Source organism: Danio aesculapii, chromosome 15 (genome assembly GCF_903798145.1).
Source record: "Danio aesculapii chromosome 15, fDanAes4.1, whole genome shotgun sequence".
Taxonomy (NCBI): Eukaryota; Metazoa; Chordata; class Actinopteri; order Cypriniformes; family Danionidae; genus Danio; species Danio aesculapii.
In genome coordinates, this window is record NC_079449.1 from 42,357,361 (window position 1) to 42,427,928 (window position 70,568).

At 38.3% G+C, this 70,568-nt stretch overlaps 7 protein-coding genes across 12 annotated transcripts; 3 read left to right on the top strand and 4 right to left on the bottom strand.

Moving 5' to 3' along the window:
- The first annotated feature begins 414 nt into the window (after nucleotides 1-414).
- On the top strand, nucleotides 415-4,259 carry LOC130241656 (gastrula zinc finger protein XlCGF8.2DB-like). 2 transcript variants are annotated; one of them, XM_056473555.1, is made up of 3 exons: nucleotides 415-473; nucleotides 1,017-1,169; nucleotides 2,555-4,259. In XM_056473555.1, exons 2-3 carry the CDS (start codon nucleotides 1,052-1,054, stop codon nucleotides 3,367-3,369), a joined length of 933 nt encoding a protein of 310 aa, XP_056329530.1. In that variant the 5' UTR covers nucleotides 415-473; nucleotides 1,017-1,051; the 3' UTR covers nucleotides 3,370-4,259. The 2 variants fall into 2 exon arrangements, with proteins under 2 accessions (XP_056329530.1, XP_056329531.1); XM_056473556.1 differs by lacking the exon at nucleotides 415-473 and adding an exon at nucleotides 587-829.
- A 3,974-nt stretch (nucleotides 4,260-8,233) lies between these two features.
- On the top strand, nucleotides 8,234-16,276 carry LOC130241655 (gastrula zinc finger protein XlCGF8.2DB-like). The gene is made up of 3 exons (XM_056473554.1): nucleotides 8,234-8,281; nucleotides 8,792-8,916; nucleotides 11,845-16,276. The coding sequence occupies exons 2-3, from the start codon at nucleotides 8,832-8,834 to the stop codon at nucleotides 12,828-12,830; spliced, it is 1,071 nt and encodes a 356-aa protein (XP_056329529.1). The 5' UTR covers nucleotides 8,234-8,281; nucleotides 8,792-8,831; the 3' UTR covers nucleotides 12,831-16,276.
- A 1,412-nt stretch (nucleotides 16,277-17,688) lies between these two features.
- LOC130242381 (oocyte zinc finger protein XlCOF6-like) lies at nucleotides 17,689-23,872 on the top strand. Its single transcript, XM_056474472.1, has 2 exons — nucleotides 17,689-17,846; nucleotides 20,763-23,872. Exons 1-2 carry the CDS (start codon nucleotides 17,762-17,764, stop codon nucleotides 23,108-23,110), a joined length of 2,433 nt encoding a protein of 810 aa, XP_056330447.1. The 5' UTR covers nucleotides 17,689-17,761; the 3' UTR covers nucleotides 23,111-23,872.
- A 2,297-nt stretch (nucleotides 23,873-26,169) lies between these two features.
- Nucleotides 26,170-28,138, bottom strand: LOC130242456 (TRPM8 channel-associated factor homolog). Its single transcript, XM_056474573.1, has 5 exons — nucleotides 27,900-28,138; nucleotides 27,560-27,773; nucleotides 27,226-27,465; nucleotides 26,779-27,116; nucleotides 26,170-26,656 (listed from the first exon to the last, which is right to left on the bottom strand). Exons 1-5 carry the CDS (start codon nucleotides 27,948-27,950, stop codon nucleotides 26,414-26,416), a joined length of 1,086 nt encoding a protein of 361 aa, XP_056330548.1. The 5' UTR covers nucleotides 27,951-28,138; the 3' UTR covers nucleotides 26,170-26,413.
- A 1,749-nt stretch (nucleotides 28,139-29,887) lies between these two features.
- On the bottom strand, nucleotides 29,888-47,318 carry LOC130242455 (TRPM8 channel-associated factor homolog). 4 transcript variants are annotated; one of them, XR_008838979.1, is made up of 10 exons: nucleotides 45,996-47,318; nucleotides 43,640-44,317; nucleotides 42,567-43,555; nucleotides 42,284-42,378; nucleotides 41,949-42,162; nucleotides 41,592-41,831; nucleotides 41,147-41,484; nucleotides 40,798-41,022; nucleotides 32,704-32,783; nucleotides 29,888-30,013 (listed from the first exon to the last, which is right to left on the bottom strand). XR_008838979.1 is itself a non-coding variant. In XM_056474572.1 (9 exons), exons 2-9 carry the CDS (start codon nucleotides 44,245-44,247, stop codon nucleotides 30,008-30,010), a joined length of 2,715 nt encoding a protein of 904 aa, XP_056330547.1. In that variant the 5' UTR covers nucleotides 44,248-44,317; nucleotides 45,996-47,318; the 3' UTR covers nucleotides 29,888-30,007. The 4 variants fall into 4 exon arrangements, 3 of the variants coding, with proteins under 3 accessions (XP_056330547.1, XP_056330546.1, XP_056330545.1); XM_056474572.1 differs by lacking the exon at nucleotides 32,704-32,783; XM_056474571.1 differs by lacking the exon at nucleotides 29,888-30,013 and having other exon boundaries at nucleotides 30,039-32,783; nucleotides 46,018-47,318.
- Nucleotides 47,319-48,265: 947 nt separating this feature from the next.
- Nucleotides 48,266-54,191, bottom strand: zgc:171901 (gastrula zinc finger protein XlCGF8.2DB). Its single transcript, XM_056473535.1, has 3 exons — nucleotides 54,141-54,191; nucleotides 52,982-53,123; nucleotides 48,266-49,824 (listed from the first exon to the last, which is right to left on the bottom strand). The coding sequence occupies exons 2-3, from the start codon at nucleotides 53,097-53,099 to the stop codon at nucleotides 48,782-48,784; spliced, it is 1,161 nt and encodes a 386-aa protein (XP_056329510.1). The 5' UTR covers nucleotides 53,100-53,123; nucleotides 54,141-54,191; the 3' UTR covers nucleotides 48,266-48,781.
- A 1,094-nt stretch (nucleotides 54,192-55,285) lies between these two features.
- Nucleotides 55,286-68,569, bottom strand: LOC130241639 (gastrula zinc finger protein XlCGF57.1-like). 2 transcript variants are annotated; one of them, XM_056473534.1, is made up of 3 exons: nucleotides 67,939-68,569; nucleotides 67,480-67,627; nucleotides 55,286-57,266 (listed from the first exon to the last, which is right to left on the bottom strand). In XM_056473534.1, exons 2-3 carry the CDS (start codon nucleotides 67,595-67,597, stop codon nucleotides 56,005-56,007), a joined length of 1,380 nt encoding a protein of 459 aa, XP_056329509.1. In that variant the 5' UTR covers nucleotides 67,598-67,627; nucleotides 67,939-68,569; the 3' UTR covers nucleotides 55,286-56,004. The 2 variants fall into 2 exon arrangements, with proteins under 2 accessions (XP_056329509.1, XP_056329508.1); XM_056473533.1 differs by lacking the exon at nucleotides 67,939-68,569 and adding an exon at nucleotides 67,726-67,888.
- Nucleotides 68,570-70,568: the final 1,999 nt, after the last annotated feature.

A 70,568-nucleotide genomic window follows, 5' to 3' on the forward strand; every position in this document is an offset into this window, starting at 1 on the left:
TGGCAAATTTTTTTTAAATTAAAAAAAAAGATCAGCAATATCAAAGATCAAGGACAGACTATGTGAAATTATTATTATTATCTGTCTGTGAATATGATTCCACAGAAATATAATGGAGTAAAATGTTTGTAAATCCTTTTTTCCAGTAAAGAATCTTAATATCAATCATAACATTATTATTAGATAAGTGATATAATTGTACAAAATCTTAATGACATAAGTCAAATAATAACAAAGTTATTTTCCAATTTGAGTATTAGACGCTTTTTCAAAAAGTTCACTTGGGTCTGCAGCTTTGTGGTTCTCTGTTTTAATCCACAAATTAACTGATTATCAAACTAATGTTTTCATAAATGCGTATTTCTATAATTTATATCTTGAATCGCGTGAGCAAGACTTTTATTTTGGCCTGCCGGTGTGACGTCACAAGCGTGCGCCACAGCACTACTGCGTCTGGGTTTGGCTGAACAAAGGTTTGTTTGTACACTTTAAGAATGCCAATCAATGTGAGATGGGAAATGTAAAGCGCTATGAATGATTACGGAATGTATGTCTATGTTGTTTAATCTAGAAGCGTTGATATACTTGGATTTATTTTTGAAATGCGTCCACACAGTATATCAGAAGAGCTGCTGTCACTGCGTTTATCTATCGGTCAGTTTTTATCACCGCGACGCGACCTCAGTCACTGACAAATAATGAACAGTGAAACGAGCTTTTAAACCTTTTCCTAAGGTGATTCAGTGAGTCATTGTGTCGACTTAATCTGTTCGAACAGTTCATGAACAACCATCACGAGTGATGAATATCTCCCAAACCAACTGTTAATGTGTGTATTACATACAGAGTGTGTTATATCATACTTATTCGATGCTAAATATGTGTAACATTTAATACATTTTTTATTAAAATAAATGTTTTCCGTCCGATTCTCTCACTGGTGTGCTGACTAATGAACTAAAAATCTGATTTATTTTTCTCAGTCTTAATGATGGGCTTCATCTTGATCTTCACAGAGTCCAAACCCACAGAAAAGCCGATTATTATAAAGATGGCGTTTATTAAAGAGGAGAGTGAAGACGTGACTGTTGAAGAAATATTCACAGCCAAACATGAAGACTTTGAAGAAGCGTTTAGAGTCAAACATGAAGATGCTGTGGAGCAAACAGGTTGGTTTTTGTTTGACATCACTTTTTATATGAGCAAAAATAAAATGAAAACAGTCCATAAATTAATCAATTCTAAGTAAGTTTTAATAATAAAACCCTGTTATTAAAACATGAATAAAATGTTCACTTGGGCTTTCTGATTTATTGTAGTTGAACTAAACTGCAGCAATATTAAACACGTATTCCAATTTTGGTTCTTGACACGTTGAAAAAAAAAAGTTGGTGCTGCATCAACAATCCTCATTCATTTGTAAGCCAAATCACCACATGGGCTCAGGACTACTGCGGCAAACCTTTGTCGAGTATCACAATACATAGTTACATGCACAAATGCCAGTGAAAACTGTACTGTGCCAGAAGGAAGCCCTATAGTAAGTGTCCAGAAGCGGCGTCGACTTCTCTGTGCTCGAAGGCATCCGGTAAGGATCATCACACAGTGGAAGTGTCTACTGTGCTCAGATGATTCAGTATTTCAGGTGTTTTGGGGAGAAATAGACACTGTGTGCTCGGGGACCAAAGAAGAAGAATCATCCAGACTGTTACCAGCAACAAGTCTAAAAGGGCTGGGCGATATGGGCAAAATATTATATCCCAATATTTTTAGGAGGAATGATTATACGAAATAAATTCGGTATTTTTCCATAAATGGTTACTTCAAAGTTGAAGCGTTTTATTAAACCATTATTAAACATTTTTTGAGCAAAATAAAATTCAAACACAGTGGTTTCCCTCCCTGCTTCTCAAAATCTTTGTTAAATAAATACAGTACAGGGTTTTTTCCTGCTTAACACTATAGACAGCTCTACTGTGCTGTGCAAATGACAAAGTAAACAGAACCATAGAAAAAACAGCTACATTATCAGAGGAAAAAAGGAACACACTTATATAGTAACACAACAAAAAATATTGTATGATAGAAAAGAACAACAATAAATGTAAATATGAAATGCACACTATTTTGTCACAATTACAGTGTTAAAAATAATCCTGTATACCACAGTTGTGTGATTTACAATTAAATCAGCTGTATATGTTTTTAGTTACACATTTACATGTATGTATGTATGTATGTATTATGCACAATTATTTAACAGTGCATATATCAATGATAAATAAAGAAGTCTTTCACTCATGTAAAAAATCCTACACCTTTTTTTTTTTGACTAGTTTTACCAAATATTAAATTAGATAAAAACAAATAGTCTGTAGATATGAGAAGTGGCGAAATTGTTTCAGAGTGCTGTGATGAAATGCTGCTTAATAATAATAGTTTTAATTAATAAATAACTTGAACGGAACAATGAAATTAATGGTTTTGATGCTTTGAATGTGTTAACTTTGTGTCTGTTGCTTTATGACAATGTGAGTTTTTATTTGTGCCTCAGACCTGATTGTGGTGAAAGTGGAGAGTGAAGATCTGAATGAAATGGAAGAGGTGAGTCCTCACGATTGCAGAACTGGAGAAAATTCTGGACATTCTGACTCCCCAAAAAGTGCTCAGAAGACTACATGTCATGTTTTCTGCCAACTTTGTGGAAAGAGTTTCGTTAATAAAGGAACTCTTAAAATCCACATGAGACTTCACACCGGAGAGAAGCCGTACATCTGCCAAGAGTGTGGAGAAAGATTCCCTCGTATAGACACTTTAAAAACCCACATGAACATTCACACTGGAGAGAAACCTTACTTATGTCAAGAGTGTGGAAAGAGTTTTCAACAGAAATGTAATCTTACGACGCACATGAGGGTTCACACTGGAGAGAAGCCTTACACATGCCAACAGTGTGGAAAATGTCTCTCAACTAAGCGCCGGCTTGATGAACACGTGCTGATGCACTTTAGAGAGAACAGTTTTAAATGCCATCAGTGTGAAATGAGTTTCTCAGACATAAACATCCTCAAGAGGCACATAACAACTCACATCGGACAGAAGCCTTTTATATGCCTTCAGTGTGGAGTGAGCTGCACAAACAAGGCAAACCTCAAGACTCACATGAGGATCCACACTGGAGAAAAGCCTTTCACCTGCATTGAGTGTGGGAAGTGCTTTTCACGGAAACATTGTCTTCAGGATCACATGGTAATACACACCGGAGAGAAGCCGTACACGTGTGATCAGTGTGGAAAGAGTTTCACTAATAGTGGAAACCATTATCTCCACATGAAAATTCACACTAGAGAGAAAACTCATCTGATATGATCCCTTCATCCCTGGGAACGGCAGTATTGGCATACGTACACATACCTTAACAATGCTGCTACCTCGACTAGCAGGTGCACATGCCCACTAGCCCACGGATATTTGCACATTTTGCCTTTGACTTTGCTCAGACTCAACTTTATTATCCCGTTTAAGGAAACTAAAATCGCAGCAAGGTGCAGTAACACAGGCGAAGTTCCATGTACACATTAATAAATGCCATCACTCCCGGACTCACTACACACACATATTCCAGAAACACATTTCATATTTGTTTTATATTTTGAGTAACGGCAAAACAGAGCAGCGATAATGACCATTATTACCTAATTACCACGTCTGCACAGAATATTAGTAGTCTGTCTGTGCTGGAAAAGGGAAGCTAATGTTAATAAATGTTATGTTGTCTTTTGTGGTATTTAATTATATGGGACCAGTTATGCAACTTGTGAATATATCCCACCTCCATTAATAAAAATGTATTAATTGTTTATCATCAGACTTGATCAGAACAGTCAGCAGAAACACTTTGACATTCTCCCTTTGTAGGTGTCATCAAAGGGGGAAAGCCCCGCCCACTAATGACCATCTCTCCTTCATTAGCCTAAATAGCCCTGATTGAGAAGTGTAGGATAATGTTAGTGACTAAGAGGCATTATAAATGTCGACTTTTTAAACCTGTGCCCCTTCTGAAAAAATCAAGCGTCAAGCTTTGGTTTGTTTAGTCTTGATACGTTGTTCAAATTGTAGAACCCCAAATCAGTTGGGACAGTTTGGAAAACGCAAATAAGAAAAAGAAAGAAGTGACTTCCAAATTTGCTTTGCATTTCATTGCAGACAATATAACAAACTTTATTTAATGTGTTCCTCTGGATTTTTTATTTTTTTTATTTTATTTTTTTTTCAAAATTAACACATTCCAGTTTTGGTTCTTGCGACCCTCCAGAAACAGTTGTGACTGGAGCAGTTTAGGGCTAGTAATCAGGTTAAATAATGATGTGATGTGAAACAGGTGATGGTAATTATGATTTGGTACAAAAGCAGCATCCAAGAAAGGTCTAATCCGGGCATGGGCAAACTCGATCCACGAGGGCCGGTGTCCCTGCAGAGTTTTGGTCCAACACTAATCAAACACACCTGAAATTAGTGTCTTCAAGATCACTAGAAAGCTACAAGCAGGTATGTTTGATAAGGGTTGGTGCAAAACTATGCAGGGACACCGGCCCTCCTGGATCGAGTTTGCCCATCCCTGGTCTAATCCTTTAGGAGATGGGCCGATGATCGCCAGTTTGGCCAGTCAAGTCATTGAAATGTTTAAAAACAATGTTCCTCAGAGAGAGGAAGACATGTGGATATTTCACCTTCACCAGTGCAGAACATCATTAAAAGATTCAAGGAATCTGGAGGAGTTTCAGTGCGTAAAGGATAGGAACGCAAGCCTAAGCTGAACAACCGTGATCTCCAATCCCTCAGGGGGTGCTGCATCAAGAATCCTCATTCATCTGTAAGCCTTATCACCACATGGGCTCAGGACTACTGCAGCAAACCTTTGTCAAGTACCACAATACAGAGTTACATCCACAAATGCCAGTCAAACCTGTACTGAGTCAAAAGGAAGCCCTATGTTAACAGTGTCCAGGAGCACCATCAACTTCTCTGGGCTCAGAGGCTTCTGGGATCGATCATCTTGCAGTGGAAGTGTCTACTGTGCTCAGGTGAAGCAGCATTTTAGGTATTTTTTGGAGAAATGGACGCTGTGTGCTGCGGACCAAAGAAGAAAAGGATCATCCAGACTGTTACCAGCAACAAGTCTAAAAGCCAGGGTCTGTCATGGTATGGGGTTGTGTCTGTGCCCTTGGCAAAAGTAACTTGCTCTTCTGTGATGCTCTATTAATTCTGAAAAGTACAGAGAGATTTTGGAGCACAATATGCTGCCTTCATTTCTAGGGACACCCATGCATATTTCAACAAGACAATGCAAAACCACATCCTGCACACAGTACAGAGTCCTGCTGCGGAGGAAGAGGATACAGGTACAAGACTGGCCTGCCTGCAGTCCCGACCTGTCTGCAATAGAGAATGTGTGGTGCATTTTAAAGCACAAAATGTGACAGCGAAAAGCGAAAACCCGTATTGTTGCCCACCTTAAGACTTGTATGCAGGAAGAATGGGACTAAATTACTGCTGAAACTCTTGGTGTCTTCCGTCTCTAAACGTCTTTTAAGTGTTGTGAAAAGGAATGGCAACATTACAACATGGAGTGCATCACTCTTCTTATTTTACCTGAAGTGTGTCGCAAGAACCAAAAGGGGAAAATGTGCTTATTTTGAAAACAAAAACAAAAAAAGAACATTTAAAATCACAATGAAATACCAAGTAAAAGTAAATTTGGAAATCAAAAGTTTTTCTGATTTGGGGTTGTAGATATTGACTTAAGTCTAATTGTTATGTTATTTATTTGTTGTGTTATTTTTGTCATTATTGTAAATAAAGATGTGAATAGAGAGTAAAGAGAAAAAGTCACACTTTCCACAAGCCTTTAGATGGCCTCTTAAACAACAGATACAGCAAATTCTGTTGTTGTTCTTGGCATGATGCTGTTTGTTTAATATCGGGTCGATGATGGCTCATTATATGTATATATTATTACGTTGTAATGTCTTGGCTGTGTAATTAATAATGGCACTTTCTCTTGTTTTCATACTCCTGGCTTGTTGCTCACTTTAGTGATGGTTCTCTGTAAACCAATAGGTTTCAGCTGTGAGTTTAGCTCAATTGTTCTGTTGTGGTGGTGTCGTTTGGAAAGGATGCCCAAAAAGTGGCATGGTTAGCTTATTGGTAACTTTTGAAAGTGGAAATGGTACTGTACTGAACTGCACCACTCAGTGGAAATGGGCCAAAAGGAAAAGTTGAAAAATTAAAATATCCTGTATATATATACACACACATTTAAGCTATACACAGTCTATATGGCTTTCATGTTTGGAGTACTTTACATATTTTATTCTGGCTCTTTAATGACTTATGAAGCGACTAACGTGTCTTTGTAACAGAAAATATTTCTAATTCTTAAATGGTAAACTTAGATTACTGATTCCTGGTTGCAGCTGAATGCATGTTATGGAAGACCAGAGTATAGACATCTCACGGGAACCAGTTATCACCACAAAGAAAACTAGTTGGCCTGCCATTACTGTAGAACTCTTAACTGTATTTCTTTATTAGATTTTTCAATTAAACTTTTCAATCAAGCATTTGTGTAGTATAGAGGATGTTAGATTTTTCATGAAACCATCCATGCCAATAAAGGACTTTCTTGTTAAGAGTGCTGATCTCTGTGATGATGAGCGCTGCAGTGCTGTTGTGGATATTTTGTCTTGTAAAGATGGTCTTCGTCGATCTGTATGAGCTGAAATCTGCATGAACAGTGACGGAGCTCAATCAAGAGTCCTGGAGAAAATTCCCTTCCCTACACAGGTCTCTGGATATTGCGCCTATTTTATGCTCAAAATATCTCCTAGATCATTTTAAATTTGACCCAATTAAAGAACAGAAAAGGGTAAAGGTGTAATTGAGTATTGATAATCCTTTACAGTGCATTCAGTGCTATTATATTAAATTACTTCAAGTTTCTATTAATTTATTTAAAATTATAATTCCAACATATCAGTGTGTGATTATACAGAGATATCTCAGTAAGATTGTTTGTAAATATTTTTTTCAGTAAGAAACTTTGGCTAACAGTGATCATAACCCAGTTTTATTTTGAACGCAAGTGCATAGACTGATAGAATTATTTTGTTTTAGTTAATAATTAATAGAGATCCCTCTGCAACACAGATGTAGATCTATAAAATATTAATGGGTCAGTTGATTTTTCAATAATAATTTGTAATTACAAATACTGTAATAGTAATTACAGATCATACACTCAGTTAAGATTTTTAATCTTAACTGAGTGTACTCTGTTAAAATAGTTGGGTTAAGAATAACCCAACTATAGGATATTATAGCACCTTCCCAAGACATTATTTTATTTCGATGCATTGGGTTATATAATTTAGTTTTCCATTCTGGTATTACTAGTACTACAATTCATTTTATAATTTTGGCTGGATAAATAACATACAGTTTTTAAAAATATTGGAAATGCTTTATTTCCATTAAATTTTAGTTCCAGACACTGTTGTTAAAATAAATCAACAATCACAAACAATGAAGAAACAGAACAAAGTGCAGAGAGTTTTAAACTGTGCAAGCAGAAAATCCTGTGTTGATGGAGCAGAATCTGGAGCTGCAGCAGGATTCACCCAGTGTCCACAGTGTACAATACATTTTAACCACATCCAAACGCTTCTAAAAAATGGTCTTGGATGGTGAAACGAATATTAAAACCACGACACGGAGAGGTAATTTGATTTAAAAAAAAAAAAAAAAACAATATGTTTGCGTTATTGCTTAAACTTTTATAAGCAAAAAACATCATGCACGCATATTAAAACAGCTGTTTGTGTCAGTTAAATCAGTTGACTGTTGAAATTCTATTTTTTTACGCAACTGGTAGAGTAATAAAATAACCAAATAAAGGTTAAAAATAACCCAACAAGGCACCAGATATGTTTAATTTAACCATTGGGTTAAATAACTAAACGTTTTTTAGAGTATATGATCTGTATATGGAAGTGGTCTACATAAACTAGCTTTAAAAAAGTTGAATGGAGTTTGTCGCTTTGGGACTCTTTGGTTTATTTAACAAATGAATCCCTCATTTCTCTACAGTTGTGTTTTCATAAACGTGTATTTCTATCATTTTCTTCTTGAGTCGTGAGGCCAAGACTTTTATTTTGTTCTGACGATGTGACGCCATAAGGATGCGCCACTCGCGATACAGCGTCTGATTTCTCGAAGACAGGTTTGTTTATAAACTTATTGATAGTTAATCAATGTAACCTGTGAAATGTAAAGCGTTATCTATGATTAACGACTGGAGATCTGAAATGTTGAATCTAGAAACATTAATGAACGCAGTTTTATGAGTAAACCACATCTACTCATATCAGAAAACACGTTTCATTCAGTATGTCAGTCCGTCAGTGATTGATCAGATATAATTCACTGACAAATAAACAATGAGCAGAGGGACGAGCTTTTACACGTTTTAAAAAGATTCACTGAATCGAATCATCCAAACAACGAGCAAACAATGATCAACAAGACATGTAACTTACCGTCTGTTTATTTTCATTATGTACGATGTATAAAATAAATAATACTTATATACTAAGTAAAACAATATATTTTTGTAACAATATTAATTTTAGTAGTTTTTCCCCTCACTAGTGTGCACTACTTCAAAACAATGTGTGTACTAAAGCTGTTTGTTTATATTTCCCTGTGTTAATGATCGTCTTGATCTTGACAGAGTGTCCAAACCCACAGAAAAGAAGATTATTATTATAAAGATGGCGTTTATTAAAGAGGAGAGTGAAGACGTGAAGATTGAAGAAGCTTTCAGAGTCAAACATGAAGATCCTGAGGAACAAACAGGTCAGTTTTCATCCTCAGAACATTAATTTAGTAGACCCTTTGTTTAATGTGGTAAATAAACTACTAATCAATAGTTTGAAGCCATTATATAGTTTAAAATATTGATTATATAACATACCCTGTAAAACTTTTTCACCGTGGTATAATAATAGAACATTTTGGAGCTCTTATTTGATGTTTGACAGTGATGCTGTCAATACACATCTACATACATTAATTACACTATCACTCAAAGCGATTCTACTGTTTATCGCTAATATATTATTTGAATATCATTATAAAAATACATATTCCTCATAGCTGCACATTATAAGACTACAAAATATTGTATTATATACACAGTGCATAAGGGCGGAGAAGTGGGAAATCTGTAGTTATCAGGTTAAATCACATCCCTGAATGAAGATGTGGCAGTTACTGAAGGAGCCAACGATCAGGGGTGCGTTTCCCAAACAACGATGTAACTCTCAGCTGAACTTTCATAGTACGATGCATCGTTTGGGAAAAGAATGATGTAGTGATGAGTGTTTCCCAAAACCCCTAGTTTCTCTGTCGCAGATCGATCGTTTGAACCACGTTAATTACAACGTAAAACGCCCATAATGATGCTCTAAACGGCGTGGAGGAACTACTTCTTTAGAGAAGAACCCCATCATGTCTTTGTGCAAATTATATTGTTTTACACGCACACGGATTTAAAATAATCCAATATTAGTTTAGGTAAAAACATGCACTCGTAAATGGCACATATAGAGGCTGTGTTTCCTTTACAAATATTATTGAGAACATTACATATTCTATTCTAAAACATAAAACTACTTATAAAAGCTAACACATATTTTAATATAATATATAAATCATACAAATAAATAAATAATGAGGCTGTTTATTAAGAAATGATATAGAATATTTAATAGGAAATGAAAATAATCCTACTTTAATAATAATATTAATGATGATGGCTTTTTTTCTTTTTTTCAAAAGTCTACTTTTACAATTTGACACATGTAAACCACTGCAGAAATGTTCTAATCCGCAGCCCCGTGTCATATACAGTACAGACACTTAATATATAACCTACTATAAATTTACATGTAAATTAACATTAACATATGCTATGTTTTTTGTTTTCACAAGCTTTGGAGACGTAACATAAATTCTGCTTTTAAATAATAGATCACCTATAGCCTTCACCATGAGACTGTGTTCAAAATGACATCAATGTTTTCAAAGTGCACTGCGAACAAAGCACAATTGTAAACATGAAGATTGCTAAAATCGAACTGTAAAAATTACAAATTACACCTAAGAGAGATGACTTTAATGCTTTTTTTTTTTTTTAAAGATCCAAGTTTAAATGTTAGAATGTTCTAAATGAATAGGGCATAGGGGGGATAACTGGGAATAAATAACAGACCGGAACTATGTTTCTAACTACAGCTCCAGAGGCGTAGTTGCCAACACAGAAGTTTGCGACGCAATTTGCGAATGTTCGTTCGAACGACGGATTTGGGAAACGCCAAATCCACTAACTATGTTTGTAATGACACAACTTGCAACCTTTGCATCCCAGGTTGTCTGTGTTGATGATGATTTTGGTGGATTTTTGGGGTTTTGTTTAAGTCGCGATATCTGTAAACACTGCAATTGTAGCTGTTGTTATTACACAATTATTACATGGCTATGGTCATGCTTAGAAAAACCTTTACTAATAAATGCAAGCGTTAACATAGACAAATAAGGTTGGCCCCATAATGTTGAATTTATTTTAGGAAATTTATGATATGTCTAAGCTTACACTGATGTTGCGTTAAACCAAAATGAAGGTCTCTGAGTTTTCTCGACGTTCTCACAAGCATCTTCATGGGGAAGCCAATGCACAAATCTCTCATTTTTCTACACAAAAAATAATAAGTGAATCGATAGTGTTAATGCGGTGTTCATACACTTAAGAACATTCCCCATTTTTTTCTGCACAGCTCTTAGATTTATTACAATTGTTTTTAATTGGGTTTTTCAGGTGGAAGGATCGGAAAAAGGACCTAGAGCAGGGACTTAAATTTCTATATGTCAATGATTTGACCACAAGGTTAATACCACCAACATTTGTTATGGTTTTGAGCTGATCATACAGGAGCTTGTTTAGGATTTGGATCTGTCGTGGTCGGCTCAAAACCATAACGAGGGAGTTTAAGGGTGCTTGCACTCTTAGGCATTTTTTTGTTGTTGTTGTTTGTTTTATGCAACAACAAAAAAAACAGTAGACATGTTTGTATCAATATTTGTTTACAATACAGAATATTAATTCCATTGTCAATGAAAAAAGATACAAGAGAAAGACAGACAGAAAAAAATAAAGGACATGATATAAACTTGAGGGTAAGACATTCAAGAATCTATTACAGTATATAAATTAAATGTCATTACAAAATGGAGTAGTTCTGTTTGCTTATTTTCAGATAATGAAATTAAATATAAATAATCACTAAATTCTTGCACAATTCAGGAAAATATGGCTTGTATTAGTAAATTAGCATTGGAGGATATGGGATTTACGAAGAAAATAAATTAAATTTATAACAAAAATGCTGATGCTTGGAATCATCTGCAGCAGACCTTAAAGCTTAACACTTATTCCGCTATCTTCCTTTAAAAATTCTGTCCAGTTAGTACAAGATCACTGTGCTTGTTTTTAGTTTTTCCTTGGTTTATATGTTATTATCTGCATTTGTGAAATTGTTATTGTATTGTGGTTCTGCTGCTTCATGCCTCTTGGCCAGGTCATCATTGTAAATGAGAACTAGATCTCAATTGACTTACCTGGTTAAATACAGGTTATTATTGTTATTATAGGGTTAGTTTTGGTGCTTTGAATTGGTAAATGTTGTTGATGTACAACATTAATTTGATTTTTTTTTTACGCCTTAGACTTTATTGTGGTGAAAGTAGAGAGTGAAGATCTGAATGAAATGAAAGAGGTGACTTCTCACGAATGCAGAACTGGAGAAAATTCACAGACTGAAAATACCGACTCACTAAAAAGTGCTCCGAATGCTAAAACTGCACATGTTTTCTGCCAACTTTGTGGAAAGAGTTTCTTTAATAAAGGAACTCTTAAAGTCCACATGAAAATTCACAGCGGAGAGAAGCCGTACACCTGCCAACAGTGTGGAGTAAGTTTCCCTCGTATAGACACTTTAAAAACCCACATGAACATTCACACTGGAGAGAAACCTTACTTATGTCAACTGTGTGGGAAGAGTTTCGGTCACAAAGCATCTCTTTATATTCACAAGAGACTTCACACCGGAGAGATGCCTTATGCCTGCAAGCTGTGTGGAAAATCCTTTAAACAAAAATCTAATCTTACGACGCACATGAGGGTTCACACTGGAGAGAAGCCTTACACGTGCCAACAGTGTGGAAAATGTCTCACAAGTAAGCGCCGGCTTGATGAACACGTGCTGATGCACTTTAGAGAGAACAGTTTTAAATGCCATCAGTGTGAAATGAGTTTCTCAGACATGAACATCCTCAAGAGGCACATAACAACTCACATCGGACAGAAGCCTTTTATATGCCTTCAGTGTGGAGTAAGCTGCACAAACAAGGCAAACCTCAAGACTCACATGAGGATCCACACTGGAGAAAAGCCTTTCACCTGCCCACATTGTGAAAAGTGCTTTTCACGAAAACGTAGTCTTCAGGATCACATGGGAATACACACCGGAGAGAAGCCGTACACGTGTGATCAGTGTGGAAAGAGTTTCACTAACAGTGGAAGCCATTATCTCCACATGAGGACTCACACCGGAGAGAAGCACTTCACCTGCCAACAGTGTGGAAAGAGCTTTTCACAGAACGGAACTCTCAAGGATCACATGAGAATCCACACTAGAGAGAAACCTCTCTAAATGTGAGCTGCACAAACAGTAAACTCTTGAGAGTTCTGCTGGAACTTTTCTTTTCAGTTTGTTTTGTCTTTGTTGTATAGTTGACATGCCTATGAGTATCAGAAACATCTTGTCTTAGATATTGTATTGATTTGATGGAGGTTTTAAAACAGGGGTGCCCAAACCCGGTTCCTGGAGATCTACCTTCCTGCAGAGTAAAGCTCCAACCCTAATTAAACCAACTAAGTAGGACAGGGCTGCCCTGCAGAGTTTAGCACCAACCCATATCAAACACACCTGAACAAGCTAATCAAGGTCTAAAGCTGTGGTCACACTAGAGTTTGTGCGTGTGAAATTCTGTCATACGGTGCTGCGAAAAGGGGCGGGATTAAACAAGATGATTAGACATTTAAAAAGCGAGCGATTGCTCCATGTTTTAAATTTCTGTCCAGAGAGGTCGTGTTTTGATCCTCAATTGGTCTCATGCAGAGTTCCCCAAGTTTGAAATTTGCACCCCATCGACCTGCGAAACTTGACGCATGACCTTGCGTTTCCGGTCTGACGCATTCACGTGCGTATGAATGGAAGTCTATGGGAAGAAAAGTCCAGTGTGACTGCAGCTTTAAGCCATGGTCACACTGCACTTTTCTCCCCATAGACTTCCATTCATACGCACGTGAATGCGGAAGACCAGAAAGGCAAGCTCGTTCCACACATAAATCTCACATAAGCGTAGTGAACTTTGACCTGCGAAATCGTATCACCTGACTATGTGAGACCAATCAGAGATCAAAACATGACCTCACTGTGCAGAAAATGTAAAATTTGGAGCAATCACTCACTTTTTTTAACGTCTAATCATCTTGTTTTATCCCGTTCCCTTTTCTCAGCGCCGCACAACAGAATTTTGCTTGCTCAAACTCTGATGGACCACAGCTTTACTTGGTATGCTTGAAACTTCCAGGTAGTGATGTGCGATACCACTCGTTTCCTATCCGATCCGATAAAATAAAGGCGAGTATCGGCGATACCGATCTGATACCAATACTAGCCAAAAATCTCAAAATGTCACTTTATACTGAATATGAGACATATAACTGGTTTTTATTGTTTATTGATGAAGAATTATCATACAAAAAACAGCCAACTTGCATATTTATTGACCGCATCTGAGCATGTATACCTTAAAACGCCTGCCTGAACATTTTAACATAACAATAAACAATCACACCTTTTGGTTTAGTAATCCGGTCCCCTTGAAGATTTTGAACATTTTTCCTTTGTTTTATCAGTCACAAGAACCCAAGCCCCCAAAATACAGCCACATCGCCATATTTTCTCCCTCTGTACGTGAAGAGTTCCTGCCTGCTGCATCCAAGGACTCTGAAAGCGATGTCTGTCTCCCCCTAGCAGCATCTGTACCTCTCCTTTCCTCCTCTTCTGACCGCCTAGTCATGACATTTTCATATTTTGTCTTGTGATTTATATGTAGGTGTTTTGAGTACCTCACAGTTTTGTTACACGTGTCACAAACTACATCGTTTGTGTTTATGGAAGTGAAGTAGCTCCACACATAACTTAGCTTGCGGTCACCCATGTCCAATGACAGCGTGACTGAACAACATGTGCCACACCAGAGGACTGAGTGGCTAGCTAGCGTGATCTGCAGTTGTACAGTGCCATATTATGCACATGACTTGGCAGGCGGAAAAACAAGTAGTTCCAACTAAGTTGGCATTATTCAGAGAAACTAGGGTAATTGTGGTTACATTCCGCTGTATTTCTATTTCCAATAAACAACATATTTGCTCCAAATTACTGAAATATCGATATTTTGATTATATAATCTAGAACATACAAAGCTGGTATCTGAGATATCGATATTTAGTATCGATCTGCACATCACTACTTCCAGTTAGAAGTGTTGAGGCAAGTTGGAGCTAAACTCTGCAGTACACCAGCCTTTGAGGACTAAGTGTGGACATGGCCTATGATTAGCTCAGTTCACCTCTTTGGACAAGTCTTCTGAGCCGGAAGACCCATGATTAGTGAGTCATTAGGTTTTGTGAGTCATTCGTTCATCGTGTAACAGCATGTAAACAGATAAATCACTCAAAACTCTAGGAAGAAATGAACGGATTGAATCTTTTTCAAGCTACCACGAGATATTTGTTCATTTTTATCATGTGTTGAACGAAGGACTGAAAGCCGATAGAAAATGGAACTAATCTTGTCTCCTGTTTGCACAATGTGCAAATGAACAAATCACTCCCTTACAGTCACATAAGATATGGATGCACTTCTGGATATGTTGGTAAAACGTGTTTAGATATTAGCAGACATCAGTGAATCCGATTCAGAGAAAAACATCTAAATTCCTTTAGTCTGTCTACTAGAGGTTTGCTACTTCAGCTCTCTGACGTGAAGGGAAACTTAGCCCAGATTTGTCGTCCACATCCAGGGTTGATATGCTTAAACTGCATCAAAGCTGTATTGATTATAAAGTTACTAGAGTGCGTGTCATTATGACAAACTCCATGGTTTATGCACTCTTGGTCACACTGGATCATCAAACTCCTCCCAACACTGTCTTCCAAGTGTCCACAGTGGCTGAGGAAACGCTCCGGTGGTTCACAGGGCTCTGGATGCTCCATCCATGATCAAGAAAATATCCTGAAACCGCTCGAAGAGACGTACAATGTGGGTTTTGGAGGTGCCGTAAGCTTATTCATCAACAACATTTCTTTGGGGAGTCATTTGGAAAAGTCAGACTAGAGGAAAAAGTGTTAGTTGGATGTCTGCATAATCTTATTATTTAAACACACAATAAAATGTATTTACCTTTATATACTAATATGTATTGTTTTTCAATCTTACAAAAATGAGTTTTACAATGCGGAATTAATGGCAAACTGAACAGAAAGAGAACATGCGTTAAAATTACAACATGCCCTTCAAAGCAAGGTCAAATTTGTGGACGATCATTTGGATCCATATGCATTAATACAATAACCTACTCTGCAACGCGGGATTAGCCAGCTGTTTGTTATTAAAGGAAGGATCAGCACCAGAGACTATTAATGTTTGAGACTTTGTCCAATACAGAAAACTATACTTTACATTTTAATTTGAATTGTCAATTAATATTGCGTGAGCATCATTAAAACACTCTGTTTCGTTTTAGAAATATTTTATGCTTTTTGATTTTACCATTGGCAGTCTTGCCTCAAAATTGCAGTAGAATTTAAATAAAATTAAAATAATGTATTAATTTGTGTGGGATGATGATGATGAACCTGAAAAATTGTACGATTTACTTTAATAAATAAATAAAGTTCAATATACAAAAATATTTAATTTGAAGATGACAATTAAATTTAGAGGATAACCCCTTGGAAATGCAGACATGACTGACAACAGAAAAATTACAAACAGCTCATTGTTCATTTTTTTTTTATTTTCATAATATGTGTATGACCTTTGGTAATTTACAATGAAGTGGTAATTAATCAAGAAAGTTGTAAAGCCTGGTAATTAAAAAATATGCAAACAAAAATGTAATTGCTTTTTTCTTGGTGGGGCAGCCAAAGATTTAAAATCGGCAGAAAATACCTTCCATACATGTGCGAATTATGATTTATTAAATAATATTCTTAACACATTGTCACACTTTCACTTAGCGTTTTATAGTAATTTATATCATTTAAATGTTTGTGTATCCGTATTCCTTTTAAATATTTACATTTGCAGTATATCATTTAAGTAATGTTTTTGTTATTAGTAACTCGTGCTGCCGTTCTTGAACGCACGTTTGTGATTTTAGCAAGACTTTTAATTTGGCCTTTCGGCGCGACGTCACCAACCTGCGCCGCGCTCCTGCGTCTAGGATTCGACTGAAGGAAGGTTTGTGTTTGTTTACATTCTGAAAGCGTTTAAATCAGTGGAGCTCGTCCAGACCGTTTGTAGATTTTGTAACAAGTTATGATAAATGGAATTATTTGTTAATATGTAACGCTGAAATTCTTAATCTAACATTACCGAAGGTTATTCCACACATGAGCAATAGAAAAAAAATCTCGTTTCACTCTTTATATCGTCAGTGAGTTTCACGGATTCAGTCACTGAGGAGAAGAGAGAAATCGAGCTTTCTTTTTTTAAATAGCTGGACGATTGAATCAAATGATTCATTGATCCGAATCTTTTGAATCACTGTGCGTTGACAATACTGTATGGTCAAATCACAATAATAACCTCGTGTTTTTGGGGTTCTTATCAGTATTCTTATTCAGTATTTTATTTGTCAAATGTCATATTCACTAATGCAAATTTACTAGCCTGGAATGTTTTATAAACGCCATGATTAAGGGACATTATAATAATAAAAACAAAAATGCATTTAAACTGTATTCTTATTTGACACCTTAAAGATTCTTACATTTTTCAAGGCTTTTACTCTCTTTGTCTATAAAACATGCACACAAACATGTTTAGTTTTGCTTTTTATATGTAAATTTTTTTCTGTACACCCCTGGTCAATTTCTATTTTTTTATTTGCATTACTCTTTATGTGTACATAATAATCTTAAGTGATGATAACCTACAAAAACGAACAAAACCTGTTAGTAAACCTGTTTTGCCATACTACTGATTATTATATCTGTACAGTTTTTTTTTTATTTACTACAAAACTAGTTAGCGCAACACCATGGCATTTTTGTTTTAGATGTTGTAAAAATCATGAGTTTGTTTTTCTCTAGCCATTTGTGTTTTTATGAAAGTTATGGTTAATATAATATATATCAATATACCTAAATGTCTATATGCTTTTTATTTTATTAATTTGTAGTTCTAGTGTTTATTATATTGAATTTTGTTTTCTCAGTGTTAATGATTGTCCTCATCTTGATCCTGGCAGAGTGTCCAAACACAAAGAAAAGCAGACTATTATAAAGATGGCATTTATTAAAGAGGAGAGTGAAGACGTGAAGATTGAAGAAACTTTCACAGTCAAACATGAAGATCCTGAGGAACAAACAGGTTGGTTTTCATCCTCAAAGCTCCACTCAGTCATTTGACTACACAAATCAGTGAAACTGGTGGAAAATGGAGTATTCTGATGTATCTGAATCCTCCATGTGTTCTGACATACACAAATGTCCTAAATATGAGATGATTTGTGATCGGGAAGCATTTCCTCTATCAATTAAAAAAGGGGTAATACTAAGAAGAGCGTATAGCAGAACAAAACCAGCTTAATTCTATCCTTGGTTAACAACAGCTAGCAATAAAGGGATAGTTCACCCAAACATTAAAATCTCATGTTAATGTACTCACCCACTCACTCTGATGACTTTTTTCTTCTTCATTAGAACATTAAAGCAGATTCTGAGCTGAACCTGTGGTGCTTGGGGATTCATATAATGGCAGTGAATGGTGACGGGTTGTGTAGATTAAACAAACACAAACAAACGAGTCCAAATTAATAGCCATGGCTCCTGATGACACACTGAGGTCTTATGAAGAGAAACGATTGGTGTAGAAGCTGAACATTATTTACTGTATTATTAGCTTTAATTCACAACCTGGTCAAACAGTCAAAAAGACTGATTTACAAAATGTAAATAATTGTAATGTTGCTTTAAAATGGATGGTCATAATGATTTTTACATCATCAAGTAGTAAATTTTCTAACCTGGTTTCTCAAATGTCTTATTCTGAACTATTTGTTATGTGTGTTTTTTGGCTTGTTTCTGTGAGTTATTTGTTTTTCCTTAAAACACACAAAACATGCATAATCCTTTTTTTAATGCAAGCATGTGCATCTGTCTTTGTCGCATAATATTCCAGCACAGTTTGTGCTGAATAAAGGTTTAAGGGTCACACTTTACAATAAGGTTCATTAGTTAATGTTAATTAATGCATTTATTGACATGAACAACCAATGAACAATACATTTACTACAGTATTTGTTCATGTTAGTTAACGTTAGTTAATGAAAATACAGTTGTTCACTGTTAGTTCATGTTAACTCGCGGTGCATTAACTAATGTTAACAGGCATGGACTTGGATGTTGATAATGCATTAGTAAATGTTCAATTATGATTAATAAATGCCGTACAAGTGTTGTTTATGATTAGTTTTTGTTAGTAAAGGCATTGACTAAGGAACCTTATTGTAAAGTGTTACCAGTTTAAGTAAAGAATTAAGCACAAATGTCAGAGCATATCCAAACATCCCAAAGGCCTCAAAATCACCTCAGAACACAGTCTAAACATTAGGGGTGTCAAAATTATTGTTTTTTGGTGCCCCATGATGCAGACGCAGACAATTCGGTATCGGTTCAGTAATAATCATAACCAGTCATTATGTACCGACGTCATTTATCTCATATGCGCTCTGTCGTGAGGGAGGCGAGCGCGGGTATTTACAACACTTCAGGCGCCAACTACTTAAAAAGTTCACTGTGTGTGTGTTTTCTGAAAAGTCTTTCACTGGCACTTACAGCAGAAGCCCCTATTTCTCTGCGATTGAGGGAATGAAAGTACTCCATTTCTCTCTCTCTCTCTCTCTCTCTCTCTCTCACTGTGGCCCATTTTACCTGCTGGCGTGACTTTTCCTCCCCTCTCTTTTCCTCCCGGCTGTATGCATTCCCGCGCGGGAATAAATTTCCGAATAAAGCACGGGAGCGGTCGGTAACTCTGGTGTAATTTTAACAGGAGTGGGCGGTCTCACAATACCGCTCCCGAGCGAGCGAGCAAGCAAGCGTGCGTGGCATGTATGTGTGTGAGTGCGCATGCGTGTGTTTGTTTGGTGCTGTCTATGTTTGTGTATGTGTGTGAATGAGAGACCGTGTGGTGCTGTGTGTCCATGTGTGTGTTGTGTGTGTTTATACAGACAGCTTGTTATAGCCACCCCCCGAAATACAACACTGTGTATGGAAAGCATCATCAATGCACCGAAATATTGAATTGAACCGAATCGATGGCATGATAATCGTGACCGAACTGTGAGAGCAGTATAGGTTAACACCTCTACTAAACACGTTCAAATTCATACATAAGGGTTGGGACTAACGAAACCCAACTGTGTCGTTACCGTCTTATGTTGGATCGCATTCTGGACTAAAATCCTGCCTGTGAATACTCCAAACGGACAAAAGCTGACTGAAATATGAGCCGCCTTCTGCGTCTTTTCAAGAGGATGTGGGAACTGAACATCTGACATGCACAAAGTGCAAACAAAGCAACATTTGTACCATCACAGTAATCGCCACTTACCATGGAGGGATTTGCTCATGCAAATATGCCTGATAGTCAAATATCCATATCATTTACCAAAGTTACAGCCCGCCTCCTTGTGTTCCTCCTTGACTTGAATTGTTTACTTGTTATGTCACTTCACTATGTCACACTCATGCTCTGATTCTTTCATGAAAAACCAACCAGAGCATTTTTTTTTGCCTACGCCAAAATGACATGCTGGATCGAGACACTAGCCTGACCAATGCACTGTTGAAGCCCAATAGCCGAATGTATGCTTGGTGTGTCCCGGCCAAAGAATAGAGCACCAGAGGGCTATTGTGGCTGGACGGTTTGAAAGTCAGTATTTAACCTGATCCTTTTGGATACAAGCCTTAATTATCAAAAGTAGATGCTGTAGTTTCAGCAGGGACATCAAATTCCCAGTAACCTCCTGTTCCACCACATGCTAGGGGATTACCATACTTGGCTGCCTCCAGAAAGATGAGTCTTTAAAACATTTTATTAGAGAGAGAGAAAAGAGGTGAAGGATCTGCAAAGGACATCGAACTGGTAATTAAACTTGGGTTGCTGTGAGCACCTCATTACCATGTGTTGATGCACTTAGCTACTAGGCTATTTGTGCAGGCTAGAAAGACGATGTCTTTGTGTAATTTAAAATGTTTATTTGTGTTTGTTTTTTTTTCTCTTTAGACCTAACAGAGCTGAAAGAGGAGAGTCAAGAACTGGATAATGTGGAAGAAGAAGATCAAATAAGCACAGAAGAGCATAAGCTCCTGACTGGAGGAAAATCTGAACAGACTGAAAAGACGTCTGCAGGAAAAAGATCTAAGAAACTCATTTGTAATAAGTCTTTCACCTGCCATCAATGTAGAAAGAGTTTCACACAAAAACAAGACATGAAAGTCCACATGAGAGTTCACACAGGAGAGAAGCCTTTCACCTGCCAACAATGTGGACAGGGTTTTACTCAAAAAGGAAACCTCAGTGCCCACATGAGGGCTCACAATGGAGAGAAGCCGTTCACTTGCACCCAGTGCGGACAGGGATTTACACGTAAAGAAATCCTGAACGGACACATGAGAATTCACACTGGAGAGAAGCCTTTCACCTGCCAACAGTGTGGACAGAGCTTTACGCAAAGAGGAAACCTCACAGCCCACATGAGAGGTCACAATAAAGTAAAGCCTTTTTCTTGCACCGAGTGTGGACAGGGATTCACACAAAAAGGAAACCTTAAAGCCCACATGAGAGCTCACAGTGGAGAGAAGCCTTTCGACTGCAGTCTTTGTGGACAGAGTTTTGCACGTAAAGAAATCCTTAATGCCCACTTAAGAGTTCACACCGGAGAGAAGCCTTACATTTGCACAAAGTGCGGACAGAGTTTTACTCAAAAAGGAAACCTGAATTCCCACATGAGACGCCACAATGGAGAGAAGCCTCACACTTGCAGTCAGTGTGGACAGAGTTTCACACGTAAAGAAGTCCTTACTTCCCACATGCGAATTCACACCGGAGAAAAGCCCTATACATGCACTGAATGTGGACATAGTTTTGCACAAAAAGGAAATTACAATACCCACATGAGAGGTCACAGAGGAGAGAAGCCTCACACTTGCACTCAGTGTGGACGGGGTTTTACACGTAACGAAGTTCTTATCGCCCACATGAGAGTTCACACTGGAGAGAAGCCTTTCACATGCCAACAGTGTGGACAGAGTTTTACACAAAGAGGTAACCTAGAAGGCCACATGAGAAGTCATGGTGCAGAGAAACCTTTCATATGCACTCAGTGTGGACAAAGTTTTACTCAAAAGGGAAACCTGAATGCCCACATGAGAGCTCACAATGGAGAAAAGCCCTTCACTTGTACTCAATGTGGACAGAATTTTACACGTAAAGAAATACTTAACTCCCACATGAGAATTCACACTGGAGAAAAGCCGTACACCTGCAGTCATTGTGGACAGAGATTTAGGCAAAGAGGAAACCTGACAGCCCATTTGAGAATACACAATGGCGATAAGCCGTTCGCGTGTACTCAGTGTGAACAGAGTTTTACGCGTAAAGAAATACTTATTGCCCACATAAGAGTTCACACTGGAGAGAAACCTTTCTCGTGCCAGCAGTGTGGACAGAGTTTTACACAAAAGGGAAATCTGAATGCCCACATGAGATGTCACAATGGAGAGAAGCCGTTCGCTTGCAGTCACTGTGAACAAAGTTTTTCACGCAAAGAAACACTTGATGGTCACATGAGAGTTCACACTGGAGAGAAGCCTTTCGTCTGCCAACAGTGTGGACAGAGTTTTAAACTAAAAGGAAACCTCCGAGTCCACATGAGATGTCACAATGGAGAGAAGCCGTTCGCTTGCACTCAGTGTGAACAAAGTTTTTCACGCAAAGAAACACTTGATTGTCACACGAGAGTTCACACAGGAGAGAAACCTTTCACCTGCCAACAGTGTGGACAGAGTTTTAAACAAAAAAGAAGCCTTCGAGTCCATATGAGAGATCACACTGGAGAAAAGCCGTTCGGTTGCGAACTGTGTGAGATGAGTTTCTCACGGAAAAAGTGTCTTGAGACTCACATGAAAAGTCACACTGGCGAAGAGCCATTCATATGCGGTCAGTGTGGAAAGAGTTTGAAAAGTAAAGTAAACCTTTTCCAGCACATGAGGATTCACTCTGCTGATGACTGCGTTATATGTTATGAGTGTGGGATGAGTTTCAAAGACAGGATAGAACTTAAAAATCATGTAAAAATTCACATAGGACAGAAGTCTTTCATGTGCGTCAACTGTGGTAAAGCTTGCCTAAACAACTCAATCCTTGAAGTTCACATGAGGGTTCACACTGGAGAGAAGCCTTTCACCTGTCAGCAGTGTGGAAAGTGTTTCACTCAGAAGCAAAACTTTAAAGTTCACTTGCGAGTTCACACTGGAGAGAAACCTTTCGCGTGTCTTCAGTGTGAGACGAGTTTCATGTATCAAAGAGACCTGAAACGTCATATGCAAACTCACTGTGGAACTCAATTGTAGCGCCTCCCCAAAAGTGGTATAGAGGTGTTGCAAGATATAGTTTCAGAAAAATGTACTCTGGAGTAAAATAATTTTATTTTATAAGCCTATTTAAAAAGTTTCATCACAAAGACATGATCATGCATCAGAAAAATCATGCAGATGTGGGACTATTGTATTCTGATTGTTTTTAAGCTGTTTAAATCCAAGTACAACTTTGGAGGCTTTTTTGTTGAATATGTTTTAATCTTTATAGGCAATGAAATCTCTACTCATTCTTCTTTACATTACTGCCAATGACATTGAGGATTCAGTTGGCGTATCTTTAGCCAGATTGTTGGCATCTGGAGCAGAAGTCAGCTCAAGATTAGCATCGGTTAAATTTCAGCAACAGCGGATTATTTAGGATTGTTTTATTTGGGTCTACCCACCTTAACCTCTGCACTAGCACCAAGCTGTGAAGTAGTGATGGGAGGTTCAGATCATTTTACTGACTCGGATCTTTGACTCCCGTTCATCGAGATAAACAAATCTTTTTCCGAGTCATTTCGTTCATTTTGCCAAAATATAATTAATATGTCACGAGTTGCTTCCAAACACATCCAACTAGCCCAAAGGTTGATCACGCTACAAACAAGTCATAACTAGAATGCTATAAGCAAGAGAAAATAATCATTCATTGTTTACCTGGTGTTTTGTCTATGATTGTATTTTGTCTCTTTGCTCAGCTCACTTCTTCATGTCTTCAAATTTGAGTGTTTTTTTCTTGTGACACTGACAATCATATATAATCTTAACCAATGCACAGTCTGTGCCGGAAGGACCTATGAATTAATCACCTTTCTTTAGGGTTTGAGTCTTTCATTTTCATCGAGTTTTCAGCATGTCTGTGCATTAATTTATGAGAGTTGGTTTGAACCAATCAGCGCACTCTATTGTGAATGAGATGCAACTTTGTTATTATGCATGAGATAGATTCGTCACTTTTTAGCTATTGCAATGTTCAGAGACGCACCTTCCAAATTGTATTGCCAACTGCAATTAAACCCGGTAGAAGAAGAAATGACGTGGTGTCATCAAAACAAGGAAATTTAATTTTATATGGAAAACGGAAATTCGCAATGAAATTCGGATTTGCCACTCGTCTTCCTTTTAAGTGAAGTTTCATGAACTAATTTCGAGAGGAGCACGTGATATGATTGATCACGTCTGGCCGCTCATTTGTAATCAGTAATAATCCAATCAGAGTGATCCTAGTATACTATAAATGGATAATTTTCTCCCTACTGCTCTATCTTCGTTTGGAAGAATCCCCCCTTCCACCCCATCTCCTCCTTTTCCTTCCTTTTCTAAAGGGGTGCTCTCGAGACCTACCTGATCTCGGATCTCCTGATATGCTTATCGACCGGGCGGGAGCCCTGGGCTCAAATATCTCCGAGCTCAGGGCTCTCTCCGGGGACAGCATGCCAAGCCTGCTTTATACGCCAAGCATATCTAAGTGGGAACTCTTGAAATAAAGACGCTGTTACAGTTGTGACCCTTTAATGATCCGGTCAGCAAGTGTTTTTGCAGTTTTGTCTGACCTCACATGAGCTTACTTTCTGTAAGCCTGAGGTGATGCATGCTGAACCAGTGTGGGCATCTGGATTTATCCCATGTTCACTCAATGATCCTTCACGTTCCAGGTGTCACCTTCAGGCTTTGGATATGCATGAGTTCAGTACTCCAAAAAATGCTTTTCCTAATTTAAGTTTTTGTAGTAACAATTGTCTTGTTTAAAAAAAAAAATGTAAAAAATTTGTTTAAAGCAAGCAAAATAAACCTACGTCAAACGAAAAAACAAGATTAGATTGTTTATTCAGTTAGATTTTTTTAAAAACTTGATTTTAGGGGAAAAACTAAATTTTGGCCTATTATTTGTTAAAGTAAGACAATATTTTTTGCTTGTCTAGATCAGTGATTCTCAAACTGTGGTACGCGAAGGAATTGCTTAATAATAAAAGAAACCATTTGAACCCTTCTTTTAACCCTTTGATCAAAAACCCTTTGTGCTTAATTTGAGCCAGATCCTGTTCCGGAAAATGTCAGATATTCGTGTTTTGCATTCTGGTATTTATTTTAATGGTTCCGGCATTAACTTGTGTGTGTGATGAACCATGTGCAGCCAATCGGCTTTCTTGTTTACAATCACTCTCAATGAATGGTGATTGTTTAGTGCGCAGTAAGAAGTAAAAATAAATATTGGCATAGTGACCAACCTAAATGTTTGTATTTTCAAAATGGCAAAGAAGCAGTCACGCATATTTTCATTTTTTTTAAACCACAAGTAAATCTGATAATGAGCCTGATCAAACAAGATCTCGAGAAAATAAAACTGCTCAAATGGATCAGGATAGTGGGAGACAGCCGCAAAGCTAACAGATGAGCTAACTGTGGGCTCTTCTTGAAGATTGGACTGGGTGAGTCATTCATTCATTTTCTTTTCGGCTTAGTCCCTTTATTAATCTGGGGTCGCCACAGCAGAATGAACCACCAACTTATCCAGCACATGTTTTACGAAGCAAATGCCCTTCCAGCTACAACCCATCACTGGGAAAAACCAGTGGACACTGTGAACAATTTAGCTTACCCAATTCATCTATAGCGCATGTCTTTGGACTTTGTGGGGGAAACCGGAGGTGAAAGCGCTACCCACTGCACCACCGTGCTGCTCCATAGAAAATACTGTGTTTATATTTTAAAGACAATGAGATTTTGGTGCGGTTCTCTTCTGGTTTGTGACTTGCTTCAAATTGTGTCTCAATCATACAATGTAGCGCACTGATTTTAAATATGGCAGATTTGACATGCAGCAAGTATAGAAAAAGCATGAGTTTTCTGGAAATGCCTAGGCTGGCTAATTGACATACAGTAGCTGTGCAAATGCTCAAATATCCTTCACGTGTCATAGTTTCAGATAAATCTGTTAACAATTAGCATTTGTACTATTATTGGGAAATTTCATACGAGTTATTCTATTAGAAAATAAAGATATGTACAATACACTAAAACAAAATCTCGAGCAATACAGTTAAACTGGCAGTGTTGTAATTGTTTTATTTAAGTAGGTGCATGTTCTGGTTGCATTTATTATTTTTAGCCACTTAGCATATAACCACCTTTGATTAATAACAAGTGCTTTTAAAATCACATTCAAGCGCCACACACTCACTAATCAAATAAAAATTATATTAAATCAATAATGTACAAGAAAGTCTATTTAAGCATTCCGTGTTATAGTTTATCTGCAATTGTGTGAATAATTCATTGCTATCCAACATGTTCTTATGCATACTGGCTTACAGGATGGTCATTCCATGCTGGCAGATGGGAGAGCTCCTGTTCTGTGTTGGGCTGGATGGGCCAACCCCACACTTTGAGGAACGGGGACAAGTTGTGGTTGACCACCTTAGAGAAGGTCTTGGCATATAGATTCATCTTGCCAGTGTTGTCATTTGGGACATCTTTCATATCATGGTAGAGAGAAAATACTTTCTTGAAAGCACCCCAGCCGAATTTCTCTTGAAGCTAGAATTAAATTGAATAAGTTATTTGACAGAGATGACAGAAGATGAGTATAAACTTTAAACTCTTAATAAAATTAATAATAATACACAATACTGTTAAGATACCAGCAATCTTGTTTGTACCTGCATGTAAGTCTCGAGTGCTGTCCAAGTATTCCAGTTTTCAAAATCCTTACCACCATTGAAATACTGCTTAATACGTTCCTGGCGGTTTTGTAGAGTAATGCATGAATGAGCATTAGCCCTATCCACACCCAGCACTTTCTCATGGACGTACACTGACCACAGGTTGCAGGTGCACTCAGTGGTGTGTGGAGGAAACTCCCAAACCCGACGCTGCTGGTTATGGCCCAACTCGTGAATTGGTCCCCAAAAATCATAAATATGGGGTTCCTTCACATTTAGTAACTCTGAAGCAGAACTGGAGAGCATCATTATGGGATATCCAGAATGCATAAAACCTAAGGCGAGAAAAGGACAAACCGTTTTATTACCTGGCCAGTGTGTGTTAAATGTAGTTAAAGTAAATTACGTGATTGAATTTGTAATAGTGATGTTTTATTCACTGACCTGCAGAGATCTGAACATCTCCAACAAATCGCTCCTTGCGGGGGAATTTGGCTGGACTTGCTGCCAAGTCAGTTACGCTTCTCATTATGGCATCCCAAAGTTTAGCCACCTCATCAGGGCGGTCCAGATTCCGAATGAAATCTGAGGGCATAGTCATGATGAGGTTTTCAAACTCAAGTTCTGCCCAGGGAGCAGGTCTCTGACGAATCTTGCCCACCCAGTCAGCTACACTGGTCTCTCCTGAGGAACAAAGCCATTTGGTATTGAAAGGTTTTACCGTACTATAAATTTGTTAAACTCACTGAGTCACACAAAATTAATTCAGAATTCTTACCAGACTTGAAGTATGGAGCCTGTACTGCGGTCTGCACAACAATTTCCACCCCTTCCACTTTGCTTTTGGGAGGTGCTATGAAGTAGATGAGTCCTCCCCACAGATTACAGACCTGGACCTTTTTTGAGTTCAAGGAGAATCTCTCATGGACCACAGGAGCTCGCTTCAGGATGTTTGATCCACCAATGTTATCTGTCTGACAACCAAGCTGTACCTGCAAAGAGTGTCTGCTCATGTAAATAAGTCTCAAAGCCGAATAAGCATTAAAGTATCTAATAAGGTAAGTGTGCAGCTGTACATAAAGAACTATTTTGGGTAATGGATGAACTTTACAGATTACCTGCCAATTTTTTCCAATAATCTCTGGAGGTATTGTGATGTATGTCTTCATACCAGGAGACAGATATAAGCCTGTGGTGATCCAGTCTTCACAATCTTAAAACAAGTAATTGCATTTAGACTACATAAAAATTGGGGGTGTTTTTTCATTTATTTGATAGGACAGTGCAGAAAGAGACAGGAGACAACGATTGACAGCAGATAGAGAGGAAAGTTTGGCAAAGAACCTCGAGTCGGGATTCAAACTCAGGTCACCACGAGCACTTCAGTACTGGAGCAATTTTAGTACCTGTGGTGTTGGCAGTGATCCGAACGCTTGCATTAGACACGGAGGGCAAATTGGGTTTGTCCTTGATGATGTATGGAAGAAGGGCATCAGGATCAGGTGTCACTTTGTAGACCTCCTTACCAATGTGGAGCATCAAGTGGTCTTTGGGACTTTCCACAGGGCAGTCACTACTCACCTGTGGAAAACCTGGCATCTTCACTATGTCGGTAAGAAGAGCTAACACTGAAGTGTAAGCAGCACTATCATAACAGCGCATGCGAAGGTAACTGGCACAATCACTGCCCAGCTGCTTCAGGTAGCCCTGTTCCTGATCAGTCAGTTTTTGCCCTAATTTGACATGTTCAGCAAATCGCTGCAGCATTCTCCAAAAGTGGTACCCCTCTTCACTACCATGCTCTACTTCTGGAGCTTTATATAACCCTCCACTCAAGGTGTTCTCCAATAGACTCAATCCCATCTTGTTAAGAATGCGATTTCCTGGGTTGTCAGTCATCACATTGTAGCCTTGGTGAGTGTAGGCCCACCACCAAGCATGACCTCCAATCAGAAGGCCTCCACCTTCTGCAACAAATTCTTGGATCTCTGCACAGTGGGCATCACTGTAGGAGTCGCAGACGTAGGCGCTAAGGTCATCTCTGAAATCAGTCAACTGACAATCTAAACCAGATTTGGCCAGTACCTCATGGGCTGCTCTGAGGCTTGGTAAAAACCCAACAACACCCTTGCGATCCTCAGCAAGCCAATTGATAGCATTGATCATGAAAGTGGACATAGTGTTCTTGCTCAGGTAGCATTCATGGGATACCAGAATTACTCGACCTAGCCCATAATAGGCACCAGCAATGAATGCTTTTCCATCTGGAGTGAGAGCGATGGGGAATGCTAATGGTCCATGCACCAACACCTCAGATGCTATAGCATCACCTCGAGTGTCGAACTCGGACACATCTTCCAGCAAGAGCTCTAGATCCTCTTTAAAGTTATTGCCTTTTCTGAAAAGAAACAATTACATGCAATTGGTCAAATTTTGGTTTGATAAAATGAGAAAAATGAAAGTATGTTTGCTAAACCTACGTCCAAGCATGCCAACTGGAAGGGATATTTCTAGTAACAGGAAAGATGCCGACTTCTCCTGTGTGCTCTGTAAAGTAAATTCCTGCAACACCGCAGACCTTGTTTCCAGGAAAGTTCCTAATAATGTTTTCTTGTGGGTGTCCATAAGACCAATGCCAGGCTTGTCCAGCAATGATCAACCCACCCCCAGCTTTGAGGAAAGCTACCATATCCTTTGCAGATGTCTCAACACTGTAAGCATCTGTGATATATATAGATAAGCCATTCCGAAAGTCTCCTAGCTCTGTCGTGATATGGCAGTGGTTCAAGTTTTCAGCAACTGCACATAAACCCCTCTGAATCCCTACAACCCCGGCATCTCGGATATCTGGCCTGAGCCATGTCAAGGCATTCATTATCAGGCCAGGAAAGCGTGTTAAGTATTCTTCATGTCCCAACACCACCACACGTCCCTGACCATAATGAGATGCAGCCACCAGCACCTGACCATGTGGATTCAGGACAAGTGGAAAGGAATGTTCACCTATTAGTATAAGATTACAGGGGACTGGATTCCCTTCAAAATTAAGCTCTTGCAGTCCATACATTAGAGTGTGGTAGTCCTGTTCATGTGCCATGATGTATTAGTTGAGTTTAGTAAGTCAATTCCAAACAAACTCTCTTGGATTAGTCAGTTTACAAGATCTAAAAACTGGACTGGTTCGACCAGAGTTTGTGTATGCAGTGAATATGAGACCAATAGATTTTCAGTCCTACACAAAACAGGAAAGAAAAAAAGTTGCATATATTAAGAAACAATTTGTTCATGTAATTCACAATTAAAGTTACAAGATTGAAATTTCTGTAATGTAAAAAAAAAACATTAAGATATCAATACCAATAGGGGATAATTCTAAACTTCTCACAATTTCAACTTTATATCTAAATAGAAATAAAGAGATAGGCACAATAAAAAAACAATCTGTAAGGCTTTGAAGGTTGTTCACTGCAAAAAAATAAATAATATCTAAACACCAGAAATAAATGATTTAAGAACATTCAGTCATGGAAAAAAGTCTTAAGTTATACACAGCTGAAGTTAAGTTTAGTTCAGTTCAGTGTAATGCGAATATCACTGCTGAAAGTCAAAACAATGAAGACTTGACAGTAGTTACAATGCAAAATGAATACTTGTTCCTTCTGAAAATAAAAAATAAGTATGATGGTGCGCTGTGAAAAGGGATCTGATTTTTTGACTAGAAAATGTTATCAATCTTGCTTTTAATACAAAAAAAAAATCTGTGACCTAATTTAAGACCAGTTTGTGTGTGTGTGCGTGTGTGTGTGTGTGTGTGTGTGTTTAAGACTTTATATGAGCTGCAATTGACCTGTTTTAAGTTTGCCCATTAAAAAAGTTAAAGCATCAGTATTTTGACAAACAACAAGCAATAATTTTGCATTGTAACTACTGTTAATTTAAATACAATAGTGGACAATGATAATATGCATTGATGTTTACATTCTTTGTTTTTTTAAGACAATATATAATGATAATTCTTAAATAAAGAGTAATTCCCCTGTTTATTAAGTCTAGTTTAAAGATGTTTGACACATAATAAGACAAGAAAACTGTTTAAAAAGCTCCTAACAGCCATTTTTTACCCACACAATCAAATTCATAACCGCCCAATTGCAAATTATGCTTGCACATTATGTATTTAGTTGTGTTTTGTTACTTGTAACCGCGTGTACTGTATCAGGTTAACTCTTTATATTCTCATATCGCGTGTAAGCCACGTTTAAAACGCGACGCGTGCCGCTTTGTTTACGGATCGTCAGCTTTTCCTACACACATGCAACACTCAAGTTTCAAAATAGTTCAGCTCAGGTTCGAGGTGAGGTGTCTAAATTACACCCAGCAAGCTGATCTGGCGCTCTAGGTGTGTGTGTCGTGTCCTCGGGGAGGAGTTTAATGTGTGTGTGTGTGTGTCTCCTCTGAGGAGGGTAGTGTGTGTGTGTGTCTCCTCTGAGGAGGGTAATGTGTGTGTGTGTGTCTCCTCTGAGGAGGGTAACGCTCTAGGCAAAGGATGATCACGCCGCCCTCAACCCAATAGTGAAAACGAAAGGGACCCGTTAGTAAAGTGAGGACCGGGGGGGGTGTCGCGGTTGAAATTGAAGACCGGTGGGGGTGGGTATTCGCGGATATAACTGAGGACATGGGTGGTGATGGAGGTGTCGCCGACGTGCCCTCTCTATTCTGCCGCCCTAGGTCTCCTCTATGGATGCGCCGGCCCTGTGTGTGTGTTTTTGCTCAATAAAATAGTTAGTCGTCAGTATTTTCTAGTCCATCGTCTGTATTTACATTCACCCACTGGCAGCCAAAATCCACTATGAAGTGTGTATGCACTGTGACTTTTATAGTGTTGATTAGCAGCTGGGCATTTCACTCTGTCTCGCTCTAAAGCCTTGTCCGTGTCGACCAATCGCAGCAGGCTGTCATCGGTCCATTCACGGGTTTGGGAACAAATGAATCGCTGAACGATTCATATGGGAGTCGCTGGAATAATTAGGTAAAACTAAATGCAGATTATAAGACCATGAAAGTGTTTTTTGACCTTGCATGCATATTAGACTGTTGTTGGAGACCCTTACAACCAAAATATGACCCGATTTCATGTATAATTCGGGCTCTTTAATAAGGAATTAAGTAAAACCTATGTCTTAGGACTGGTCCAGCCATATCAAAGACAACATACAGCAGTCCCTTTATATGTGCCGTATTATATTATTACGTGGCCAACATAATGACAGTATTTCAATATTTTAGGAAGTCTTTTACGATGAGATATAATCTTATGAACACAAAACGGATCTTAACATGAAACAAACGTTTTATTGACTACTCTGCAACAATAACCTAATTCTTAAACAACACACACAAGCCATTCAGAAAGATGGGTTAATAAATGACTCGCATCTCAAACTTATCTAGTTTAGCACTGCGACCTGAGAGAATCATTAAGCAAAGCTTAGTTCATCTGTTACTGTATCACCAGCCTCAGACAGTGAAGTATGAAAGTCAGTAACTAAAAAAATAGATTATAATGACTAAAGCAGCAAGTGTAAAACGTTTAATTATTAACTATTAACAATTTTCCATCACAGGTCGTGCTTTCAGGACCATTCAAACGACAGCATTGCAGTTTTGTACATGAAGTCAATAAATGTAATACCTTTAAGATATTTAACATCAGTATACGATTCAACACATTTTGCCTTACCACCACCATGTCTTCACCTAACACTAACATTTTAAACAATTCACTTGTCTGTTAGATACAGTGAGGTTTTATACAAAGAGAAATCAGAATCACTAGAGCACAACATTATGAATTTGATTAAATTAACAATCAATGAAAATCGGGTTTCATTTATATGTGTATATAATGTGTTTAACCCTTACAGACTGTGTTTTCCCTTTTACACCTTAACTGGATGAGTGACATCAGTACATTATCCACTTTAAGGGGAGAGTGGGGCCACCTGTGGGGCAAGTTGTAACAGACAGAGAGTTAGTTGTAACATGCTTAAAAAGGCAGATTCACACAGTTAACTTAAATTCAGTTTACTTTAAAGAGCCCATATTATACATGAAATAGGGTCATATTTAGGTTGTAAGGGTCTCCAACAACAGTCTAATATGCATGCAAGGTCAAAAAACACTTTGATGGTCTTATAATCTGCATTTATTTTTACCTAATTATCCCAACGACTCCCATATGAATCGTTCAGCGATTCATTTGTTCCCAACCCCCTCCTCAGCACGAAGCTAATCTGCGCTGATTGGACCGATGACAGCCTGCTGCGATTGGTCGACAGTGACAGGCTTCAGCACCAGACAGAGTGAAATGCCCAGCTGGTAATCAACTATATAAAAGTAGTCACAGTGCACACACGCTTCATAGTGTAAGGCTTTTTTCACACACACACACACACACAACCCTCCTCAGAAGAACTGGGGGAAGCGACGCGAGTCTCTCTCTCTCTCTCTCTCTCTCTCTCTCTCTCTCTCTCTCACACACACACACACACACACACACACACACAACGCTCCTCAGAAAAACTAGGGAAAGCGACGCGAGTCTCTCTCTCTCTCTCTCTCTCTCTCTCTCTCTCTCTCTCTCACACACACACACACAACGCTCCTCAGAAGAACTAGGGAAAGCGACGCGAGTCTCTCTCTCTCTCTCTCTCTCTCACACACATACAACACACACCGCTCCTCAGAAAAACTAGGGAAAGCGACGCGAGTCTCTCTCTCTCTCTCACACACACACACACACAACGCTCCTCAGAAGAACTAGGGAAAGCGACGCGAGTCTCCTAGCCTCTCTCTCTCTCACACACACACACACAATGCTCCTCAGAAGAACTAGGGAAAGCGACGCGAGTCTCTCTCTCACACACACACACAACGCTCCTCAGAAAAACTAGGGAAAGCGACGCGAGTCTCTCTCTCTCTCTCTCTCTCTCTCTCTCTCTCTCTCTCTCTCTCTCACTCACTCACTCACACACACACACACACACACACACACACACAACGCTCCTCAGAACTAGGGAAAGCGACGCGAGTCTCCTGTCTCCTAGCTTACGATCGCCATAGCAACGACAAACGGCAGTGGAACGCGAGCTCACAAAAGCATTGAACGTTAAATCCGTAAACAAAGCGGCACGCGTCGCGTTTTTAACGTGGCTTACATGTGACAAGAGAATATAAAGAGTAACCGCGTGTACTGTACCAGGTTAACAAGTAACAAAACACAATAAATACATAATTTGCAAGCTAGAGTAAACGAGGCAACAATTTTAATCGCACTTACTTACACTAGTGAATAAACCTCAACCACTGACTCTTCACAGTTTCATCTTTGGGTAGAGACTGTCAATATTATCCATCTGAGCACAGCGTGACTTCATTGACCGGCGGCGTCTGTGTGTGTGTGTCTAGTGTTTTTTCTGTGTTAGTGGGCGGGGCCGCAGGTTTCAAATTTCCCTGGTTTGCGCGCGTAACTACTGGCGAGGCTTGTGTTTCGTGGCTGCGTCATCGCGAAACACCTAATGACTTGTTATCAAGACGACTCGTTTGAAGCACTATGAGTCGACTCTTTTATAGATGAATCAATAGTTTTAAACACTGTACACTTACAGATTTAAGCCTTAGCTGGATATTTCACTTCACTTAGAGCTGTGTTACACACTACATGGAAGGGCATTTTCAAAAACCCATAATATGGGCTCTTTAAATAGTAGCCTTACTTCCTCAGTAATTGGCTCATTTTTTATTCTATATAGCACAGCATGTTTATTTATTTATTGGATAAACACATTCGAATCTATTTGCATTATTATCCATTTATCGACTATTATACAATGCATTTGCATTATTATTAGCATTATTAGCAATAAAATTACTTTTTTTCCTATATAAAAAATAATTTTCTATTAAACAACATTTTAATATAAAAAGTTCACAACATTAAATCCCAAAATTGTTACAGCTAACCCCGCTGTGTCGTGTTTTCCCCAAAGCTGGCTAGCAGTCACTGTGTTTTTTACATCTTTCAAAATGGTTTCATCTTTTAGTCTAGAAGACGGTGATCACAATAATGTAAGATTTTATGTACATTCACAGATTTTTTTAATAATTAAAAATATCGACAATAATAAAAAATACTTTTATGCTGCAAAAATAGTTTCTCCTGTGTTTCTCATGCAAATTTTGCCAATCTTTTTCAATAATTGGCAGGAAAATGTGGTGAAAACCTTAGAAGCATGCCATGGTTAACCCTGAGCAAATACCTTAAACTCTGTCACATTTAACACTGCGTTACTTTGTGCCCCGCGCTTCCCTAAACTAAAAAATCTATCAAGATTACACAGAAAATACAGAAAGGTTGGAACACATCATGTTTCTACATTATCTTGAAGTTTAAACTTTATTACTTAACTGAATTGCGAAAAGTACTCTCTTTTTTTAACTCAACAATCACTTTAACTGTACAAACATCATCTATGGCATTAATGAACCTCTTAAGTTTTATTATAAATGAACAACGGTCTATAAAAACTGATTTGACATACCTGTAGGAAAAGGATGCGACACACTCAGATCAGGATGTGCATGTGTTCTGGAGTTTATGCATGCGTTCCTTTAATGGATTTGCTCAGGGGCGTTACTAGAAATAAAGCACTACTGGGGCACGCACTCCCTCCCCCCATCCCCCCACACTATATATATATATATATATATATATATATATATATATATATATATATATATATATATATATATATATATATATATATATATACACACATATATATATATATATATATATATATATATATATATATATATATATATACACACACATATATATATATATACACACATATATATATATATATATATATATATATATATATATACACCTACACTATATTATAAATAAAAGTATTCTTATTATTATACAATTATTAATCTAAATAATCTTAAATGTAACTGGAAAACAATGTTAAGACAACTGGAGTGATATGCTAAGATCATTTAAGAAATCTTTTACATAAATATTAATTTAATTTGAATTAAATTCTATAGACAATTCAATAAAATACAGATTTTTTTATAGAATTATCTGTTGACTTATGCTTGACACATGGCAGAGAATTGGTTTTATTAAGTCTTTCCTCCCTGACTCCTCATCCCTCCTTTTTGCTTCATACAAAAAAAAATCTATGAGGAGGCATTCTTAGTAAGATCACCATCATATTGTTTAAGCTTTAGTTTTTTGCAAAACAAAAAAGGCTGTTTCGCCGGTTTTACAACGCATGAGCGGCGCGTGACAAGCAAGTAGCCTGCTTTTTTTTTGGCGCGCATGTTAACTACCGGGACTCGCACCAGCAGAACAGCAGCGCGTGCTAGAGGCGCTCGGGTTCTCTGCGCACACGCGGAGATGTGTCAATTTGCTTTTTGATTACACTGCTTTCACCAGCGTTTGTTTGATTGCACATTGAGAATATGGTCTTTATTTCGGAATTACCACTCATTAAATACACTTGCATATGAGGTAAATCATATCTCAAAGCATTAACTGGGGCACTGGAGATTTTTATTAGGGCACGTGCCCCAGTAAATTGGGTCTAGCGACGGCCCTGGCTTTGCTGTTTTATCAGAACATAGTTTCCTCAACATAACTTCCTCATCATGCGCCATCTACAAGCATCTTACAGAACACACTGTAGTTCATTTAACTGAAGACACGTTTTATTTTAAGGTCTCTTAAAGTATGACAAAAGAAAGAGGATACATTAATTTGGGACACCCATTTTGTTCTTAATAATTGTACAAACAAGTAGTAATTGTACAAACAAATAATTGTACAAAATGAAATTCTCTCATTATTCTGGCATTTAGCAAATGTAAATAATGTGAGTAATTCTAACAGACCTAAAATAGTAAACGTTTAGTATGATTTAACATCAGACATTAAAAAAAAAAGTTATGTTCCTTTTTTTAGAGTGTATGTAAGCTTTTGGTTTCAACTGTATATGTGTCCGTGTGTGTGTATATATACACCCAAATTACCTCCTGTATGTTAATAGCCCACAGGAATCAAAACATAAAGGGCCGTTTTACAGCAGGTCACTTCATTCGTTGCTCTGATCGGATCACTTTCAGCCACATAAAGACATTTCTGCTGAACTGATATGAGATGATCATACATTACATATGCAAACTTAATGAGGTTATGTTGACTAAGGTATCAGATACACCATATTTTATTTAAATAATATTATATTTTACAGAAATATAAGCTATATCTTATTCAGCATACAAATATTTTCATATGCAGGCTACAGGAGGCTTTGTGCTTCACTTGTTTTCTAAACGTCAGCACTAGTGCACACGGTGGGCTCGGCAATTATTGACATTTCAGATTAAAATAACAACATCTGTTCTTGTCATATACATGTAAGACGATTCTAAACTATAAAGGGTTTGGATTATGCTGTGTATAACCAACTCTTTGTATAAACTGTGCCTTTCTAAATGAACGAAACAGAATGTTTTTGCTATTTTCGCTCTCCATTGAGATAGGCTGCATGTGTGTCTCTGAGAAAAGTTTTAAACAGCTCTAGTTGTTTTGTTTTTATTGTGATTATACACAAAAATTAGAAAACATTTCAGTATCGAATTATCTCTCACTCTAATCTGTACGAGCACAAATGACTAATATTTGAGTTGTTTCAAGAGTTCACACTTAGCTGATAATCAATAAAACGTATTTGGCATGCTGTCCTGGGAGAGAGCCCTGAGCTCGTAATATCCTCGAGCCCGGGGCTCCCTCCCGTTAGAAGGGCGAGAGTGGAGTTCGAGCTCAGGTAGGTCTCGAGGACTCCCCTGCTTGTTGCCGTGTGAGAAGTGTAAACTAAGGTTGTTTTCGGTGATAACTGGTTTAGTCGATTGGCTATAGTTTATGTTTTTGGACGGTGGGAGGAAACCGGGGGACCCGGAGGAAACCCACGCGAACACGAGGAGAACGTGTAAACTCCGCACAGAAACACCAACCAGCCCGATAGGAGGTTGGACCAGAGGTGTTCTTGCTGTGAGGCAACAGTGCTAGCCACTGGGCCACTGTGTCGCCCTATCGGAAAAGGGGGAGGAAGTAGGGATGGAAGGGGGGGAAGCTTCAAGACGAAGATAACTGGAGTGAAAAACTCTGGTTATTTATAATGCTTCCGTAATCATCTAATGGGTCAGATTACGGAGCCAGCCGTGTTGATCATAAGCATGTGATCCTCTCAAAATTAGTTTATAAATAAACCACACTTAAAGAGACAACCAGTACTACACTAATATCATTGCAAACTTGACATCATTTCCTGATAACAGTCATAAACAAAATGCCAAAATACTTGTATGGAGTTCGAACTTCAGACTGATGTCATGGGGACTTTAAACACCAGTAGAAAGAAAGTGTTTTGTCAAGTTCACCATAAAAACACCTTCAATATTTCTTTTTCATAGAGACTTTTATTATTGATAAGCCAGAATATTAAAATGCAGTCAGTTAAACAGACTCAAGCTTTCATTTAGTTGTTTAAGCATTAAACGAGATATCAGGCAGTATAAATTAATGATTTGCTACAAACGAGACCTTAACCTCTGCATTTGCAGTATAAGGCATGGCAGTTCACCAGCCGATGAAAAATCCCAATGTTTTAATTTTAATTATAGTTTTATTTGTTCATTTTTTTCTGCTATATGGGGTTGTGTGCACCCAATACATACATTAGCTGTGTATTTGTTTGATGCTTGATCACTTGAACCCTGATGTTTGGAGACTGTTCTGTTAAAGAGCTCCTATCATGGGTTTTTGAGAATGACTTTCCATGTAGTGTGTAACACACCTCTAAGTGAAGTGAAATATCCAGCTAAGGCTTAAATCTGAAAGTGCACAGTGTTTAAAACTATTGATTCATTTATAAAAGAGTCGACTCCTAGTGCTTCAAATGAATCATCTTGATAACGAGTCTTTAGCTATTTGGGGCGTGACATGGATACGAAACTTAAGCACCGCCCAATTGTTGTGTATGCAAACCCGGGAAAATTGAAACCTGTGGCCCCGCCCACAAACACAGTAGCAAAGGGAAAAAAGGAAGACAAGCACTGTGGCAGACGCCGGTTGAATTAGGTCATGAAGACGCTGTGGGAGATTCTGCTGGATATTATTGGAAGTGTGAGGGGAAAGTTAGTGTCATTTTTTTTAACCCAAAAAAGAAGCTGTGACGAGTCAGTGGGTGAGGTTTATTTTTGCAAAAATACCTCATTATAGCCCAGCCTTTTGCAGTTGAGTGCTTCTGGAATCTACACACTTACAACGAGGGATTCATCAGCCATTTGTTAAAGGAAGGATCAGAAAAGACTATTGATGTAAGGGACTGTCAGAACATGGATCAGTGGATCAAGGATCAGTTTCTTCTTCCATTTCACAAGTGTAAGTGCAATCAAAATGGCTGTCTCCTTGTTTTCTCTAGCTTGCAAATTATTTATTGAATTGTGTTTTGTTACTTGTAATCGCTTGTACTGTATCAGGTTAACTCTTTATATTCTCATATCGCGTCTAAAGCCACGTTGAAAACACGACTCGTGCCTCTTTGTTCCTACACACATGCAGCGATCAAGGTTCAGAACAGTCCAGCAAGGTGAACTGGCGCTCTAGGCGATCATGCCGGCTCAACCCAAATGTGAGGACTGGGTAAAAGAGGGTGGGTGTCGCGGATGAAAGTGAGGACCGGGGGGTTCGCGGACGCCACCAATGTCACCTCTATGTTTGCGCCGGCACTGATAACACTGTTGAAAACTGGGTACTGTGTACTATGGTGTTAGTAACTACTATGAAGCATGTGTCGGCCAGCCGCTGTAATCGGAATCCAGGAGACTCCCGGGAAAAACAGGAGTGTTGGTAGGTATGCTCACACATACACTCTGCACTCTGAATACTTAAGTATTGTTGATAAGCCGTGCTGGGCATTTCTCTCTGTCTCGTGCTGAACACGGTCGGCTAATTGCAACAGGCTGTCAGTCCAATCAGCGCAGATTAGCTTCACGCTAATGAGGGGTTTGGGAACAAATGAATCGCTGAACGGTTTATATGGAAGTCTCTGGGATAATTAGGTAAAAATAAATGCAGATTATAAGACCATGAAAGTGTTTTTTGAACTTGCATGCATATTAGAATGTTGTTAGAGACCCTTAAAACCAAAATACGCCCATTTTAATGTATAATAGGGGCTCTTTTAGAAAAATAAATAAATAAGGGTTGAGGATATTTGTTTGTTGCTGTTGACTGTCTGTTTTATTTTGTGCAATTTTTTTCAGAATTTCAATAAAACATGTACCTATTTTACCACAAAATTCCAAAACTATATCATTAGCTTGTGTGTGAAATATTACTTATTTTGATGAAGAATACGCTTAAATGATCTCATTTTAATAAAAGTTTTTTCTGGATGTTAATTTAGATGTTAGGTGTAGAGTTCTGTCATCTGTTGGTCAGCGATAAATCAGAAGGGTTTACAATTAAAGAAAAAAATATTTTTAACCAGTAGAGGGCTATAGAGACCCACTTGTTCTACAGGATGTGGACAACTGCTTAATTTTTGTTATTTTTTTTTTTTGTTACATTCAGAAAAAGTAAATTTACTGGTTACATTTATTGTAAGCTCACTTACCATATAGCTGCATTTGATTAATAAGTGCTTTAAATAACATGCAAGCATGTCACACTAATATATATATATATATATATATATATATATATATATATATATATATATATATATATATATATATATATATATATATATATCATCTATGCACTAATCTCATCTATGCACTAATCAAATGAAAAGTAAAAAATGATTATGGTAATGTTTTTGAAAATGTGTGCATAATTTATTGCTATCCAACATGTTCTTATGCATACTGGCTTACAGGATGGTCTCTCCATGCTGGCAGATGGAAGAGCTCCTGTTCTGTGTTGGGCTGGATGGGCCAACCCCACACTTTGAAGAACGGGGACAAGTTGTGGTTGACCACCTTGGAGAAGGTCTTGGCATATAGATTCATCTTTCCTGCGTTGTCATTTGGGACATCTTTCATATCATGGTAGAGAGAAAAAACTTTCTTGAAAGCACCCCAGCCGAATTTCTCTTGAAGCTAGAAATAAATTGAATCAGTTATTTGACAGAGTTGACAGAAAATAAGTGAGTACTTTAATCTTCTTAAATTTTTTTTTAAAAGAATACACAATACTGTTAAAACTTTAGCAATCTCTTTGTACCTGCATGTAAGTCTCGAGTGCCGTGGCCTTAGTCCAGTTTTTTAAATCCTTACCACCACTGAAATACTTAATGATACAAGCCTGCCGGCTTTGTAGAGTCATGCATGGATGCGCATTAGCCTTATTCACACCCAGAACTTTCTCATGGATGTACACTGACCACAGGTTGCAGGTGCACTCAGTGGTGTGTGGAGGAAACTCCCAAACCTTACGCTGCTGGTTATGGCCCAACTCGTGAATTGGTCCCCAGAAATCATGTTTATGGGCTTCCTTCACATTTAGTAGTTGTGAAGCAGAACTGGAGAGCATCATTATGGGATATCCAGAATGCATGAATCCTAAGGTGAGAAATTAAGCAACCGTTATATTACCAGGCCAGTGTGTGTTAAATGTAATTAAAATAAATCACGATTGAATTTGTAAAAGTGATGTTTTATTCACTGACCAGCAGAGATCTGAACATCTCCAACAAATCGCTCCTTGCGGGGGAATTTGGCTGGAGTAGCTGCCAAGTCACTTACGCTTCTCATTATGGCATCCCAAAGTTTAGCCACCTCATCAGGGCGGTCTAGATTCCGAATGAAATCTGAGGGCATAGTCATGATGAGGTTTTCAAACTCAAGTTCTGCCCAGGGAGCAGGTCTCTTACGAATCTTGCCCACCCAGTCAGCTACACTGGTCTCTCCTAAGAAACAAAGCGATATAACATTTTCAGTTTTTACAATAGATCTGTAAATGTGTTCAACCACTTATTAAACACACTTATTGTCACACTTATTGAACATTAATTCAATATTCCTACCAGACTTGAAATATGGAGCCTGTACTGCGGTCTGCACAACAATTTCCACCCCTTCCACTTTGCTTTCGGGAGGTGCTATGAAGTAGATGAGTCCTCCCCACAGATTACAGACCTGGACCTTTTTTGAGTCCAAGGGGAACCTCTCATCGACCACAGGAGCTCGCTTCAGGATGTTTGATCCACCAATGTTATCTGTCTGACAACCAAGCTGTACCTGCAAAGAGTGTCTGCTCGTTTAAATAACTCTCAAAGCCGAATAAGCATTAAGGTTGTATCTAACAAAATAAGTGAGCATGAAGAACTATTTCACTGAATTAATGTACTTTATAGATCACCTGCCAGTTTGTTCCAATGAGTTCTGGAGGTATTGTGATGTATGTCTTCATACCAGGAGAAAGATATAAGCCGGTGCTGATCCATTCTACAGAATCTTAAAACAAGTAATTGCATTTAGACTGCACAAACATTGAGTTTTTCATATTTTTTTTATGGGAAAGTCCAGAGTCAAACAGGAATGAACGAAAACAGAGAGAAAGGGGAAAGATTAGCAAAGGACCTCAAGCCGGGATTTGAACACAGGTCACCATGAGAACCTCAGTACCTGAGCAATTTTAGTACCTGCAGTGTTGGCAGTGATCCGAACTCTTGCATTAGACACGGAGGGCAAATTGGGTCTGTCCTTGATGATGTATGAAATAAGGTCATCAGGATGAGGTGTCACTTTGTAGACCTCCTTACTAATGTGGAGCATCATGCAGTCATTGGGACTTTCCACAGGACAGTTACTACTCACTTGTGGAAAACCTGGCATCTTCACTATGTCAGTAAGAAGAGCTAACACTGAAGTGTAAGCAGCACTATCATAACAGCGCGAACGAAGGTAACTGGCACAATCGCTGCTCAGCTGCTTCAGGTAGCCCTGTTCCTGATCAGTCAGTTTTTGCCCTAATTTAACATGTTCAGCAAATCGCTGCAGCATTCTCCAAAAGTGGTACCCCTCTTCACTACCATGCTCTACTTCTGGAGCTTTATATAACCCTCCACTCAAGGTGTTCTCCAATAGACTCAATCCCATCTTGTTAAGAATGCGATTTCCTGGGTATTCAGTCATTACATTGGAGCTCCAGTTAGTTCTAGCCCAATTCCAAGCATGACCACCAATCAGAAGTCCTCCACCTTCTGCAACAAATTCTTGGATCTCTGCACAGTGGGCATCACTGTAGGAGGTGCAGACGTAGACGCTAAGGTCATCTCTAAAACCAGTCAACTGACAATCTAATGCAGATTTGGCCAGTACTTCATGGGCTACTTTGAGTCTTGGTATGATCCCAACAACACCCTGGCGACCCTCAGCAAGCCACTTGATAGCATTGATCATGAAAGTGGATGTGGTGTTTTTGCTCAGGTAGCATTCATGGGATACCAGAATTACTCGACCTAGCCCATAATAGGCACCAGCAAAAAATGGTTTTCCATCTTGAGTGAGAGCGATGGGAAATGCCAATGGTCCATGCACCAACACCTCAGATGCTAAAGTCCCACGAGTGTCGAACTCGAACACACCTTCCAGCAAGAACTCTAGATCCTTCTTAACGTCCTGGCACATTCTGAAAAGAAGCAATTACATACAATTGATCAAATGTTACTTTGTTAAAGAAAGGGAAAAATGCATGTGAGTATGCTAGGCTTACGACAAAGCATGCCAAGTAGAAGGGATATTTCTAGGAACAGGAAAGATGCTGACTTGTCCTGGGCGCTCTGTAAAGTAAATTCCTGCAACACTGCAGACCTTGTTACCTGGAAAGTTCCTAATAGTGCTTTCTTGTGGGTGTTTGCGAGACCAGTGCCAGGCTTGTCCAGCAATAATCAAACCACCCCCAGCTTTGAGGAAAGCTATCAGATCCTTTGCAGATGTCTCAACACTGTAAGCATCTGTGATATATATAGATAAGTCATTCCGAAAGTCTCCTAGCTCTGTCTTGATTGGGAAGTTTTCAGCTACTGCACGTAAACTCCTCTGAATTCCTACAACCCCGGCATCTCTGGTATCTGGCCTGAGCCAAGTCAGGGCATTCTTCATCAGGCCAGGAAAGCGTGTTAAGAATCCTTCATGTCCCAGCACCACCATACGTCCCTGGCCATAATGAGATGCAGCCATCAGCACCTGACCACGTGGATTTACGGCAAGGGGAATTGAATGTTCACCTGTTAGTAAAAGATCACTGGGGACTGCATTTCCTTGGAGATCAAGCTCTTGCAATCCAGCCATTAGAGTGTTGTAGTCCCGTTCACATGCCATGATGAATAATTAGTGAAACTTTCTTAGTTATTTTACAGGATCAGAGATCTAGGTTGGGTCAATATGGTTCCTACACAAAACAGGAAATTGAAAAAAAGTAATTGTAATTCATAATTAACAAGATAAAAATTGCTTAATGTACAAAACCATTAAAAGATCTATACCAAATATGGATACATTTAAACTTGATTCACAATTTCTACTTTATTTCAAATAGATCATTCAGTTCGCATACATTCACCATCATCTGTAGGTTCATATCACATAAGATGAATTTCCTTAGGTATATGTAACTACTGGGAAAATGTGCTTGTGATATCAGGGCATTCCCTAGGCCCAATACTGGTGCTAGATGGGCGCTGGGTCACTGCCAAAGACTATCCAACCTGGAGGATTATGTGACCCAATGGGATGATAATGCAGCAATACACACAGCAGGACTGGAGACAGAGTGGTCAGATGAACATGAAAGTGAAGTTGAATATCTCCCATGGCCTACACAGTACCCAGATAGTAATATTAGCGCTTTGGGGTGTTTTGGAGGAGTGAGTCAGGATAAGTTTTCCTCCAGAAGCATCACGTATTGACATGAACACTATTCTGAAGAAGAATGGCTCAAAATACGTGCAAAAAATGGGCTGCAAAAGGAGGTCCTACACAATACTAATGGATTTTTATGGTCTAAAACCAGGCGTTTCAGTTTCAGTGTCCAACCCCTGTATATGAATGGGTTTCCATACAGTCTTTTGTTAAACACAAAACAGTATATTTTGAAGAAAGCTGGAAACATGTAACCACTGACATCCATAATATTCATGAATGACCATGATTACAGGTTTTTTTAAGATTTCTTTAAAATATCTTGTGTACATCAAAAATGAATGATGGGTTCATTTTGGGTATGGGTTCATTTTGGGTAAACTATGCCTATAACCTCTGCAAACTTATAGGCTAATTAAAACTGAAAATGTAAACTGAAAATAAGTTATTAAAAACCTTAAATTACCATTTAAAAAATATCAATCCAATAAATGAATAAAATGACAGGTGCTGACTTACTGTCTGCATCGATTATTTCACAAAAAAACAAGACTTTTATTAATAATATTTAAGTCATAGTAAACTCATTGACAACAAATGTAAATATTGGTGACACTATTGTTTACTGTGTGACCTAGAAATCATGAAAAGTGCACAAACAAGTGTGCGAGTTCTAGAAGCCCCACAAATATGCATTCAGGAAAACAGGTTCTACAATCCAGCAGTCAGCCAGCTTAAAGGTGATGGTTTGCAGAAATGGTTTTTGTTATGCTGGTTGAGAAGTCTCGACATTTTAATAACAAATCAACAAGTAAATTCACTTTAGTTTAGGTCATAATTAGCTCTATTAACAAACAAGTAACACTGCTAGCTTAATAACCTAAGATTTATTAATGTTTATTAATATTTATTAATATTAATTAGGTTTTGGATAGGATTAAGGATGCAGAATAAGATCATTCTTTATAACTACTAATGAACAGGTAATATTGATAATAGGCAACTAATAAACCAGTAGTTAATAGCATGAATTGTGACCTAAAGTGTTACCAATGTATATACAGACATATTGCATAAAAGACATAAACATTCATCTTATCAAAATGAAATGTCCATCTAATGTTTTCCTGCCTGCGGTCAGCATATGTGTTTTGCTGATTATTTTATACCGGCTGAACACCCAAATATTATACAGTCCCAAGACTCACCTTCTTTTTTAGAAGTTCTCACCTTCTGTTTGAGCGTTGTCAGCTTTAGAGAAGTCTTGGGTGGTGTCTGCACCATCTGCAGTGAGTGACTTTCTGACACAAGTTTGAACAATTTATACCCCTCCAGTTACAAAAGACATCTTTTTTTGGACTTAAGCGTGACGCTTCCTTGCTGGCTGGTGTTCCAGCAAACTCCTGCTGCTACTCAAATTTACAAATGTAAATACAAAAATAAATGTCACTGATAAGAGATAAGTAAATGCCTTTTGATAGTTGCATTCCAAAGCAAAGCATCCACAGCGAAGAAGACAAAAAACAAAACCTATACCGTGTGGAAACCTGCCTTTCATGTGGAGGCATGTTTCCACTATGACACTGAACAAAAGGCAATTGCATCTTTTTTTCCCCTCAAAATTCCAAGTTTGTCACGCAATGGGCTGTATATGCACAGCTAGTGTTTTTCAGCCACAGATAAACTTTAAGTGTAGGCTGAACGTGATGGTTCATAAAGTTCATTTTACAGCATCAATGTTGTAATGTAATTAAAATATAATCAGTTAAACTCAGGCTTAATTCCAATTCTACCCCTTAGCCCCTCCCCCTCATTTTGTGCGTTCAAGTGAAGAGGTAGGGGTGTCCCAATTCTCTTTAGCTTAGGCACAGGCCTAATCGGAAGGGCTAGATACCCCTAGAAACAGAGATTTTTCTGGACCACACTCGAAACCAAGGGGTACCAAAATTTCCCAGAATACACCAGCTACAACAGCAGCATGGCTGCACACGGAAGTCAGGAGATGCACAAATTAGCTAAAATTCCCTAAATTGGCTATAAGTTAAGTTTATTTGTAAACAAATTTTGAAAGGATCACATGATTATGATTGCGTGCAGATGGTCCCGCATTATTCAATTCATAATTCACCAATCAGATGACTCCTAAGCTACTATAAATACCATAAGCTCCACATAACAACCATCTTCGTTTTGAACAATCTCCCTAGAAGTAGGTATTACTCCTCTTCCTTTCCTAAATAAGTGGCATGGTGGCCCAGTGGTTAGCACTGTTGCCCCACAGCGAGAACTTCACTGGTTCTAGTCCTTACCAAGCCAGCCAACGTTTCTGCGCGGAGTTTACATGTTCTCCCCATGCTCACCCCACCATCCAAAAGCATGCAACTTAAGTTAATTGACTAGTCCAAATCGGCACCATAGACATGCTCCTAGTAAGCAGTTATCTCTTAAGAGCAATCACTATCTGTTCATTAGCTACTACAGCAGGGGAGTTCTCCGGATCTACCTGAGCTCAAACTCCCCTCTCGCCTTGCAAACGGGAGAGAGCCCCGGGCTCGAGGATCTTATTAGCTCAGGGCTCCCTCCCGGGACAGCATGCCAAACAAGCTTTATAATCAATCATTAGGTAGGTGTGAACTCTTGAACGCAAAATAATAACTCCTGTATTGCATTACCACAACATACTTTCACATCTGACACTCGAATCCTGTCAGAAGAGTCTAGTGGCTGGGAATGAGAAAATTCCCCAAAATACAAAAATACAAAAATAGCATTGGGATTGAGCCTTAAACATTAAGTCGTTCAAGCGTAAATCCAGATGCGAGCCCGTTTAAACAAGAGCGCCATCAGTAGCAGCAGGCGAGCACAGAAACTTCATTGATAATACCGTATTTTAGAGGCATGGTGCAGAGCAATGTAATTTAATGCAGTGCTTCTTGTCTAGTCTGAAACCCACTTTACATCGTCTATATATCAATCAGACAGTGCAGATCATTTATGAAATCAGATCTTAAAAATAAAAGTCCCTGTGCATATACAGCATTCAGAGTGTCTCACAATTGAGAGATATTGTGAGAATGAACAGTTCTGAATGTGTCAACACAATGAAGGGATTAGGGCAGGGGTGGGCAAACTCGGTCCTGGAGGGCCGGTGTCCTGCACAGTTTAGCTCCAACTCTGATCAAACACACCTGCTTAAAGATAATTAGTGATCTTGGAGACACTGATTAGCATCTTCAGGTGTGTTTGATCAGAGTTGAAGCTAAACTATGCAGGACACCGGCCCTCCAGGACTGAGTTTGCCCACCCCTGGATTAGGGGATGCTAATAAATCAGCACACAAAACCAAAAACTACACCATTCCTGGAAATAGGGAAAATCAACAAAAATAAATAAACTGAGATGGACACTTGGGTTTGTAAGCCAAAGAGACACGAAGGAAACAACTGACAAGCTTTACTGATGTTCACAGTGCCAAGCGTCAAGTCACGATAGCCACAAGAAGACGGCAATTCTGTGCGCTATATTAAATAGAATTTAAACAAGTGCAAAAATGGACAGACACAATAAATAATGCGCTGCAAAAAAGGGCAGGATTAAAGAAGATTATTCAATAAATTAATAAATCGAGCAGTTGCTCAATATTTCAATTTTCTGTACAGAGGTCACGTTTTGCTCTTCTGTCGGTCTCACACATCACATGATGTGATTTCGCAGGTCAGACGTCACCAAGCTTGAACTTTCGAATACATTGACATCAAAAACTTGATGTCAGAGCTTGCGTTTCTGGTCTGCTGCATTCGCATGCTTATGAATTAAAGTCAATAGGCCGAAAAGTGCAGTTTGACACCTCGATAGACCTTGATTAGCTTGTTAAAATGCTTTCAATTAGGGTTGGGGCACAAATCTTCAGGACTGCAGCGATGCAGGAAGCGCTCTACTCACAGCTAGTAGTGGTAAACATCTCTCCAGTTACTTGACAGTGTCTTCAAGTGTTTCATGTTGGTGAATCTTTACACGTTGATGTAGCTGCAATAGATTGATCTAATAGTTCACTCTCAATGTGAATCTTCATGTGTTCATTCAAGGTTAGTTTTCGTCTAAAGCTCTTTCCGCACTGAACACATGTGAACGGCTTCTCTCCAGTGTGAATGATCATGTGAGCCTTTAGAGAGCCTTTCTGTGTGAAGCTCTTCCCACACAGTCCGCAGGTATGAGGGTTTTCTCCAGTGTGAACTCTAATGTGGACATCGAGGGATGATTTATATCTGAAACTCTGTCCACACCAACAGCACGTGTACGGTTCCTCTCCAGTGTGAACTCTGAGGTGAATATTGAAGCTTTTTTTGTGATTGAAGCTTTTCCCGCACTGATGACAGATAAACTGGCTTTCTCCAGTGTGAACTCTCATGTGGGAGCCGAGAGAGTCTTTGAGCGTGAAACTCTTTCCACACTGATCGCATGTGAATGGCTTCTCTCCGCTGTGAACTTTCATGTGTTGTTCAAGGTGCACCTTTTGAGTGAAAGTGCTTTCACACTGTAGGCAGCTGTAAGGCTTCTCTCCGCTGTGAATGATCAAGTGGCTTTTAAGATTGCCTTTCTGAGTGAAGCTCTTTCCACACAGGTTGCAGGTGAAGGACTTCTCTCCGGTGTGTAGTCTCATGTGGTCAGCACAGTTTCGTTTTTGAGCAAAACTCTTCCCACAGACTTGGCAGGCGTAAGGCTTCTCTCCGCTGTGGATTATCATGTGGCTTTTAAGGTTCCCTTTTTGAGTGAAGCTCTTCCCACAGTGTTGGCAGGTGAACGGCTTCTCACCAGTGTGAATCCTCATGTGTACTTCAAGGTTTCGCTTCCCACTGAAACTCTTTCCACACTGCTGGCAGGTACTGCAGTTAGTCTCCTGGACACTTTTTGGTGAGGAAGACTGTTTTGTTGTCTGTGTTGCTATTTTTCCAGTTTTGAGATTGATTTGTTCTTCGGGCTGACCCTCCTCTTCCACATCTTTCAGGTCTTGATTCTTCCTTTTCAGAAGCATCAGGTCTAGAATTGGGAAAACCATACATGTTAACACCACTCTGCAGAAATGGACTGACAATGGGTGCATCAGCACGCTTGTTCAATAGTCAGTAAACTGATCAGATCATAACCATTTTAAGTGCGATGCCAATTGCAAAATTCCTCCAGTGCACTGAAACATTTGTGCCCTGAAAAGTCCCACATTGAAATTCACAGTGTATCGATGTTCCCTCTCTCTCTCTCTCTCTCTCTCTCTCTCTCTCTCTCTCTCTCTCTCTCTCTCTCTCTCTCTCTCTCTCTCTCTCTCTCTCTCTCTCTCTCTCTCTCTCTATATATATATATATATATATATATATATATATATATATATATATATATATATATATATATATGCACCCTTAAAGGGGAAATGAATCAGTCAAGTTTACATTATTTTGTACATTGGATTCCACTTTAATGAAAATATATTAAACAAACTGGATTTATGTAACCATTTAGCAGAAAACGGCATGTTTTACTACAGCTTTTAGAGCTACTGGGCCACCATCTTAAATTATCGCTGTGTCTGACGTCACGGGGTTGGTTCTGTTCCCTCAGCTGAACAGATACATTAGAAGTAAAGGACTGAACACGCAGACTATACAGTCTAATTTAACCCAATGTGTGAAGTTGTGGACGTGGAGCTGCTGCTAGGTTATTTAGGTTAACTAGGCAGGTTAGTGTAATTAATTAGGCAAGTTATTGTATAATGATGGTTTGTTCTGTAGACTATCGAAAAAAATAAAGCTTAAAGGGGCAAATAAAATTGACCTTAAAATGGTATTTAAAAAATTAAAAACTGATTTTATTCTAGCCAAAATAAAACAAATAAGATTTTCTCCAGAGGAAAAAATATTATCAGACATACTGTGAAAATGTCCTTGCTCTGTTAAACATCATTTGGGAAATATTTTAAAAAGTAAAGAAAAAGCAAAGAGGGGCTAATAATTCTGACTTCAAGTTAAAAGTGTGGCAAAATACCCACTCCTTCCAGGTATCACTACAGTGCTCAGCAAGAGATAATGCGCCCAATTATAATTTTACTGACACACATGAACTTGACAGTGGATGAGTCTGTGTTTGCCAATGATAACGGTAGTTGTCTGACTGAACTTGGCCAAGTTTGCTGTAGGGGATCAGCTCACTAGTGAAAGGAACCTTTAATGCCTCAGCATACCATACGTTTTACATAATTTCATGCTCCCAACGTTGTATGAAAATTGAGGATGGGTATTCACGTTCTAACATGACTGCATACGAAGACATGGGTGAACACGCTTGTTAAAGCCCTTCAGTCTTATATAACAGCCCCCCTTCCACCCCCACTTAAGCCTGTGAGGCTATATTCTGCAAAATGTTAATGCTTGTTGCTGTCTTTATTTTCATTAAACCCCTTGTGTTCTGTTTTTCTTTGTCAAAAACATGGTTGCCTTCATCTCAACAGCATAAAATTCTGTTACTTTTTCTACTTTATCTACACACTATGGCTGTAACGGTACACTAAAGTTACGGTTCGGTAGCTCGGTTTTTGGGTTTGGTACAACAGGAGTAAGAAACCAATCTTAACTGCATGTTTGCGCTGTTTATTTTAAACAGACAGAAGTGTTTTTTATCAGCTACAGAACTGAAGAGATTCTAGTGATGCAAACGTACAAAATAAACAATCATGAAAAATAAAACTTTTAGATGTTTTTTGGCATTTTTAGTGAAGTTGTTTAGTTTTGTTTGTCTTTCAAAGAGACACTTCAAAACTTTTATTTTCAAAGTGTATATATTTATTTAATACAAATTTATTATACGCAGGTTAACAGTGTAGTGGAGGGATTTTTATTAGTAAATGGCTGAAAAAAGCACTTCCTATGTGCCAAAACATAGCATAAACTAATAATATATATGGATTCAGAATTATTAGCCCCCGATTTATTTTTCCCCCAATTTCTGTTTAACAGAGAAGATTTCTTCAACACATTTCTAATAGTTTTAATAACTCATCTCTAATAACTGATTTATTTTAACCTTGCCATGATGACAGTAAATAATATTAGACTAGATATTCTTCAAGACACTTCTATACAGCTTAAAGTGACATTTAAAGGCTTAACTAGGTTAACTAGGCAGGTTAGGGTAATTAGGCAAGTTATTGTATAATGATGGTTTGTTCTGTAGATTATCGAATAAAATAAAACTAAAAGGGGCAAATGTTTTTGACCCCAAAATGGTGTTTAAAAAATTAAAAACTGCTTTTATTCTAGCCAAAATAAAACAAATAAGACTTTCTCCAGAAGAAAAAATATTATCAGACATACTGTGAAAATGTCCTTGTTCTGTTAAACATCATTTGGGAAATATTTAAAAAAGAAAAAATTTAAAAAGGGGGGCTAATAATTCTGACTTCAACTGTGTGTGTGTGTATTCATTCATTCGTTTTCTTTTCGGCTTAGTCCCTTTATTAATCTGGGGTCGCCACAGCGGAATGAACCACCAACTTATCCAGCATATGTTTTAAACAGCGGATGCCCTTCCAGCTGCAACCCATCTCTGGGAAACATCTGTACACACTGACTCACACACTACGGACAATTTAGCTTACCTAATTCACCTGTACTGCACGTCTTTGGACTGTGGAGGAAACCCATGCGAGCGCAGGGAGAACATGCAAACTCCACACAGAAATGCCAACTGACCCAGCCGAGGCTCGAACCAGCGACCTTCTTGCTGTGAGGCGACAGCACTACCTACTGTGCCACTGGGTCGCCCCTATATATATATAATTTAAAAACTCAGGAAATGTTTTGTGTCAAATGAATGGATCTCTATGGGCCTCTGCTGGACATGTTTAAAACACATATCTAAAAACTTGCCTGTCAAAACTTGCATCAATATGAATAAATAATTTATATTTAATTTAGAACAACATTTTATGCAAACTAGCAGTGTTGTGGAGAAATTTAAAGGTAAATTGGTGAAAAAAATTCTCCCAAATCAGAACACAAACGTATAAACGAGAATAATATTATCATTATTATTATTTTACTAACACTATATATATATAGCCTTCATCCTTCATAAGGTTTATTGTGCTTTGATAGAGCTGCAGATCTGAATGAGGATCAAATGTTGAGCTTTGAGGATGAAAACCAACCTGTTTGTTCCTCAGGATCTTCATGTTTGACTCTGAAAGCTTCTTCAATCTCTTCATGTTTGACTGTGAATGTTTCTTCAATCTCCATGTCTTCACTCTCCTCTTTAATAAACGCCATCTTTATAATAATCTGCTCTATTCTCTGTCAAAAACAAGATGAAGATAATCATTAACACTGAGACACAGACAGATTTTGTTTATTTTTCTCAATCAATTTCCTCTCAGTATAGTAGAAAGCAGGGTTTTATCAAGTCAAATTTAAGACTTTTTAAGACCAAATTAAATGTCAGACTTATACAGGGCTAAACACTAAGCATTTTTGTTACACTAATTTCAGTCTACTCACAGCTTCACAATTATTCGTTATTTTCATATTTATATATTTTCATATTTATAAACTTGTGTTTGATTTAAATAAATAAAACGCAGCTTTAATGTTCATTTCATATGTGCAAAGGAGCTTAACTCACACCTAATAGCTCAAGTTCATTTATTAATAGAGCATGTTTAAAAACAGTCACAGGCTGACCACAGTGCTGTACGCAAGACAAAGACAAATAAAACGACAGAATATAAAGACATAACAGAATTTTTTTAAGATGTAGCAATAGAAAGGACTATAAAAATAATATTAAAAGTCAAGCTAAATAGGTACTTTTTTAGAAGTTACTTCAAAATAGAGAAGGATCCATTCTAATCTCAAGGGGCAAAGTGTTCCATAACCGAGGACTCGCCACAGACAAAGCTTTGTCCCCTCTACGTTTCAGTCTGGACTGAGGAACTACAAGAAGATTTTGATAACTTGATCTGAGAGAGTTCACGGGAGTGTAAAAGTGTAGGTTGGGGCTAGATTATGAAGGGATTTATATACCAGTAAAAGCACCTTAAAATCAATTCTGAATTGTATAGGCAGCCAATGGAGGCCCCTTCTAAGAGAGGTATTGTGGTCAAATTTCCTATTACAAATAAATCCAGCAGCACCAACTTGGACCAACTGAAGGCAAGAAATTTGAGATTTAGATTTAATAATCTTCGTTAACGTTTAAATAAGGCAACGCAAGGTTGTTTCTTAATAATCAACTCAATTTATATAGCTTGTAAACACGAATAAACGCCACCGGCATACATTGATATAGTCGCTAAATGCTTATAAACAAACCTTTGTGGAGCCTGTTTACAACAGACAGGAGCACGCAGCTGACTGATGACGTCACCGACGAAACGACATAAAAGTCCCGTGTCTAAAATCACTAAATACACGCAGACCACTTATTTGGAACGTGCGGTTCTGTTCAATTCTTAATTATTACTAGGCTACACATATTAATTAGGGATGTGGTGTGTATACAGTGCGCTCAGTTAGTACACCGCCTTTTAAAAATTAATATTTTATTAATTTCCAGCCAAAGTTTTTGATGGATTTACAGAAAACACTTATATTAAACCGTTATATTTATTAAAATAAGAGTTTAGTGACAGAACATCTTTAGAAATAGAAATATAAAGCATTTAAATAATGCCAAAAAATGATAAAGTGTAAAAATACATAAATTTTTATATATTTTTAATGTTTTTTCATGTTTATTCCAATTGTATCATATTTGTCCCCAATATATTCATGTTTTTTTTTGTTAGATTAGTTTGCTACAGACTAATCTAATGTATATGCACAGATATAGTATTGTGAAGCATCCTATAGAAAATATTATAGTAATGCTATATTAAATGTTAGATTTTAATAGCCATAATTTATGCTGAGCACTGTAAATAACGCTCACGTGACATAAAATGTTGATTTGGGCCTGAAAGATATTGATAAAACATCCAGTCTATAAAAAACCTCAGGATTTAATGTGGAGGATGTGATCGAGAAGGAAAACTTCCTTAAATACATGCTGCATCCCAATTCAAATTTTATCTGTCCTAAAGAGTATCGGAAAATAAACTTGTGTGTCCACAAATTATAGCATGTTTAAATGAATCTGCCAAAGTTAAACTTGTCCTGTCATTACATGCTGCCAAAATTGTGATTCATTATTTTCTAGGCTTAAAACTGCATCTTCCCCTAAATCAGTGTTTCTCAACCATGTCCCTGGAGGACCACCAGCACTGCATGTTTTATATGTCTCCTTTGCCTGTCACACCCATTACAGGTCTTTCAATCTCTGCTGATGAAGGTGTGTTAGGTTGAGGAGACGTGGTAAACAGGCAGAGCTGGTGATCCTCCAGGAAAGTGGTTGAGAAACACTGCCCTAAATGACAAACAAAAACCAACTATGCCACCCTGTGGGACACTGGCTATGGGATACAAGTTTATTCAAGTTACACTTGCATATATATACACAGAATAAATACTTAACACATCCAAAGACAATTATGTCATGCATCAACTCACGATATTGCACAGTGGGTCAGAGATTGCAGCTCTGTGTATTGCAAAAAAAAAGAGAAATAAACTCAAAAGAGAAAACTAACAAAACCCAGACAGGGGCTCTCCAACATGAGGGAAATGCTAGCTCATGTAGCGACGCTAAAAGAAAAATAACTCAAAAGAAGAAAACGAACAACAACGAAAGCAAAAACAAAATACTCTAGGCCAATATGCCTGGAACAGACATGAAATAAAGAATAAAACGCAAGACTTTACTTCAAGAGGTGTTCATAAGACTGTCATGAAACCTTTATAAGCATGACATATGTTATAAAAGTGATTGGGATTTTATTCATGCTTATAACAGCTGTTATTATAACAGGACAAACAACATTAAAGCACTGAGGTTGACCAGTGAGTTGTTGGCGTAACAAATAAAATTAATCCTTAAAGAAACAGACGTACAAGGTAAAATGAAGCTGCTCATACAACATGCTAAAAGAATGCATACTAACAAGTAAACACAATGACAATTACAACCAAACAGATCTATAGATAGATATTAACAGGAATTCATGAGAGATTAATATTGGTAGTGGTGGTAAACATCTCTCCAGTTACTATTGTCTCTTCTGGTGTTTCCTGTTTACACCTACACATTGCTGACATCTAACCCGTTTACACTCCTAAAGTGAATCCTTGTGTGTTCATTTAGGTTTGCTTTGGTTCTAAAACTCTTTCCGCACTGAACACATGTGAACGGCTTCTCTCCAGTGTGAATGCTCATGTGTGCTTTAAGAGATGCTTTTTGTTTGAAGCTCTTCCCGCAGAGTCCGCAGGCATGAGGGTTTTCTCCTGTGTGAACTCTGATGTGGACATCGAGGGATGATTTATGCCTGAAACTCTCACCACACCAACAGCACGCGTACGGCTTCTCTCCAGTATGAACTCTCATATGAGTGTTGAAGTTATATTTGTAACTGAAACCTTTTCCGCACTGAGGACATGTAAATTTGCTCTCTCCGCTGTGACTGTTCATGTGGGAACTAAAGTTGTATTTATCGGAGAAACTCTTTCCACACTGATCACACGTGAAAGGCTTTTGTCCACTGTGAGTTTTCATGTGACTCTCGAAGTTTACCTTTCGAATAAAACTGCTTCCACACTGTTTGCAGGCGTAAGGCTTCTCTCCGGTGTGAATCCGCATGTGGACACGAAGAGAGTATCTATCTGTGAAACTCTTTCCACACTGATCACATCTGAACGGCTTCTCTCCAGTGTGAACTCTCATGTGTTTTTCCAGGTGTACCTTCTGAGTGAAACTGCTTTCGCACTGTTTGCAGGTGTAAGGCTTCTCTCCGCTGTGAATTATCAAGTGACTTTTAAGGTTCCCTTTTTGAGCAAAGCTCTTTCCACACAGTTTGCACGTGTGAGGCCTCTCTCCGGTGTGAAGTCTCATGTGGTCAATAAAGCTTTGTTTTTGAGTGAAATTCGCTTGACAGATTTGGCAAATGAAAGACTTCTCTCTAGTGTGGAGTCTCATGTGGGCTTTAAAGCTTCTTTTATAAGCAAAATCTTTTCCGCAGTTTGGGCAAGTGAAAGGTTTCTCTCCAGTGTGAACTCTCATGTGATCTTTACAGCTTCGCATTTGAGCGAAATTCTTTCCACAAATTTGGCAAGTGAAAGGCTTCTCTCCAGTGTGAACTCTCATGTGCTCTTCAAGTTTTTGCTTCCGACTTAAAGACTTTCCACACTGATGGCAAGTGTTCGATTTGCCTCTGTGGGCTTTTTTTTTGGATGAAGTTTTTGTTTGAGTAGGACTTAATTTAATTATTTTTAAATAGTGCTGTTCCTCATCCTGGTCCTTCTTCATATCATTTAGCTCCCGACTCTCCTCTTTCAGCAGCATCAGGTCTACAGAAGGATAAAACAAATATGTGTTAAGCACACCCTGCAAAAAAAGGGTGTGCTTAACACCTGACAGCCGTCAGCCTTGTCTCTGTTCTAAACATAGCCTCATGTGTCATTGGTATACATATTGATATGTATACTGCATCACTGCTACACCACAATAAAGACTGCATATCACCCTGTCCAACGGGCAGCTTTGTGGCTTTCTGGTCACCAATAGACTCATCTTATACTAGCTTCGAATTGATTTTAAAATATTGCTTCTTACCTATAAAGCTTGAAATAATCTAGCTCCTGTTTATGTAACCAACTTTCTGTCTCGCTACAATCCAACCCGCTCTTTAAGATCTCAAAACTCAGGGCTTCTGGTAGTACCTAGAGTAGCAAAGTCGAGTAAAGGAGGTCAAGCCTTCTCTGTTATGGCTCCTAAACTCTGGAATAGCGTTCCTGATAATGTTCGAGGCTCAGACACACTCTCGCTGTTCAAAACTAGATTAAAAACCTCTCTTTAGTAAAGCATATACTCAATGCATCACTTAGCAGTATGAGGCATTAATGTGCTCCACGCAGGTAACAGCAGCTCCGCTAATTATTCTCTTTATTCTCTATTTCCACCTGGGGATACTCATCCCGAGGCCCTGAGACTATGCAGCGCCACTGATGTGAGCAGCTGCTGTGGTGGTCATGGAGGAGTGGAGAGCATGCGTCTGATTCCTGTGACGCTCTAGGGACAGACGACTCTTCGCTGACGTCCAGCGTTCTCCAGCCTTCAGCACCTAGACTGCAGCTCTGCACAAGACATTTGGCCAGAGGAGAAATGGCCGTGCCCAACTGAGCCTGGTTTCTTTCAAGGTTTTTTTAATTCTTTACTTTCGCCAATTGGTGAAGTTTTTTTCTTCGCCGCTGTCGCTACTGGCTTGGATGGTTCTGGACCCGTAGAGCTGTGCATCGATGGATTTGCTCCTCAGTGTTTGGACTCTCAGTATTGAATATTAAACCACATTGAACTGAGCTAAACTGAACTTAAACTCTGAAAACTGAACTGACACTGTTTCAGTTTACTATAATCTTCTATGTGAAGCTGCTTAAACAATCTACATTGTAAAATCGCTATAGAAATAAAGGTGAATTGAATTGAATTTCTGTAAAGACATGTGCATTCCTACCAGGACTCAATTAAACGATAACAATGACAAAACATGACTCACTGTAAAACTTAAGACAGCTCCGTCAGGCCAAAGTAGATGCTTACAGGAATGGGGACAGTGTCTTGTACAAGCAGGCCAAATATACAAAGGAGACCAAAGTGGGAAAAAAGAAACTGTTTTGAAAATCTAGGAAACAGGATTAATTTCTCTTCCAGTGACTCAATCCATGTGGATAAGTCTCAAAAATAATACAAACTACAAGCCACAATCCCCAGCACTGTATAAAATCAACAACTGGCAGACAAGTTGAATGAGTTTTACTGTAGGTTTGAGAAAACGCCCCACACCTGCACTTCAGATCAGTGAAGATGATGTGCGCCAGGTCTTCCAGAAGCCGAAAAGAAAAAAAAAACACCAGGCTCAGATTGTGTAATACCAGCTTGAATACCAGAAACATACAGCCCTGTGGTTCTAACGTCTGTGCTCATGAAGTCATTTGGAAAAATTATGCTGGTCCACCTGAAGGACGTCACTGGACCCGTTCTGGACTCTCTTCAGTTTGTCTACAGCAAGGATGTCCAAACTCGGTCCTGGAGGGCCGGTGCCCTGCAGAATGTAACTCCAACTTGCCTCAACACACCTACAATGATGTTACTAGAAAACCTAGTAAGAGCTTGATTAGCTAGACCAGGTGTGTCTGATTGGGGTTGGAACTAAACTTACAGGACACTGGCCCTCCAGGACCGAGTTTGTACATGACTGGTCTACAGAGCAAACAGGTCAACATGGAGCTGGATTATGCTCTCCAACACCCAGGAGGACCAAAGACTAGTGAGGATCTCATTTGTAGATTTCAACTCTGCTTTTAACACCATCATGCCAAACCTCCTCCTGCCCAAATTAACTCTTTGTGTCAACCATGTTCCTGACACAGGTAGAAGATTACAATGTTGGGAAAATTCTCATCCAATACCCGTACAATCAGCACTGGTGCCCCCCAGGAATGTGTTCTTTCCCCAATGCTAATCTTCCACCACACAAATGACAGCCCCTCAAAGACCCCTCTGAAAAGCTCTGAAAGTTTGCAGACAACTATACAGTCTCTGGCTTCATTCAGGACAGTGACCTCTGAAGACAACGTCGAATAGTTTGCACTGTTGAACAAAACACTGGTACTCTCCAAGAACTGTACTTAACCAGAGCAAGCAAAAGGGCTGGTAAAATAACTATGGACCCTTCACATCCACCACACTCCCTCTTTAAACTTCTACCATCTGGTCAACACTAAAGAGCACTGTGCACCAGAATGGCTTGACACAGGTTTCAAGTTTCTACCCTCAGGCAATCCATCTCATGAACACTTAATAATTGTGGGACAACAATATAATTTACTTGTTTATTTAACAAAACACATAGCTAACATTTCAGTTAGCCGATAATATTTACATACAATATTGTGTCTATAGTAACATACTGTACATTTGTCCAAGTGGATTCTTTATTCTTCATTCACTTTTTTTTAACTCTTTGTTTTTGTCCTATCTGTAATTCTGTTGCACTGTGGAAACGTCTGTCACAAAAACTACTTCCTCATATGTGTAAAAAAATACCTGGCAAGAAAGCACTTTCTGATTCTGATTCATACAAAGAGTTCAAGTCCTTAATAATAGTTCCTTCACACTGACAGTCTTTCAAGAACTGATCCAGAACTGAAGAAACTGTTAAAGTGATTATTTTAGTTTTATCCGTGCGCTTTGATCATTTCCTAACTATTGTTGTCCATGGAGGCTCAGAGAGCAGGCAGGCTGGGATTGGGGGTATGGTAAGCGACCTTGTCTAAGATAATCAGTCTACCAAATGTGTATATTCCATACAAAATATGAAGCTGATTGGTCAGTTCTTGTCACATGACTCACAGTGTGCTCGCAGCATTCTGAAGCCAACCTGGAGAGGTGTTTCATGTTTGTCCCACCTGGAGGAGGCCCTAGGGAAGACCCAGTAAACTCGAGGCACAATGAACATGCGTTTACTAAACATATACACACAAATGTTTGCGTGAAATGCGCCTCCATTGGAAATAACTTGTGTGTAGAAAAGATGCGGTGTAAACGGCCGCCGTCATTTGCGATCTCCAGCAGTTGATGTTCTTGCAGAGACATGCTGGATTCACCTGGATTTGTTGACAAATGAGTTGCGGATTCATTTCTTCCAGTTCATGGGTCCTTTACTGGGCTTTCTGATTGGTGGAGAAGGTTTTGATGCGGTGCGTCAAAACAAAGAAACAAGCATTAGGCGTTTCTTTAAAAATGACTCTTTTACGCCTGGTGTTTTGCGCTTTGGTGTGCACAATCACATTGCCACCCTTTATTTAGTCACGAGGCGTTAAACGTTGACAGGTAACACAAGCAAAAAGCATCCCGGTGTGCATAGACCTTAAGGCTCTTCTCCAATATGAACCCTCATATGGTCTGAAAGGTTTTTTTTCCATATGAAACTTTTTCCACACTGATGGCAGGTATAAGGCATCCCTTCAGTGTGAATCTTCATATGGTTTTTGAGGTTTTGTTTCAAAGTGAAACTGTTTCCACATTGTTGGCAAGTGTAAGGCTTTTCCCCAGTGTGAATCCTCATATGATCGGTAAGATTTTGTTTCCAAGTGAAACTTTTTCCACACTGATGGCAGGTGTGAGACTTTCCTCCAGTGTGACTCCTCATATGTATTGTATGGTATCGTTTCCAAGTAAAACTTTTTCCACAGTATTGGCAAGTGTAAGGCTTCTCCCCAGTGTGAATCCTCAGATGGTCTGTAAGATACTGTTTTTGAGTGAAACTCTTCCCACACTGATGGCAGTTGTGAGGCTTTTCTCCAGTGTGAATTCTCATATGCTCCGTATAATTTTGTTTCCAAGTGAAACTCGTTCCACACTGTTGGCAAGTGTAAGGCTTTTCTCCCGTGTGGATCCTCATATGGTCTTTAAGGTTTTGTTTCCGAGTAAAACTCTTTCCACACTGATGGCAGGTATTAGATTGAGTCTTCAAGGCTGCTTGTTCTGAAGAGGTTTCCGTCTGTTCTGATTCTTCTCCAGATCTGAAATCAAGACATCCTTCATACTGATCCTTCTCCTTAATTTGTTTCTGATCTTGACTCTCATCTTTTAGTGGCATCAAATCTACAGTGGAGGTAAAAAGACAAATACAACCCCATAGGTGTAAAACTGATAGTGAAATACCATTTTCCATTAAAACAATGTCATATTGTATAAATAATTCAATGCATTTTGAAACTGTTTGCCATTTCCCATGTCTTGTACTGTCGTGTGGGTAACATTTTCAATAAAACCAAAGAGCATCAGCAGACAATGTGTACAGGAAAAAAATAATCAGTTAACTACGACCTGTGCCTTGATACACTCTAAATGTACCGCTTATTAAAGTGCCCTTAATATGCATTAAAAAAGGTCATATTTTGATTTGGCCCAACAAAAGGCTGATCTGCATGCAAGGTCAAAAATACTTTCATCGTCTTATGCATTTATTTTTACGTAATCATCCCAACAACTCCCATACGATTTGTTCAGATATTCTTATTTTGTTCAGACGCAAATCTGCAGTGATTGGTTTCATGGCCGACTTTGTTGTGATTAGCATGCAGCGTGAGTAAAAAATGAATTGTCCATCATGGCTTATGTAGTACCTGGCCCATGCAATTCACCAATTATGTAGGGCATTAACTTAAAATAAGTTCAAATGGGAATATACATTAATTTACAGAGGACTTTTCCTGTGACTGTGGATTCTCAACAGAAATAGTGCATTGATTAAATAATTAAAATTATGCTCCGATATCTACATAGTAGGTATGTGATTGCACACCAGATGCAAAGCACCACATCATGTCTTTTAAACTTCTAAACATTGTTTTACATGAGTGCACTATACGCACACCAGAAAATCAGCAACTCAAACTCTGAGACCAAGGGTTGCCATCACCAGGTTGGGAGGAGAGTCCCAGGTGGAGTAGTTCAGGTATCTTTGGGTTCGATCAACAATCTATCAATCTACATTCCCACCCTCACCTATGGTCATGATGAGCTTTGGGTTAAGATTTCAGATACAAACGAAATAAGCTTCCTTCGCAGGGTTCACTCTCATAGAGGGTGAGGAGCTTTGACACCCAGGAGTAGCCCGAAGTAGAGTATCTGTTTCAGACGCCAATCTGGAGAGGTGTTTCATGTTTGTCCCACCTGGAGGAGGCCCTGGGGTAGACCCAGTACACTTGAGGCACAATAGACTGATTTCACGCGGCTGCCATTTTTAAAAGCGAAGTCGAGGCTGCGGTGGGAAGAAACCCGGAAGTATCGTTGGGAGTTACATTAGAACGTTGTGTACTTGGCTGTATATCTTATTAGCGAATAGAAAGAGACACAAATTTATCATTTCAACGCCTTCTGAGTGACCCGAAGGTCCGTTCTGAATGAATGGTGAAAATATAAAGGGATATCAGAGCTCATTTTCAGCTAAGTTAAGGGAAACGGCACTAGTTAGCTAACGTTTTCTTTCCCAAACACACGTTTTAGATGCCATTTATCAAACTCAAGTTAACGAACTGATTCTTTCACTATATTAGACTTGTCACGTTACTGAATTAAAAGAAAATTTGTCAATTTCCTGCTAACATTTAAAGCACTGTTGATGGCTTTCTTAAAACAGCGCTGATTGGCCATTGTGTTCACGTGCTCAACAGATATGCTTGTGATTGGCCGAGAAGGTCATCAGTTCACCCTCCGCTGTTTACTGAGCACAAACACAGCCGAGCGATCTGCTTGATGACTCTACTGATCCTTATGGCTGTTTCGCGCTTGCGCTCCAGTCTCCGTGTATCTGTGTTTGCACTGGGTGAAGAGCGGTAAACTGAGTGCAAACACAAGATACATGGAGACTGGATCGCGAAGCAGCCGTGAAGATCAGTCGAGTCATCCGCGCTCAGCGGCGCTTCAATTTTAACTTAGCGGGAATTAGACTGTTTTAAAACCTCAGTACCGGGACAACACGAGGGTGTGCTACAGAGGACTGCAGTGTTTATCGCTCACCAAGTTACATAGGCTGAAGCAGGGAAGCGTCCCCTCTGTTTACCTGCTGCCATGAACTGAAGCCTAGGAGGACACTTGAGCATATTACTCTTACAGAGCTTGTGATGTTGTTTGATGCTAAATTGCTTTTAATTGTTTAAATTAAACGTACTGACTGATATTAAAGTGATGTTTACACCATATCTGTATTTTGAAATCTCGGCAACAGCTGGAGGTTTGTAGTCCACAGCATGTCACTGCAATGTTTACAGTGCTGGTCCTATACTTCCCCGTTTCTTCCCACCACAGCCTCGCTTTGGTTCTTTAAAATGGCGGCCGCGTGAAATAAGCGTATGAACATGCGTTTACTAAACATATTCACACAAATGTTTGTGTGAAATGTGCGTACGGATATTTTCATGAATAAATCCTGATACTTTTGTACTAAAATTCGAATGCATGAATGGTGTCATGGATTTGCAATAAAAAGTCATTATAATGGATGTCAATAGGGCAAAAACAGCCACGAAGATAACAAAAGGGTAGTAAATTGGAAAGATTTACAAGGGTTTAAAATGTATAATACAGTACAAGTCCAATATATACAATTTATATATATATATATATATATATATATATATATATATATATATATATATATATATATATATATACAAAGTCAGAATTATTAGCCTCCCTGATTTTTTACCCCCCGTTTATTTTTTTCCCCAATTTCTGTTTTTAACGGAGAGGAGATTTTTTTTCAACACATTTCTAAACATCATAGTTTTAATAACTCATCTCTAATCACTGATTTATTTTATCTTTGCCATGATGACAGTAAATAATATTAGACTAGATATTTTTCAAGACACTTCTTTACAGCTTAAAGTGACATTTAAAGGCTTAACTAGGTTAATTAGGTTAACTAGGGGGGTTAGGGTAATTGGGCAAGTTACTGTATAACGATGGTTTGTTCTGACTATCGGAAAAAAAAATTGCTTAAAGGGGCTAATATTAGTGTCATTAAAATGGCTGAAATAAAACAACTAAGACTTTCTCCAGAGGAAAAAATTTTATCAGACATACTGTGAAAATTTCCTTGCTCTGTTAAACATCATTTTGGAAATATATAAAAAAAAAAAAACAAAAAAAATTCAAAGGGGGCTAATAATTATGACTTCAACTGTATGTATGTATGTATGTATGTGTGTATATATATATATATATATATATATATATACATATATACATACACACACGAGGTCCAAACAACAATCACCTGATCTATTCTCATATCACCTTGTCTTTTGAGGAATGGCATCCTTGGCACTGCATCTTAGAGAGCACAAAGATGTTTGTTGAGTAAAAAATGGCGGTTTACTGCACCTTGTGTTTTTGACTTCGCAAACAAAATGCATTACCTCATCGTCATGCACTACAGCACCACGAACATTGAAACTGTCTTTTTTTAAAGTCAACAAAAAAGGAACTAAAATCTGAAAGCACGTTCGTCCTCGCGTCTTTTTGTTTTGGTGCCATAATTGGCTACTCTTAATTCATCATTTCTCCTCTCATAACTTTCTCTGGGCAAGTGCCACTTGGCAAAAGACCTTTACATAAAGCTAATTTGGACATGTATTATGGAAATTACTAACCTCGTGCACACACAAAAACAGTTATTTTCTAGCCAATAATTATAAATTACGTGTAAACCCTGTTGAAAAAAAAAAAACAGCTTAAATCATCCTAAGCTGGTCAAACTGGTTTTAACCGGTCATTCCAGCTAGTCGCCCAGCAAAAACAACCTTCTTTCATCTCAGTAACAATGCTAAGTTAAGAAGCATGCTATCTATCTCAGATGCAGAAATGCTAGTTTACGTTTTTATGACTTCTAGGCTGGATTACTGTAATGCTCTGTTTGCTGGCTGCCCAGTATCCTCTATTAATAAACTTCAGTGCAAAATGCAGCTGCCAGAGTTCTTGCCAGGTCTAGAAAATATGATCATATCACCCCAATTTGTTCTTTACACTGGCTGATGTTTGCGTATTGCTGTACATCCTGTGTGTATTAACCAATGTGTAAGCGAGGTGCATAACTAATGCATGCTCTGCACTGGACTTTAGACCTGTTTTCAGCTGGTCTTTTGAACAGTCTATTTTAGTTCCTCAAAATAGCAACGCGCCAACAATGCGCCTTAACACACCTCTTTTCTAGACCGAAACACCCATGAGTCCACAAAGTGGTGCAAATAGATTTGCTATTTAAACAACATGGCAGAAAACGGGAAAATTAAGTTTGCATGGTCTGAAAATAACAACATGTCGTGGAAACACATCTTGCGCCTTATTGTGCCGGGTGTATGATAGGGCCCTATGTTTGTATTTATATGTATGTTTTAAACAGACACGCATATAAAGAATGAACAATCTGTGTATTCGCAGCCAATGTTGTTTCCAGTATAGATATACAGCACAGTCTCTCAGATTTAATTAACTCATTTATAATTAATAAACTCAGACAAGTTCAAGTTTAAACACAATATAAGAATAAATGGTCAAGTGAAAAATTGTTTAACTTTAAACCAAAGGAGAAGCATATGTAAGAGTAACTAAATGTGGTACTTAATAAGTCATGTAATGGGTTTACCCTATTTTTTATTAGAGTTACATTAAATCTGCATAGCTTTTTTTCATTTGTGCTGGCCTTCCTTTGTTGTTTTAATAATAATAACTTATTTAATGACAAACGTGTAAGGCCCTTAACAGAATAACTAGATAAAGCTCAGGCTGAAGAAAATGTACATTTACGTCTGTACAGTTGCGCTCAAAGAAACCTTTCAGAATCACTGCATGGATTTCATGAAGAAAAGGATGCATGAAAATAGTGTTGAAAAGTTTTTAATGAATATTCAGAATTTGCATTTCTCCATTTTCATTCTTATACTGAATGAGTTTGTGCAGGTGAGATGAGTAAATACATGTTCATATTAAAGCTTGAACTACAGCACATGGTACACACATCTGCACTTACTCCTGATTTCTCTCAACACAGAGAAAGCAGAGCTTCGATCAATAAATGACTGAACGTCTTAACTGGCATTACTTTACATGGAAAAATACAAATCGATGCATTACACTTCACTAGTTACTTGAAAAATAGTAATCTGTTTCCAGAGCTTTGTGTTATTAGTAAAGGGGCTCAAAGTTAGCAACACTGAAAAGTAGGTCAATTTTACTCTTATGAGCAATTCCAGCGTTATGGATGTGACATTTGCAGTAAAATCTCAAGCATAAATTCACAAAGTACATGTTGACATTATATTGAAACATCGGTTTATATTTTCCAAAACTACTAACCACAGAGTTATGGGAGCAGAAAAATATCAATCTGTAAACATGTTTATACTTCAAATGAGGGAAATAATCGTGTTATGGATGTGACCGAAAAAGCTAGCGAGCATGCAGTATACAACATACTTTGTAGAAATTCTGTGTATTTAACTGCACAACCCAAAAGAACCAATGCTAATCAAGAGGATAAGAGTCGCCTCACTATAGAATAAAAACTATTGATTTGATTTTATTTGACATTTTTTGCAATTATGAGGAAAAAGCTCCGGTTTGGATGTGACATGTGAAATTGGCACTTGTGTGATTTTGATAAATCAAACATAACAGTTTGAGAACATTAACAGAGACAATTTTGAGTATTTTTAAGCACTTTAAAATACTTGCTATACAAAAAAAACGCAGAGACAATTTCAATATTTTGTCGAAAACTTGACATTTGCATGGAATTACTCTTATTAGTTCATCATGCTTAAAAGTTGAAGTTTTCTAAGCAATGTTTATTCAAACAATTTGTTATCATCAGCAGATGTTGAATATGATGAATCAGCATGTCAGATAAAAGCAGTTTAAAGAGAAATATTGATTAGTGTAGAGCTGCAGATCTGAATGAGGATCAAACGTTGAGCTTTGAGGATGAAAACCAACCTGTTTGTTCCTCAGGATCTTCATGTTTGACTCTGAAGGATTCTTCGATCTCTTCATGTTTGACTGTGAATGTTTCTTCAATCTTGACGTCTTCACTCTCCTCTTTAACAAACGCCATCTTTATAATCTTGGTCGTTAATGTTAAACACTGTGAAGATCAAGACGAAGACAATCATTGACAGAGAAAAATAAGTGAACTAAAACTCTGTCTACGTGTCAGATTCAAAAATCTAATTTTCTGCTTACCAGCGACTGATTTCTTGCTAATAAAACTGCTTAACGTTATAAATAAATAAATAAATCGCAGCTTTTCTTATTCGTATGTTAAACGTCAACATAGCGTTCGTTTACGTTTGAATAAAACATTGCATTAAGTAACCATGAAGTAATATTCATATAATTCAACAGCATTTATTATCTTGCCGAGATACATTATTCGCTAAATGCTTCAAAACAAACCTCTCGAGTATATTCACAACAGTCAGGAGAGCGCGCCGCCGCCTGATGTCGTCACTGACAAACCGCCATAAAAGTCCTGTGTCTAAAATCACATAAGACCGGCTGACCGCTGATATGCTTTCAAAAAACGTGAAACTGTCGAATGAAAATTACAATATAATTACCAGATATCTCTGTATTAAAACGCTAACTGTTAAATATATTATTTACAAGTAAAAACACTTGTGTACATATTATAAATGGGATATGCTACCAGAAACGTACATTATCTGACCCTGAAACAAAAACACAAACACAGTGAAAAAGTATTTCATTCCAAAAATGTCTTAAATGGCCTGATGGTTGATTTCTGGGTGTTGTTCTGTAAAGGAATATGTCATTCGGTTCTCAGATGTTTGTTCTTCATTAAAAACACTTCACAAATGTACAAACCCTGTCATTGTCCTTGTACTCAGCCCAACTGAACCTACAGCTTTAATTGTTTTGTTATGCTAGAAACTGTAATTTATGAAGAAATACATCAGAAGTTTAAGCGGTTATCATTCACACCAACTAATTAAAAACATAAATTATTAATAAATTCTATAAATAAATACTACAAATATATAATACAAATAATTGTACAATTGTTCCAGAGTTTCTGTCAGTCCAGTCACATTTGCATTAAATTTAATTAAAAAACGTGTGCATTAGACGTTTAAGGCTATGAAAGTTACATCAATTGATGGAGAAGAAGCTGACAGTGATCAAGGATGCGTTGAATAGGGTATATGCCGAAGCATGCTAATAAGACTTTGAATTTGCCAGTAACCTGGCTTAAGTGCTTCCGGTCAACTGTATGCCATTGCAAAATCGGTGCGTTTAAGGTCAGTTTTCTTTAAAAATCAGCGATCTCCACTGGCTGAGTGATATCTGATATAAAGTAGGTCTCAGATTGTACAAGAAGCACTGCTTTGCATTACATTTTCCCTGCCATGTCTTTAAAATATGAACATTTATTTTACCCCAGTATATTCAATGGAGCTTCTGCGCTAGCCTGCCGATTCTGACGGGCGGGTGCGAGTTAAAGGCTTTTTGTCTTGTTTTACGCTTGAGCAACTAAATGATTGCCAAAGTCTATTAATTGAATGTGTTTTAATTACATTACAACATCGATGCTGTAAAAGGAACCGTATAAATTGGAAAAAAATTCACAATAACAGGTCACACTCATACACTACAGAGTTTATCAGTATGGGAACAACACTAGCTCAGCATATACCCTATTGTATGCTTTTATGCTTGTTTTTGTATGATATTTTGAGGATGACAAGCTTAAGTCAGGCCTTGTCACATTTTTATTTGTGAAAATGTACGTTTCGGTTAGAATGTAGCAAATAATAAATATATAATAAAATAAATTAGTAAAAAATAAGAATTAGAAAATCCTAAGAATGCAATCCACGTTCAAACAAATAAACACAATTTCAGCAATCACCTTTTGATTACTGTTTCGATTAATTGGTCTGTATTTACCAGGCACGGTTATCATCTGTTCTTGTTTCTCTAAAGACACACATATGCCTCTTATAAAAGTCAGGAAACCTTTTTTTTTAGCTCAACTGAATGATTTAATATACAAAGCCGTAACGCAGCCAACACAAATGCTTCATGAAGTTCTGTTCCATCTGGACCAGTAGCCTTCCCACTAGAAAGTGTTGTTACAATGCTTAAATATTAAAGTGTGTTAACTCTATTTCAGACAGCACCATTGGGTAAATCTGAATGCGGTTTGGGGTGGCACAAAGGCTCAGTGGTTAGCACTGTTGCCTCACAGCAAGAAGGTCGCTGGTTTGAGTCCCAGTTGGCATTTCTGTTTGGAGTTTGCATGTTCTCCTCATGATGGCGTGGGTTTCCTCCGGGTGCTCTGGTTTCCCCCATAGTCCTAACACATGTGCTATAGGGGAATTGATTAACTAAATTGGCCGTAGTGTATGAGTGTGAATGAGTGTGTTTGGGTGTTTCCCGGTACTAGGTTGCATACGTAAGATTTCACGTTCACGTTTGGATTTACTAACGATGAACTTAACGTGGGAATGTGCGTTGGTCCACGCCAACTTCATGTCTGGCGTACGTGTGTTTCTTGTGTGTGTTTGTTTTATTTCCATTGGCGACTCCAAGAGGCAACTATGTTAAAGTGCACACTACAAAGTATCTTGGAGCCGTGCATGGGCAGCTGTATGGGATGGGATCATCCGCATGTCTAGCAGGTATAGAAAGTTTCCATACTATACAGTTGACCAGCAAAACATTAAAGCACAATTTGCAGCGATCGCCGGTTTTCCCAATCTAATCGGAGCGATCGACTGCACGCACATTGCTATAAAGGCGCCATTTGAAGATGAGTTTGCATATAATCAGAAACATTTCCATTCAATAAATGTGCAAATAATGTGATGCTCAAATGCGCTTAACATAATACACACACTTATTAATGATTCCTACTAGTCTTCCTCTTGATGAAGAGTAAGCAAAATCTGATATGTAGTGGGGGAAAAAAGGAGTTCATCAGACGCTGGATTCAAACCGGGTTCATGATCGATCGTGTCAAAACATGTTGCCGTGCGCTTTACGAGCTACACCACTCACGC

Coding starts and splice junctions, on each gene's coding strand:
- LOC130241656 (XM_056473555.1), top strand. CDS start 1,052: ATGGCGTTTATTAAAGAGGAGAGTGAAGACGTGACTGTTGAAGAAATA. Junction 1,170..2,554: donor AGATGCTGTGGAGCAAACAG/GTTGGTTTTTGT, acceptor TTTGTGCCTCAG/ACCTGATTGTGGTGAAAGTG.
- LOC130241655 (XM_056473554.1), top strand. CDS start 8,832: ATGGCGTTTATTAAAGAGGAGAGTGAAGACGTGAAGATTGAAGAAGCT. Junction 8,917..11,844: donor AGATCCTGAGGAACAAACAG/GTCAGTTTTCAT, acceptor TTTACGCCTTAG/ACTTTATTGTGGTGAAAGTA.
- LOC130242381 (XM_056474472.1), top strand. CDS start 17,762: ATGGCATTTATTAAAGAGGAGAGTGAAGACGTGAAGATTGAAGAAACT. Junction 17,847..20,762: donor AGATCCTGAGGAACAAACAG/GTTGGTTTTCAT, acceptor TTTTCTCTTTAG/ACCTAACAGAGCTGAAAGAG.
- LOC130242456 (XM_056474573.1), bottom strand. CDS start 27,950: ATGAAGACATACATCACAATACCTCCAGAGATTATTGGAAAAAATTGG. Junction 27,117..27,225: donor AGATGTTCAGATCTCTGCAG/GTCAGTGAATAA, acceptor TTCTCGCCTTAG/GTTTTATGCATTCTGGATAT. Junction 26,657..26,778: donor CACTCGAGACTTACATGCAG/GTACAAACAAGA, acceptor ATTTAATTCTAG/CTTCAAGAGAAATTCGGCTG.
- LOC130242455 (XM_056474571.1), bottom strand. CDS start 44,247: ATGGCATGTGAACGGGACTACAACACTCTAATGGCTGGATTGCAAGAG. Junction 42,379..42,566: donor GATCACTGCCAACACTGCAG/GTACTAAAATTG, acceptor ACTTGTTTTAAG/ATTCTGTAGAATGGATCAGC. Junction 41,023..41,146: donor CACTCGAGACTTACATGCAG/GTACAAAGAGAT, acceptor ATTTATTTCTAG/CTTCAAGAGAAATTCGGCTG.
- zgc:171901 (XM_056473535.1), bottom strand. CDS start 53,099: ATGGCGTTTATTAAAGAGGAGAGTGAAGACATGGAGATTGAAGAAACA. Junction 49,825..52,981: donor AGATCCTGAGGAACAAACAG/GTTGGTTTTCAT, acceptor TCCCAATTCTAG/ACCTGATGCTTCTGAAAAGG.
- LOC130241639 (XM_056473534.1), bottom strand. CDS start 67,597: ATGGCGTTTGTTAAAGAGGAGAGTGAAGACGTCAAGATTGAAGAAACA. Junction 57,267..67,479: donor AGATCCTGAGGAACAAACAG/GTTGGTTTTCAT, acceptor ATCCTTCTGTAG/ACCTGATGCTGCTGAAAGAG.